Source organism: Heteronotia binoei, chromosome 12 (genome assembly GCF_032191835.1).
Source record: "Heteronotia binoei isolate CCM8104 ecotype False Entrance Well chromosome 12, APGP_CSIRO_Hbin_v1, whole genome shotgun sequence".
NCBI lineage: Eukaryota > Metazoa > Chordata > Lepidosauria > Squamata > Gekkonidae > Heteronotia > Heteronotia binoei.
In genome coordinates this window covers 21976002-22048090 of record NC_083234.1, presented here as the reverse complement: position 1 = coordinate 22048090, position 72089 = coordinate 21976002, and the positions used below count along the sequence as shown (strand labels likewise).

Below are 72089 nucleotides of genomic sequence, written 5' to 3'. Positions count from 1 at the left end.
ATGTACTTGAAGAGGAAGCTCTACCACACCCTCCCTTGCTCTTCACCTTGAGAAGGAGTGTGTGTGTGTTAAAATGCCATTTGCCTATGACTCTGTTGATGTGAGAGGAAGTCAATAGGTGGAGCCAAAGTCGCTGCTCTTCCTGCCTTCCTAAACCAGAAAATATAGCCCTGTTAAAAATTAGTGGCTCACCAGGGCCGTAAACTACCCCCCCCCCCCAGCCCAGGCTATAATGTATACCCGCCAATGTCCATCACAGCTGAAAAGGCTGCTGTCCGGCAGTCTCTACAAACAGTGAGAGGATCAAACATCTGGAACGAGCAGCTGGTTTTAATGTCCACGGAGAGTACATTTCAACACACGCCCGCCAGGACTCATCTGCCTACAAAGAAGCAGAACAAAAATTCCCAGACGAAGGCAGCAGCCCCCCTCCCTTGCAGGCACGGAGGGATGGGGTGGGAGAATGCTATAATGAGGTTGCCTCCAAACCATGAAGAATTGCCGCTTTTGATTTTGTTTTGTCCTGGTAGCGATTTTTGCACATTTTCTGTATATATGCCATGGCCACCTCCTGGGAGTGACTTCTGTTTTTTATTATGTCCTTCCAACACCACCACCTCCCATCACCATCACCACAAATGGGCGCTGTTTGCCACCATACACCTGTGCACCCACCCGAAATAAATTGAAAGTTGTTTTACCAAAAGAGGGCATGCGTGTGTAGTCATGGGATGTGGGTGTTAAATATGGGTTCAATACATTATGAGTTCACACAGAACTGGCTTTATTGGTAACTACGTACTAAGACAACATGGAGGGGCCGAGACCCCGCTTATGAGCATGCAAAAGAACCACCTCCCAACTTCCCATACCAAATCACGGCAATCAGGTTTGTACCCAGACTGTTCATTGGTTATTTTAAAGGAGTCCAGATCTCAGACAGAAATATTGTGTTGCTAGCGTTCCCACGGTTTCCTGGTTGCCCACAAAAGTTTCCCGCCATGCATAAAGTCCAATACATAACAGGATGGAATGAGAAAGAAGTGGCCCAGACTGGTTTTTGCTAAAAGAAATTAGCAGAACAAATTCACCTGGCCTCTTAGTGACTTAGGCTGCAAGAAATCCCTAGTTCAAGAACTGCTAGGATTACCATTTGCCCACTCTCAGCAGGGTTTTTACCACTGAGGTTGGGGAGAATTCCTAGAGCATCATCCAGAAGTGATTCCCTTTGGGATCAGACACAATCCTCATTAGGCCTCTCTCCCATAGGTTGTGGACAACGCTAAAACCTGCCCCAGGAGAATGGGATGACAATATGAGCGAACCCAAAGTTTAGTTTTGCAGTCTAACACTGGCAATGGGTGCCGCTTTGTTGAGCAGTGATAGTTCAAGGATCTCAGGGAACAGTTTTTAGGGAAGATCTTTCACTGCTGAACAGCCACTGCCTATCAGAGTAGCCAATACTAGAGATGAAAAATTTTCACAATTTTTAAAGCCATCAGGATTTTTTCTCTTTTTCTTTGAGACAAATGGAAATGTTGGGAAGTGCAGGAAGATATTCAGTGGAATGGATGCAGACTAAGCTTTCCATCAGCAAAACAGCTGATGGTGAGGTAGGTTGGACTGAGAGAGCTCTGACAGAAATTGCTCTTGAGAGAACAGCTCTGACAGAGTTATGATTGACCCAAGGTCATTCCAGCAGTTGCATGTGGAGTAGTGGAGAATCACACCCAGTATGTTTACTGTGGGTCAGATAACAGTCTGCACACTTAACCACTACACCAAACTTTCAACTACATTGAAAGCGGATTGATACAGCATTATTTAGCTTGTGTGATCAGGGCTTTTTCTGTAAAAAAAAAAAAAGCCCAGCAGGAACTCATTTGCCTATTAGGTCACACCCCCTGATGCCAAGCCAGCCGGAACTGCATTCCTGAATGTTCCTGCTCAAAAAAAGGCCCAGGCGATTGCAGCCTGAGAGAGGAGTGACTGCCCCCAAAGCCCAGCTAAATTTAATTGGGTGTCAGTGGAAGCATGCCCCTCTTCATATTGCAGTTGGACTTGGAAGTCCTGGATGAAGGGCTCTGTTTTGGTTCAGACTAAGGGTAAGAAGAGTTATGCTTCTCAGAGGCACGAGCTTTTCATATGAGAGAATACAGAAGTAGAAGACAAAGCCAGGGCAACAGGAGATGGAGTGTGGCTATGAAGTGGGTGGAAAGCCGCACAGAGCTGGCATTTTATTGCCCCAATACATTTATTCGGCTAATGAAATAAAAATACCTCTGGGATGATGCCCTGGCCATCACTCAGAGCCAGCATGTATCCCTGCGTAAGGACGGCACTTAGGAATGTTGTGCGTCTTGTTCTTCTTTGGGCCTGGAAAGGGTTGCTGGGAGAAGCAATCAGTGCTGCATCTCTGGCTGTTGTTTACTGTGGGCCAGGTGGAAACCGTCTCTCTCTGGCACGGAGCCATGGGCCCATCATGTTTGGAAGGGGTTCTCCCCTACTACTACCAGACACTGTTTTGGAGTCTTTTGCTTTAAATCTTCCCCTGTATTTGATTAACCCGCAGCAGCTGTTTTTCCATTTGGACAACAAATCGTAAATCTGGAGGCTTGTGTGAGAGAGTGTCTCTGTCTGAGAATGTGTGTAAGTCTGAGATGAGCCGGCCTGTGTGTGAAAATTCCGCCTCAAAGTTGTCCATGCCAGTTAAGAGGGGATTTAACCAAAGACCCCTTCACCTGACTGATTTTGTATCCCCCACCTCCTCATTTTGTGGCACTGTTTGTCACGTACACATGCACTTTGGGCGCGTCCAGATTTGGTTTTTCCTGGGAAGAAGTTATTACCCAGATCAATTTTGTATTAGAATGCTGATCATTTTTTGAGGATGTATATCTACTTTTAAGTAGTGACAGACTTCACATTTCTGGGATCCAAGATCACTGAAGATGGTTACTGTAGCCACCAATTAAAAGACGTTTGCTCCTTGGGAGGATAGCTATGGCAAACCTGGGCAGTATAATAAAAAGTAGAGACATCACCCTGCCAACAAAAGTCTGTATAGTCAAAGCGATGATATTCCCAGTAGTAATGTATGGCTGTGAGAGCTGGACCATAAGGAAGGCCGAGCGCAGAAGAATAGATGCTTTTGAGATGTGGTGCTGGAGAAGAATCTTGAGAGTCCCTTGGACTACAAGAAGATCAAATCAGTCAGTCCTAAGAAGAAGAAGAAGATATTGGATTTATATCCCACCCTCCACTCCGAAGAGTCTCAGAGCGGCTCACAATCTCCTTTACCTTCCTCCCCCACAACAGACACCCTGTGAGGTGGGTGGGGCTGGAGAGGGCTCTCACAGCAGTTGCCTTTCAAGGACAACCTCTGCCAGAGCTATGGCTGACCCAAGGCCATGCTAGCAGGTGTAAGTAGAGGAGTGGGGAATCAAACCCGGTTCTGCCAGATAAGAGTCCACACACTTAACCACTACACCAAACTAAGCGAAATCAACCCAGACTGTTCCCTGGAAGGTCAGATGCTGAAGCTGAAGCACATATACTTTGGCCACCAAATGAGAAGGGAGTACTCCCTGGAGAAGATCCTGATGCTGGGAAAGACAGAAGGCAAAAGAAGAAGGGGACGGCAAAAAGATGAGATGGCTGGACAGCGTTACTGATGTAACAAACACGAATTTGAGCAGACTTCGGAGGATGGTGGAAGACAGGAAGGCCTGGAGTGACTTTGTCCATGGGGTCGCAAAGAGTCGGACTCGACTGTGCGACTGAACAACAACAACAACAATCTACTTTTAAACTATCTGCCTATTTCTCGGAGACTGAATGATGGTGAATGAAAATGGACCCTCCCTGCCGTTACTATAGCTAAAAGACTTGTATTGCAACACTGGAAAGATAAAAGCCCACCTCTGGCAAATCAATGGATTGAGGACTCTTATCAAAATCTGAAGACATGGCATTTAGCCAGCAATTGCTTATGGGCTAATTTTTAGATATTTGGAAACTATAGAAACTTAAGTTCCCTACCACTGTTATATTTTTGACTCTACTTTATGCTTATCTTCCTTTGCTTTTCTTTTGCAGACTTTATTTAGTCGCAGGATTTCCCCTCCCCCCCAGTTCTTTTTTCTATTATTTTAAAAAGAAATTGTAAAAAAAAAAAATTATTTATTGATTTACCTTCAATTTAAACCCCGCCCATTCCAAAAGCAGACTCAGGGTGGCTAATAGTCATAATAAAACCAACAATCTTAGTTACAAGTATAAAACGATAAAATATAAACAATTAACAATTTAAAACAAAGTATTAGGTGCTATACAGAATTTTGAAGCATAGGCAGACCAGGTTATCTTAGATCTTCTGTTTATCTGTTGGTGGTCGTTCTGGTGATATTGCTCAGCAGCATAGATGTGGCAGCCTTCTCCCACTAGTTACTATAGGCCAGTGAAAAAAGTTTGGTTTTACATGCCCTGTGGAATTGGGAGAGATCCCACAGGGCTCTTATGGCCTCAGGGAGAGCATTCTACAGTATTGGTGCTGCCACTGAGAAGGCTCTGGCTCGTGTTTTGGTGCTTTTGAGACAATGTTATTTATTACTATTTTGCATGCCACCTTCCTTGCATCTTGCAGTTTAAGACAGCATGTGCAAGACATCCAGGAGGTTTCCTATGGAGGTTTTGACCAGACCGAAACCTGCTCAGCTGCAGCAATATAGCAAGTTTGCTATATTGTGACCTTTCCAATCATACCCATCAACAAAGGCAGCTGCCACTGCCCCCCACCCACCCATCCTCCCTGCTGCCAAGCTGCTTGTTCTGACCCATCTCACAAGCCACTCTCCCACCTTCAGACACTGCCCAGCACAGTCAGAGATCACAGGGCTTCTTTTGTAGCAGGAACTCCTTTGCATATTAGGCTGCACCCCCCTGATGTAGCCAATCCTCCAAGACCTTACAGTAGGCCCTGTACTAAGAACCCTATAAGCTCTTAAAGGATTGGCTACATCAGGGGGTGTGTGGCCTAATATACAAAGGAGTTCTGGCTACAAAAAAGCCCTGCAAGGGTGTATGAACACCAGAAAGAATGGAAAACAAGCTAGAGGGTGGAGCAGGATGGATGGATGGACACACTGCAGTGGTATGGAAGATATTGTTATAAGAACCGTTAAGACCAGAAGCCCTCAGATACTGGAATAAATCTGGCAAATTAGAGGGATGTTTGCCTGTCGCCTTAAGTATGTACTTTGAAGTGAGAATGTTACACACAACGATTTACCTGACTATCACAGAACTGAGACGTGCTTGAAGTGTCTCTTTCTGCAAAATTAACACGTTTCTGCAATTATCGTGTCAGCTTAACGCTTGTTAACGCTGAACTAGCTTGACAAGATTCATGAGGACGAAGCACCTCCCCAGTCATCTGCCAACCAGCTTGGATTTAAGTGCCACTTGGTCATGACCACACCGTTGTGTTCTGTCGTGACAATTTTTCACATAAGAGGATCTCATTCCTTTATTCAAGCTTCATGTTCCCAGACAGTGTTTGAGAGTTCACAGAGTCAGAGCACAAGCGCATCCACATATCTGGGGGGAAATGGTAGTCCTGCCTTCCTTCCTGGTGTAGTGGTTAAGTGCGCGGACTCTTATATGGGAGAACCGGATTTGATTCCCCACTCCTCCACTTGCAGCTGCTGGAATGGCCTTGGGTTAGCCATAGCTCTTGTAGGAGTTGTCCTTGAAAGGGCAGCTTTTGTGAGAGCCCTCTCAGCCCCACCCACCTCCCAGGGTGTTTGTTGTAGGGGAAGGAGATAAAAGGAGATTGTGAGCCGCTTTGAGACTCTGAGATTCAGAGTGGAGGGCGGAATATAAATCCAATGTCGTCGTCTTCGTCTTCTTCTCCTCCTCCTTCCTTCCTCTGACCTACAGGTCTTGAGTACTATCAATCAATCCCAATTAGTAATAAGAGGAAGAAAGGAAGAATTCAAGCCAGACAGGGCAGTCTGTACCATTCTAGATAAGATGTCTTGTCACAGGCTGCCTGAGTTCTCATGATCTGAACAAGGAATTTAGCTAACAAAAGACTATGTCCTGGTCTAGTTCTAAGTTTAAGAGCCCCATGGCGCAGAGTGGTAAAGCTGCAATACTGCAGTCAGAGCCCTCTGCTCACGACCTGAGTTCGATCCCAGCGAAAGCTGGTTCAGGTAGCTGGCTTGAGGCTGACTCAGCCTTCCATCCTTCCGAGGTCGGTAGAATGAGTACCCAGCTTGCTGGGGGGGGGGGGGAAGTGTAGATGACTGGGGAAGACAATGGCAAACCACCTTGTAAAAAGTCTGCCGTGAAAATGTCATGATGCGACGTCACCCCAGAGTCGGAAATGACTGGTGCTTGCACAGGGGACTTACCTTTACCTTTTTTTAGATCTAAGTTTGAGTCCAGGGGCACTTTTAAGACCCAGACTGATTTCCCACTAGCCATATGCTGCTCTCACTCTCCTCTTCTCTGTGGGGCTTCCGGCGTTGGATTTCACACTATCTGCCCCGGGGCTGCAACTCGCTCTGCCTCTTTCACGCAGCAAACAAGATCCTCTAAAAACCACTTTCTGTTTGCCACATGAAAAAGGCGAAGTTAGTTGCAGCCCTGGGGCAGATAGTGTGAAATCTGACAGAAGCTCTGCTAAGGAGTGTGACGGTGAGAGTGCATAAGGCAAGTGGGAAACTGGTGCAAGTAGTTTAATTCTGGGTATAAGCATTAGTGCGCATGCACACATAAGCTTATACCCTTAATTAAACTTTGTTGGTCTTAAAGGTGCCCCTGGACTCAACCTTTTTCTATGGCTTCAGACCAGCACTTCTACTCACCTGAATCTATCTTGCTGGCCTAGAAGCCATTAATGATTCAGTCTAGGGGCGGTTCATTTTGCCGACATAAAAGCAATTTGATCCATTTCTCTCTAGCCTCCTTTTACCACAGATGTTCACACAGAGCATGCTTCACACTTTCTGTGATCCCCTAAGCCAAACCACAATATGTATCTCAAAATGGTATATCAAATATACAGCCTTCAGAGATCATGGACAATAGGGCACTTAATCTTGTGCACATAATTGCTCACTTGTATCTTGGAACTCTAAGGTGAAGCAAGTATTTAGGGGTTGTAAAGCGTGGCGGGATTCCCATATAGAGAGAACAGGGAAAGTGCCTAGCCCAGAAGATGGTACTCTTGATGTCAATGGAACTGCAGTTCAGCACTAAATTGCCTGCTGTGCATGTGAAGGGAATCAGCTGCTGACAACTCCAGTTAAAGGACTGCAGGTATTGGGGATGATCTGGCTCCACCAGAGACCCTGAAGAGCTAGTGGGAATTAGAGGAGGCAATACTGAGCTAGATGGACCAATGATTTGGAACACTTATTTGGAACAATAAAGGTTTGGAACACTTTCCCTATGAAGAAAGGTTAAAACACTTGGGGCTCTTTAGATGTCAACTGCAGGGTGACATGATAGAGATTTACAAGATTGTGCATGGGATGGAGAAGGTAGAGAAAGAAGTACTTTTCTCCCTTTCTCACAATACAAGAACTCGTGGGCATTCAATGAAATTGCTGAGCAGTCAGGTTAAAACGGATAAAAGGAAGTACCGTATTTTTCGCTCCATAAGACGCACCTGAGCATAAGACGCACCTAGTTTTTAGAGCTGTTTGTGTGAATTTAGAGGCATTTGTGTGATTTTTTTGCAGTATTCGCTCCTTAAGACGCACACACTTTTCCCTCCACTTTTTTGGGGGGGAAAAGTGAGTCTTATGGTGCAAAAAATACGGTAATTCTTCACCCAAAGGGTGATTAACACATGGAATTCACTGCCACAGGAGGTGGTGGCGGCTACAAGCATAACCAGCTTTAATAGGTGATTGGATAAAAATACGGAGCAGAGGTCCATCAGTGGCTATTAGCCGCAGTATGTGTGTGTGTGTGTATTGGCCATTGTGTGACACAGAGTGTTGGACTGGACGGGCCATTGGCCTGATCCAGCATGGCTTCTCTTATGTTCTTAATGATCTGCTTTGGAATGAGACAGCTGTGTCTGGATTACCTGAGTTCGGTATTATGAGGGCCAGGGATGAAATTCTAACTCCTTTACATATTAGGCCACACCCCCATGATGTAGCCAATCCTCCAAGAGCTTATAAAAAAGAGCCTTTTAAGTTCTTGGAAGATTGGCTCCATCATGGGGGTGTGGCTTAATATGCAAAGGAGCTCCTGCTAGAAATCCACCACTGATGAGGGCCAAAGTACAAGTGATTGTGGGGATTTGTGTTCAAATCCCTAGACTCTTGAGCTGCAAAAAGCTAGGTGTATGTGCAGTATTGATTGGGATCACAGCACTGGAGAAACAGGAGTTTAACTTTCCCTCATCCCCAATTTAAATCCCCCCTCCCAAGGTATGAATATTTGTTTTCTCCCTTATTTTTTTGCTGTCAGGTCACAGCTCACTCATGGCAACCCTGTAGGGTTTTCAAAGTAAGACTCAACCAGAGTTGGTTTGCCATTGCCTGCCTCTTGGTAGCGAGCCGGGACTCCCTTGATGGTCTCCCATCGAAATGTTAACCAAGGCCAGCCCTGCTTAGCTTCTGCGATCTGATGAGATCAGGCTAGCCTGGGGTACCCAAATCAGAGCTATCCTTACTTCATACAATCATCGAGTTGGAAGGGACCTCCATGATCATCTAGTCCAACCCCGTGCACAATGCAGGAAACTCACAAATACCTCCCTCTAAATTCACAGGATCTTCATTGCTGTCAGATGGGCCATCTAGCCCCTGTTTAAAAACCTCCAAGGAAGGAGAGTCCACCACCTCCCGAGGAAGCCTGTTCCACTGAGGAATCGCTCTAACCGTCAGGAAGTTCTTCCTAATGTTGAGCCAGAAACTCTTTTGATTTAATTTCAACCCATTGGTTCTGGTCCTATCTTCTGGGGCCACAGAAAACAATTCCACACCATCCTCTAGATGACAGCCCTTCAAGTACCTGAAGATGGTGATCCTATCACCTCTCAGCCGCATCCTCTCCAGACTAAACATGCCCAGCTCCTTCAATCTTTCTTCATAAGACTTGGACTTAAAGTGTACAGGTGGAGGATTTCTGACTGAGGGAATGGCACAGGAGGGAAGTTATCTGCAATTCCCCAGCACTGTGCTCTTGATTCTCCTCCCTGGTGATTGCTTTTTACAGCTCAGTTACACATACGAGGATCCGAACCCAGCTCTCTGGCATCATGTGTGGTGTAGCATTGGAAGGCTCCCATTTTGGGTCGAGAATTCATCTGGGCTGGAATCGTCTACTTTGCATCAGGTGTTGGTGCTTTCTGAGAAATCATTAACCCTGCATGAGTCTCCACAACGGCCAAAGATCTCACAGGGCATCTGGGGCTTTCATTCCTTGCCAGGAGTTGGAGAAAGAAAGCAGCCTTCCTGAGCATCAAGTGAAGATGAAAGCTTCCCTGGCATCATAGACTTTATCCCAAAGCCTTGGAAACTTGCCAGACTCTGGTACCAGCTCTATGAGTGAAGGATGCTGGGCACAGAAGGGCTGTCTGGCAAGACCCCTTTGAGACGAGTGTGGGTCTGGACTCACCCCAGCCCTCACGCTCTCTCCAGCATGGCTGATCAGGGATAGAGAAAAGATGTAAAGCGAATGCCTCACAACCTCTACAGGGCATTTATATAAACACACGGGATGTGCCAAGCTGTCTGCTTTTCTACGTCCAAGCATTCATTCTGGATGTGCATGAGCTGTGTTTGCAAAGGCATGCGTTTGAAGAGAATGACCCTTTCCCAGGCCACATCTTCTGTACTGCAAAGAGCTAAGCCGGAGGTGGGAGGGGAATGGTTCGGTAATAACATTACCCTATACGTTTTGCTAAAAGAAAGAGAGAGAGTGTGTGTGTGTGAGAGAGAGAGGGAGGGGAATGAAGTGTTATTCAAAGACTATAAAAGGCAAAACTTTGGAGGAAGGTGGTGCAGAGAGGTTGCCAAGTTATTGGAAGGGGGGAGTTTTTTTTTTTTAAATCGACAGAAAGGCACAGCCAGAACTTGGCGTGTGCATTTGGGCTTGTATAAATCAGCCACTCGAGTCCGGCGGTTGCTCTCGCTGACAAGCTTTCAAGCTCCTTGGCGGGAGATGCAGGACATGGGCTCTAGATGCACTCACAGAACAGTAAACTGTTATTAAAAGTCAGGACGGAGCGGGGATGGGTGGGGAGGAGAGAGCAAAAATCGCCAGTATGTGTTACGTGTGGCTTTTGCCTGTATCGCCGTCTTAGAACAGAACAACCTGGGCCTTGCCCGGAGCACAGGCCGTAAGCCGTAGAAAGATCTGGCTGGGACCCTCTAGCCTGAAGTCAGCCTGGAAAGAGGTGATTTACTGGAAGAAGCAAAATTAATAGTCCATATGTTATAGTCTGCACAGGGCTGGTTGTAGTCAGGGATAGCATTGACCAATTGCTGGTACTTGCAGCTCCCGTCAAAGGGCTCACCATTCCAAGAGGGCACATGACCACTGGAAGCCCCAAACCTTCAGCGGTAAGAAGGCAACACTGGATTTATACCCCACCGTTCACTCTGAATCTCAGAGTCGCAGAGCGGCTCACAATCTCCTTTATCTTTCTCCCCCACAACAGACACCCTGTGAGGTGAGTGAGGCTGAGAGAGCTCTCACAGAGAACTCTGTGGCTGACCCAAGGCCATTCCAGCAGCTGCAAGTGGAGGAGTGGGGAATCAAATCTGGTTCTCCCTGATAAGAGTTCATGTGCTTAACCGCTACACCAAATTGGCAAAGTGGACATGTGTGGACCTAGAGCCTTTTATTGTGATACTTATCTAAGGACGAGGCTGTTTCTGACCTAGGACCTTGTCTATGGAAAGGTGGTAGAAAGATGTTGTAGGATTTTCAAGGTAAGAGAGGAGCAGAGATGGTTTGCCATTGCCTATGACCCTGGACTTCCTTGGAGGTCCCCATTCAAGTACTACTAATAATTAATAATCATTGTGTGTAGTATACCCAGGAGATCCAAAGATTGTCTGGCAGCCATAAGCTCTAGCTCTTTTGCAGCAAGCTAGACTTTTTCTTTTTTGGGGGGTGGGGCAGAGATTTCTGAAAAAGCTGTGACTGATCCAAGGTCACCCAGCTGGCTTCATGTGGAGGTGTGGGGAATCAAACTCGGTTCTCCAGAGTACAGTCTGCCACTCTTAACCACTGCACCAAACTGGCTCAAGTACTAAGCCGGGCTGACCCAGTACAACACTCTGCCAAGTACTACATATGTTAGTCTTTGGAATCCAATCCAAAGCTTTATTTACCCAGGATTTGGGGCAAATGGCTGGTTTTTGAGCTGGACTGTTTGTATATCTGTCCAACAAATTGTAACTGCAGATCCACTGCTATGCAGCTATTGCCTTCACCCTATATTTACTCATCTATTGCTAATCTGTTTGTGTTGTGTACAAGGTCAGGCTGAAGTTCCCGATTTCAATCTTGGAGACTGTGGTGCTCACAAATGGGGCCTGGCTTGTGTGGATTCCCCATGGCTGTTGCAGCTACTGATGCAGTGCAGTGGCAATGGAGCTTCCCTGTAGTTTCCTAGCCCCCGTCCTTTGGCAGAGGGAACTTCCCACCCACACCACAACAAACACCCAGGCTCTGCTGAGATTGGTCTCTCAAAACTCCACGGTGAAGTGGGTTTGAGAAAGATGGGAGAAAAAACTAGGGAAACCTTGGGAGGTGTGCAAATATGCCATGTTGCGGAGGTGGCAGGAAAAACTCCTGCTTCCTCCTAGCATCAAGCCCAGGGCAAAAGACCCAGGTGGAAATGGTCTGTGACAAGAAACCGCTCGTGGAGACTTGAATGGGGTGTCCAAATTCTGGCTCCCTAATAAGTGTGTTGGCCCATGACCTCCTAGAACCCAACTTGACTTCTGAGCACTGGGCAGCCACGCAGGAGGATAATCCACACAAGCCTGTCCTCATCTGGGACAGACTCCGAGACTGGAATCAGAAACTTCAGCCTGAGATTGGTAGAGCATCTGTGCTTGGAATGCAGTAGGTTCCAGGTTCAATCCCTGGCATCTCCAGGTAAAAGCATCAAGCAGCGGATGATGGGAAAGACCTCTGCCTGAGACCCTGAAAGGTTCTGACCTTGATGGACCAAGGGTCTAATTCAGTAAAAGGCAACATCATGCATTCAGACCCTTGCAGCCCAGGGAAGATACCGCCACCCCCCAAAGAAGAAGAAGACTGCAGATTTATACCCCACTCTTCTCTCTGAATCAGAGTCTCAGAGCTGCTTACAATCTCCTTTATCTCCTTCCCTCACAACAGACACCCTGTGAGGTAGGTGGGGTTGAGAGAGCTCTCCCAGAAGCTACCCTTTCAAGGACAACCTCTGCCAGAGCTATGACTGACCCAAGGCCATTCCAGCAGCTGCAAGTGGAGGAGTGGGGAATCAAACGCGATTCTCCTAGATAAGAGTCTGTGCACTTAACCACTAACCAAACTAGCTCTCTTGAACCCCCTGCCAAACCCCCCCTGCTGCTTACAGAGCTGCTTACAATTTCCTTTATCTCCTTCCCTCACAACAGACACCCTGTGAGGTCGGTGGGGTTGAGACAGCTCTCCCAGTAGCTGCCCTTTCAAGAGCTATGGCTAACCCAAGGCCATTCCAGCAGCTGCAAGGGAATCAAACTCGATTCTCCTAGATAAGAGTCCGCGCAATTGACCACTACACCAAACTAGCTCTCTTGAACCCCCTGCCAACCCCCCCCCCCGCCATAATATCAATTGGCCCTGCTAAACCTTGAAAATCAGAGGCATGCCTTTTGCCATAGTACAGTCCCACGGGGTCACCCCCAAACCAGTGACACTAAAGAGACCTTGCAGAGACCAACATTAGAACATCCACCTTATAGGACGGGGCCTTTCTGCTCTTGCCACTTCTTTCAAAGAAATGTTGTGTACTTAAGGATGACCACAGTGGGCCCCCTAGCACTCCAGGAAGAGGTGGAGCTGCAGAAGCAGGCTTCCGGTCACTACCTGGGTCTTTGCTGTTGCTCACCAGCTGTATATGGCTTTGCCTCTGTGGGAGCAGCTTGGCTGGACAGTTCCCCTGCTGTTTCTGCAACCCTGATCCAGCTCTTGCTCTTTGCCCTGCTGGACAGCTCCCATGCCTCACAGGTAGATGGAACCTGAGCCTGAAATTCCTAGCCCTGGCCAGGCTTGGGCCACAATGCCTTTGTTTGCAAACACAAGCCCATTCCCTGTTTTTAATCAATACTCTAAAAAGCATACAGCAGTGGGGAAAAGTGTGCATCAGTTCATCGTTTACATCACCTTTGGAGGTTTTTAAACAGAGGCTAGATAGTCCTCTGACAGCAGTGCTGATTCTGTGAACTTAGGCAGCTCATGAGAAGGAGGGCAGGAAGGGTTGCATCAATGCTTAGTTCTTGCAGGCCCAGGGAAATGCTGATTGACACTTTGGGGTCAGTCAGCAATTTTTCTCCAAGCCACTTTGGCTAGGGATCCTGGAGGTTTTTTGCTATCTTCTGGACATTGAGAAGGGGGTCACTGGAAATGATCCCTCTAAACTGTGGACTCTTGTGAGCAAAAATTCTACTTTTCTTGTGAGCAAAAATTCTACTGGCATGGGAGTTGTGAGCTACTGCATAAATTAGTTTGCTCTAGGGCCATTTTTCCTGAGCAAAGACAAAAATGTGTGAGCTGATGGCAAAAAATTGTGAGCTAGCTCACACTAACTCAGCTTAGAGGGAACATTGGTCACTGGAAGTACGGGGGGGAGGTACTTGTGGGTTTCCTGCATTGTGCAGGGGGTTGGACTAGATGACCCTGGAGGTCCCTTCCAACCCTATGATTCTATAAACCACAGATAACCAAGTTATCACCTTGAGGGAGCTCTGTATTTACTGATGTTTTACAAACAGACACCCCCCCACACAACTGCATGGAAACATCTCAAACTGGTTAGTGATCTCTTCCTCAGCAGGTAGATACACAACAGATAGCAAGCCAAACTCTGGATAGTGAAGGAGCATTTTTGTGCATTAAAATTGGAGGGACACATCTGTTTACTTCGCTTATACTCCACCTCTATCCCTAATGGGGACCAGTGTTCCCTCTAAGCTGAGTTAGTGTGAGCTAGCTCACAATTTTTAAATTTCCAGCTCACACATTTTTGTCTTAGCTCAGGAAAAATGGCCCCAGAACAATCCAATTTATGCAATAGTTCACAACTTGAATGCCAGTCATTCACAAAGTAGAATTTTTGCTCACAAGACTCCACAGCTTGGAGGGAACATTGACGGGGACCCAGATTGGCTTATCTGGTTCTCCTCTCCTCTTTATCCTCACAACAACCCTGTAAGCTATCACTTTCACACATTTCTATGTACTTCTTTTCTGCCAAGTTTTGAGAGTCAGTGTGCTGTAATGGCGGGAGTGTCAGACAAGATCCAGTTTCAAATCTTCACTCTGTCATGGAAGCTCGCTGGGTGACCTTGGGCCAGTTGCTCTCGCTCAGCCTAACCTACCTGTCACGCAGCAAGGGAGCAGGAAGGGCCTTCTGTTGGCTGCCCCCACGCAGGTAAGGGTCTGTCTGGGAGGGCCCAGAGCACTTGCCCGGCCCCTGTGTCTTCCATATTAACAAAACCTTTTATCTGTTATCGAAGAGGCATGCAGACCCAGGCAGTTTAACAATAACACATTTATTGTAACTGCTCAAAAAAAAAAAGTGGTTTGTAAACTTTTTAGTGGAACAGTGAATGTAGAAAAACAGTAAAAGTTGGTACAAATAAATAAAAACCCTGATGCCAACTACCTAAACATTCCCTTCCTCTAATAGACTCACTCGCTTTCCTTGGATGATGGGTCAGGAGTCTGTCTCCAGTAGCAACCTGCCTCCAGCTCAGCCTTTTCCAGAGAGAACACCGCTGTCTGTGGCTTGGCCCTTATGCTTTCCTCCCAGATCCCAACTCTCTGGGCAAACTTCCCCTCCGAAACTACTTTCACCCAATCAGAGGGGGACAGAAGGGATCCTGGGAAATGTAGGCCCACTAGCAACTCCTACACAGGCTTCTCCCTGTCCTCTAGGCCATACTAGGCCTAAGATCATGACACTACCTCACAAGGTTGTTGTGAGGATAAGCCAGAGAAGGGAATGATGTTATAAGCTGCCTAGGGTCCCCAATGGGTGGAAAAGCGGCCTCTGAATAAGAAGACTCCATCTAGCCATCTTTCTGAATCTGGTATATTGAAAAGATTTGTACAATTTCCTCTGAATGTTTTCTACATTTTATTTACATTCATTTTGGTTATTTTCATATTATATTGATTGCCAGTTTGCCTTCTCACTTTTTGATAGCAACCTTTCCCCCCTTTGTTTTGCGGTGCATCTCCGAATAAGGATTACAAATCCTCAGAGGAAACCATTCGATATGTTTCAACCCAGAGCAGTGATCCATGCAGAGATGCAACAGGCAGCCTTAAGAGAGCCAAGTACTTAGGACTTTTAGTTATTTAATTGTCGTTCTTTAACAGTATGCAGTATGGGAAGTAAGTGATTAATGGGGAAGGAAGGAAGAGGATAGACTGAGTCTATTGGCAAAGGAATTAGGACTGGCTGAGAGGATGCAATTGGTTCCAGGGAGCACCACCTACCTCTGGTAATCAAACACAACCAGAAGCGGGAAAGCATAACGAAAACTCACCTTGGCTTGCAAAACATTCTGCTATCTCAATGCACAGCAGCCAAGAAGGTCTGAGCGCCTGCTCCGGCTGCAACGCCACTGAGGATGTTCTCCGCAGCTGAGAATGAAACGTCTGGAAGGAAAACTTTCTCCAGTAGAACACGGCACTTGATCCCGAAAGATTCTACAAACCCTAATGATGTTACCAGCCGTGAAAACCTGAAATCTTTGATTCTGCTAGCTATTGCTCAAGAGTGGAAAACTTTTTTTTTTTTTTTAACAGACATTTATTTTTGGCAACTTATAGTGCAATGCTAAGAACACTTTACTGTAAGTCTCATTGAGCAGACTCATTCCAGCAGGAATCTGAGTAGAGCTGCCTGCTGTTGTACTCAGTAATTTTAGAATTGCCTTTTTACTCTGAAGTTGGTGTGCATTTTGTCTTGCTGAAGACAGCTGCTGGTTTTCTTTATTGTAGAGCATCTCAGTGCCAGTGTGGTATAGAGATAAGAACATAAGAGAAGCCATGCTGGATCAGGCCAATGGCCCATCCAGTCCAACACTCTGTGTCACCCAGTGGCCAAAAAAAAAAAAAGAGGTTCACAAGTGGGGCTAGAAGCCCTTCCACTTTGCCCCCCCACCAAGCACCAAGAATACAGAGCATCACTGCCCCAGACAGTTCCAATATGCTATGGCTAATAGCCACTGATGGACCTCTGCTCCATATTTTTATCCAAACCCCTCTTGAAGCTGGCTATGCTTGTAGCTGCCACCACGTCCTGTGGCAGTGAATTCCACATGTTAATCACCCTTTGGGTGAAGAAGTACTTCCTTTTATCTGTTTTAACCCGACTGCTCAGCAACTTCACTGAATGCCCATGAGTTCTTGTATTGTGAGAAAGGGAGAAAAATACTTATTTCTCTACTTTCTCCATCTCATGCATAATCTTGTAAACATCTATCACGTCACCCCGCAATTGACGTTTCTCCAAGCTAAAGAGCCCCAAGCGTTTTAACCTTTCTTCATAGGGAAAGTGTTCCAAACCTTTAATCATTCTAGTTGCCCTTTTCTGGACTTTTTCCAATGCTATAATATCCTTTTTGAGGTGCGGTGACCAGAATTGTACACAGTATTCCAAATGAGACCGCACCATCGATTTATACAGGGGCATTATGATACTGGCTGATTTGTTATCAATTCCCTTCCTAATAATTCCCAGTATGACATTGGCCTTTTTTATTGCAATCGCACACTGTCTTGACATTTTCAGTGAGTTATCTACCACGACCCCAAGATCTCTCTCTTGGTCAGTCTCTGCCAGTTCACACCCCATCAACTTGTATTTGTAGCTGGGATTTTTGGCCCCAATGTGCATTACTTTGCACTTGGCCACACTGAACCTCATCTGCCATGTTGACGGCCACTCACCCAGCCTCAACAGATCCCTTTGGAATGCCTCACAATCCTCTCTGGTTCCTATCACCCTGAACAATTTAGTGTCATATGCAAACTGAGCCACTTCACTGCTTACTCTCAACTCCAAATCATTTATGAACGAGTTAAAGAGCATGGGACCCAGTAATGAGCCCTGCAGCACCCCACTGCTTACTGTCTTCCACTGTGAAGACTGCCCATTTATACTCACTCTTTGTTTCCTATTAATTAGCCAGTTTTTGATCCACAAGAGGACTTGTCCTTTTACTCCATGACTCTCGAGCTTACAAAAGAGCCTTGGATGAGAAACTTTATTGAAAGCTTTCTGGAAGTCAAGGTAAATAACATCTATTGGGTCCCCTTTGTCCACATGTTTGTTCACCCCCTCAAAGAAATGTAACAGGTTAGTGCTGAGTCTTCCTCAATAACTTGTGTTCATCAATGTGCCTACTCATTCTGTCCTTGATAATGGTTTCTACCAATTTATGAATTATGAATGGTAGACTCTTTTGTTTGATTTCCTATTCCTACTCCACATGAAGCTTGCTGGGCAACCTTGGGCTAGTCAGTCCTCAGCCCCACTTACTTAAGGTGCCTGTTTTGGGAAGGGAAGGTGACTGTAAGGTGCTTTGGGACTACTTAAGGTAGAGAAAAGCCGGGTATAAAAAAACTCTTCTTCTGAATTCATGGGGCAAATTGTGTCCCACAAAAGGAGATTTCTTATGCATGGAAAGAAAAACGAGATGAAACTCTACCTTGATTGTGTGTGTGTGGCTCCATCTTTATAATGGTTTTCAGTAGATGGGTCAGAATGCTCTGGTGGCTTAGAGTGCCCCACCTGCTGGGTCCTGACGCAATGTTCCCTCTAAGCTCCACAGTGTTGTGAGCAAAAATTCTACTTCCTGAGTGAAAAAAGCTAGTAGCATTAAAGTTGAGACCAAATCTACATTTGACTATCATATAATTAGTTTTTTTAGATTTCCATAGCCTTGTAAAAATCTCAGAATGAATTATTTTAAACTATGTTTTATTAATAATTTAAATATTACAAGAGAAAACAGAATCAAATGAAATTTTATAACAGAAAATGTTGTCCTCTATGTGGGTAGACCAGGCCTCTGGAGAACAGGACTACCCTTCCCTTCCTTATTATTATTATTGATGGACCTGGCCTCCAGAAAACAGGTCTACCCACCCCTTTCCACTATACTGGTAGACCTGGCCTTGGACCATCACACTGCACTGACCCTTACAAAATATACCAGCACTCACGGAGGGGGGGAACTCTTGCAGTCTACTTGGGGTAATTTTTTTTTTAGTGAATTATGACTAATTTACGTCAAGTGTAACAGAGGTGGAACAATCATTGTCAGAACCCTGCCTAACCTAACAAACAGGAAGTTGTTGAAACGTTATCAACCTGCCCAAACTACTCATTTATTCAAATATTTATATCCCACTTTCACTGTGACTCAAAATAGCTTACAAATCATACTGAAAAGCATAATAGTGGTGTGCAAAAATATGGGACCCGTAGGCTATAATGGAGAATCCATCCAGGGTTATCTGGGGCCTTGGGAAAGGGATGCTTTTTGTTTATTTATTTTATGATTTATATCCCGCCCTTCCCAGCAAGTGGCTCAGGGCGGCTCACAGCATAAAATTTCACATAAATAAGATTTAAGCATAAAAACAGTTAAAATAATTAATACATTTAAAATTTTAAGACATTTAAACCATTTAAAACATTAGGGACAGCAGAAATCTAGTATAACCACACTTGGTTTCTTGTACCAGCTAGTCATAGGCCAGCCGGAAGAGAGTTGTCTTACAGGCTCTGCGGAACTGAGCAAGGTCCCGCAGGGCCCTCATCTTTTCCGGCAGCTGGTTCCACCAGGAAGGGGCCATAACAGAGAAGGCCCGGTCCCTGGTAGATTTTAAGCAGGCTTCTTTTGGCCCGGGGATAACTAGGAGATTTTGAGTTCCTGATCTCAGTACTCTCTGGGGAACATGTGGGGAGAGACAGTCCTTCAGGTAGGCAGGTCCTAGGCCATATAGGGCTTTAAAGGTAATAACCAGCACCTTGTACCGGACTCGGTAAGCTATTGGCAGCCAGTGCGGATCCCTTCTTGGGAGTCCTAGCAGCAGCCGGGCCGCGGCATTCTGCACTAGCTGCAGCTTTCGAGTTCGGCACAAAGGCAGCCCCATGTAGAGAGCATTGCAGTAGCCAACCTCGAGGTGACCGTGGCATGGATCACTGTTGCTAGATCGTCGCGCTCCAGGAAGGGGGCCAACTGCCTTGCCTGCCTAAGATGAAAAAATGCGGACTTGGCAGTGGCTGCTATCTGAGCCTCCATAGTTAAGGAGGACTCCAATAGTACCCCCAGGCTTTTGACCCTGTTCGCCGCTATCAGTGGCGCACCGTCAAAAGCTGGTAGGGGGATTTCCCTCCCCAGACCCCGACGACCCAAGCAAAGGACCTCTGTCTTCGCCGGATTTAGCTTCAGCCCGCTCAGTCTGAGCCACCCAGCCACTTCCTGTAATGCCCAGTCTAGATTTTCTGGGGCGGAGACTGGTCGGCCGTCCATAAGTAGATAGAGCTGGGTGTCATCAGCATACTGGTGAAAACTCAGCCCATACCTTCGGGCAATCTGGGCAAGGGGACGCATATAGATGTTAAATAACATCGGGGAGAGAACCGCCCCCTGAGGCACTCCGCAATCAAGCGTGCGCCTCCGGGATAGCTCACCCCCAGTCACGACCTTTGTCCCCGACCTTCGAGGAAAGCCACTGTAAAGCTAACCCCTGAATCCCCGTGTCGGCGAGGCGGCAGGTCAGTAACCGATGGTCGACCGTGTCGAACGCAGCCGACAGGTCCAACAACATCAGCACCGCCGAGCCGCCCTGATCCAGATGCCGTTGAAGGTCATCCACCAGGGCGACCAACACCGTCTCCGTCCCATGACCCGGGCGAAAGCTGGACAGGAGTGGGTCGAGGACGGAAGTAAAGGCACCAAATTTGCAGCATAGCTGCTGGTGCCTCTTCTCAACCCCCACCCCCCAGTTTCAAAAAGATTGGATCAGGTGGCCAATCCTGTGGACCTTAGAAGAAGGTGCCCCATCATTGTTGCTAACGGAAGGAAAAATGCTTGCAAAGCTGGAAGCTAAAACCCCTGAGCAGCCAGCTAAAACTTCGTGCCCCAGTGCCCTCTTGCACAGCTGAGAGTGGAGTTCTACGCCCCTGTAGAGCCATATTTTTTTTGCTGTCTTGTAGAAGGAGCAGCGGCTACAATGGCTTCTTGCCTGGTTTTACAAATACCCCAAGAATACCTTGGTGAAACAAGGTCACAGTGGTCAGAAAAGCTTCCTCAGGCCTTGTGCCTCTCTGTGTGATGCGTCTCCTGTCGCTTGGCTAGCATTTCCTGCCCCTACCTCTTTGCCTTTCCTGGTCTTGGTGCTGGTACAGTCCTAATTCTGGTCCCTCCTCTTCTCGTAGAATATAAACAAGAGCTTGTCCTTAACAGCTGGAGGATTTCCTCAGGCTTCCCAGTAGTAAATGCATCTGACAATCTTTCAAATCCAGCTTTTCACTAGGATTTGTGGGAACATCTAGGGGGAGAAAATGTCAGCCAAAAGATATTTATTTAAAACACAACCAAGCTCTCTCTTTGGTTTTGTTTGCCCTTTTCTTTAAATGTTATTAATTTCAAATCCATCAACAGGTGGTTACATAACAGTTGTTTATAATTTATGTCACATGCGCCCTGAAATAAATCTATGCTTTGCCAATTTCACACAAAAACTTTTCCCTTAATAGGGGAAAGGCAGGGAGGAAGGGGGTGTGCCTCTGCAACTGAAATATATATATTACACTTTGTTGTGCACTGCATAGTGCTAACTTCCCGCAGCACCACCAGTAACAACTGAGTTTTTCTTATGCAATACTGAGACTTGCTTATCTGTTACAAATTTAGTTTGGATCCTTCAAAAACGAAAGATTAACGAAAGCAGACCAGCAAATCCAGGCCTGCTTTTAGCCCTACTTGAGGTGGGGGCTCTCGAAATGAGCAAGACAGAATTAGTGTGATGTTGAAGGGGACTCTGGGCAAGTTTGAAGAGGTGTCTTGCATGGTATATCCTGCAATGTTGTGGGTTACTGCAGGTGTCTGGCTATGCCAGTCCTTGAGTCTGGACCCAACAGTCTTTCCTTTTGCAGTGAAGAAGATATTGGATTTATATTCCACCCTTCACTCCGAATCTCAGAGCGGCTCACAATCTCCTTTATCTTCCTCCCCCACAACAGACACCCTGTGAGGTGGGTGGGGCTGAGAGGGCTCTCACAGCAGCTGCCCTTTCAAGGACAACCTCTGCCAGAGCTATGGCTGACCCAAGGCCATTCCAGCAGCTGCAAGTGAAGAAGTGGGGAATCAAACCCGGTTCTCCCAGATAAGAGTCTGCACACTTAACCACTACACCAAACTGGTTCACTAAAGTGGGCATATTCCTTTAAAAATGTGCGGTGAACAGTGTAATCTCAGACTGTGGATGTGTTCTAAATAAGACTTTTTTTACCTGGATAGCCCAGGCTAGCCTGATCTCATCAGATCCTTGGAAACTAAGCAGGCTCATCCCTGGCTTCTGAGGAACACCAGAGCCATGACATGAAAGCAGGCGTGAGAGGAACTAGGCAAAAAAACAACGGCAAACCACCTTTTGCTTTGAAAACCCTGTGGGGTTGCCGTACGTCTACTGTGACTTGACAGCACTTTCCACCCCCACTGGTACGCACATCAAACAGGTGTGTTCATGATATATCTGCAGGGACTGGGACAAGGCCAGACTTGCCCCTGGGCTCCATTCTGGAGCAGGGAAACAGTGCTCGAAAATTACGGAATGAACTAGGAACCTTAAAAAAACAGTGGAAGAAAACCTGGGCTCAATAACTGCCCTTCCTTTCCTGCAGGCACTTTAACATCTGTGAGCCAAAGAGCTCTTGGCCTGTGAGCCTTCTGTGTGCCATGTTGGTGGAAGGAACACCCGCCTGGGACAACTCTTTATGGATAATTGCCTCCTTGAAGTTTGTGTAGAGAGGTCCACTGGGACGTTATGTTTTTATGACATGTATTCTTTTAATTTATCAGGGTCATGCGCCCTTTGTAAGTATGTTAAACTACAGAAAAATAATGACACCGAAATAGGTACTTACTCCATAAAACATTAATATTTTAATGAAAAATCTTAGCATCATGTTTCTATCCAAAGACACTCAAAACTAGTTTTTCTTCCCTCTTAATTCTGACTTATAATGAGACCAATCTGGAGATTTTTTAAAAATTTCTGAAGGGTTTTCTTTTCTTTAAAGATTAAACAACCAGGCTAGCAAAAAAGGTACCCAATACATATTCTTCTTATATCAAACAAGCTAATATTTCAGTACAATGTAACTATACAGAATATATACATTACACATAGAATCACAAAAGCGAACACTACAGGCTCAGAACAGATTTGAAAAAACCATGATATTCACATTGATTACAAGAACTCTAAAAATGATTGTAACAGTGAAACGGCACTTTAGTTTACAAAAAGTCACAAAAATATATATATAGCCACCTAGAACTATGGGTTCCTGAAAAATACTAATAGCCAGATATAGTATATAAAATGCAAAGTGTATTTCAACATTAAAAAAACAAAACAAAACAAAAAAAACAAACCCAAAAAACATTTCCATTAAGTCAATAAACATGCCAAGTAGTGTAGCTGCGGTCGGCACGGACAAGGGAAGATGAACAAGATGGCGGCTGGTGACCGAAGGCTGGCACAGTTAAAAGAGGGAAGGGAGGCTGCTGTTGTGGGGTCTCCCATAAGACCTCAATTCCTACTTTACTCCCTCCCCCCAAGATTCTTCTAAAGACCCAGAGACAGTCGGCACTGCAGAAGCGGAGCCAGAAAGCAACCTCAGGCTTCTGTTATTCAGGGCTATCCAAATATCGGCAGCAAGCAGCAGCCATGGCCCTGCCCCTTTTCAGGTGTCTTGAAACCCTCCTGGGTCACCACAGTGCTACTTGAAAGCACCTTTAACACAGTCAAATCTCTGGGTGAGCTTTATAGGACCCACCGAAGGACTTCAATACCATACAGAGAATTAGAAACAAACAAAAACAAAAAAAAAACACACACGCACACACTGGTTATTTTTGCGTTTAAAAATAGATTTTGTATTTTTAATACCAGCTTTCTTCTACTGATAAGCTCTAGTTATTTAGCTGTATATATTTCTACCCCGCTTCCCGGCCAAACGTGGCCCACAAAAGCCTTGTAATACAGCAGAATACTAGCCTGGATACAGGCACGGACTGCTTGTTCTTGCAAAGTCGGAGGTCAGTAACGGTGACGTTTTGTTCTTGACTGGGATAAGAAAAGAAATGCCTTTTGCAGAAAGGCAACCAAGGAGAAGAAATTGCCTCTTTTGTATTACATGTCATCCAAACCATTCTTGATGCAGGGAGTTCGGCAGACTCTAAGAAAGGGAGGGGGGGGGAGGGATACAGGATCTAACCCTCCTCTATCTTGAGGCTGGTGAAGAAAATATTAGTAGCCAAAAAACAAAGTTAAAAAAAATTGGCCAAAGCCACTATTTTAAAAATTTGCAAATTTGTTAAAAAAATACAATCTTAATCTCTTTTTGGGCCTAGGGACTATAGGTTTATAAAATATAGTATCTCTCTATAATGTTTCTTTTGCTACACTGGCACTGGTCGCTTCGTTTAAAAAGAAAAAAGAAAATCACATTTACACTTTTCAGTCTAAGGATAAGTGCCAAAACTAGAACTATTCTCAACAATTTTAGCTGACTAGTATGTTCAGCGTTAGAACTGTGAGCGTAAAATTGGTCAGCCTGAGAAGAGAGGTCAAATTGACTTCCCAAACACGCATCCAAGGGAAACAAGCTGGTGATAGAAAGACATTATGCTACATGAAGTTGAAATTCCATATTGTAGTTTGGGGAAACATTATCTCATCTCCAATGTACATACACTCTCCACTGGGCCCTTTGGGAGCGTGATCTGGCGGCACATTAGAAAAAACAACAACAGCTAAACACCTTCTTAATCCTCACAGCATTGTGCAACTCTGCTCCTTGTGCGGGAGAGAAGTGAGGAGGGAAATGTCAGGTGTGGACTGTAGCCCCAGACGGTGCCTCTTTCAAAACTGTGTGGGAACAGACCCCTTCCATCTGAATTTAAAATTCTTTTTTCGTTACGAGTCACAGAAGGGAAAGCTGTACAGTACATCCTGATACTTGAGAGATACGTACATACATGATGTAATGCTCCACCAAGCCACTGTAGGGATTGAGCTGGACAGTAAGCATCGAGCCAACAGCTGATTAAGAGGACTCTACTCTGTCACTGAAGTGAACCCAATTTTACGATCTTATGCTGGAAATATCATTCTACAAATACGATTTTTGTCATGATTTTTTAAAACTTTAATTTAAAGCCGAGATAGCCAGACTTTTAAGGCCGTAGTAAACCTCAGCGATCAAACTGCTTGGGGGCTGGTTCATTCATGCACTCTGCAAGAGAACACTGAATGAAGCTCCTTATAGCTTTCTGAATAATGATATATGTGCTCTTGATTTGGAGCAAGACCACTGCGAAGAAGGGCTGCAGTCTCAAGTCTGCATTTGGGCCTGCCTGCACCAGCTATTTAAAGGAACACAGTACTGTTTAAAGGACCCACAACATCCCATCTAGATTGGCCCTAAGACCTGGATTTGCCCAAGCACTGGCCAGAACATCTAGGCTTTCAGGGGCAAGAAAAAAGGAACCTGATGCCGAGATAGGCCACAAGGTGTCCATTTATTATCTCTGATTCTTTTTTTTTTAAGGCTTTGTTTCTAGATTGCTTAGGGTGCAAGAAAGACATCTTAATCTGCAAGTCAGTTTAGTCTAAAAACCACTGAGGCTATATGTTCTAGGTGGGTCAAAGAATTAGTAACTGGCCTGCTTTTTTGATCCTCAATTGTCCTCCACAGTGTTTCATCTTAAAGCACTTCTAACAATGGAAATTCTCTCTGTTGTTAAACAAGCAAAAAATTCCAGAACCAAAAAACCCCAACAACAACAACTTGTTTCATTGGTAGGCAGCTCTATGGACACGGGCATATTCCTTTGAAAATAAACTCTTTTTTTTGTACAAAAAACCCCTCTCTTGTGAAAAGATAGAATTATGAACTGAACCTTTACTGGGCTGAGATTTAAGAATACTAAATAAATGCAACAAGATGAGGACTTTTAAAGAAACCGTGACACAAGACAGTAGCCCCACAGTTCATGCAAACAGAAAACCAGTCTCACTTCTGTTTTTGTAAGGACGCTGGAAATAAACTTCTGAGCTCAAAGCACAATTATTATGACTGTCTTCTTTTAGTGTTTTCCCCATTTTCGGAAAGCAGTTTGCAGTGTCTGATACCACATTTTAACTCTTCCTAAAACCCTGTTAATGTAGATGACCTGCTCTAGAGCTTGTTCCTCATTAACAATTACACTGGTAAGATTCATGTGTGAGCAGAACAAACTGGTCTATGGACAAGAAGGTAAAAACAGCTACACACTTTGCTTGCTGGGTTACCTGTCAAGCACGGATCTATCTGTAATGGATCAGCGCTCTTTACCATTGAGAATCGCTCCTACATAATGGTTAGAATGCTAAGATCACTGTACCAATAATGAGCAGTCTCTTTTGCTGGTTTTTAAGCTGATGATGAAGCCACCCAAGTCACAGTACATCTTCCAAGCCCCATAATCCTTTGCTACCAGTTCTTTAAGAATTTATATCTCTTGCCCAAAATGGTGGATTTTTTTTAATTTTTTTTTTTTACAAATCTGGAAAGGATGCTTTGATTTTTTAAAAATCTGCTGGAAATTTTATGGGAAGAAAAAACTATTTAACAGAACACTAATTTAAAATCAATAAGTATTTATCTGTGAAGCCCTTTACTAAAATAGCAGGGAAGTGCAAGGAGTTGTCTCCTTAGATTGGGTGGATGTGCTATAGGCAGAAGTATCACATTCCCTGGAAACTGGCTGCCAGTTTTCCAGCCTTCAAGCACTGCTGCACAAAACATCAACCTTGTTATCTGACCACCACAGTTACTTGAGACTTTTGTTTCTATCAGCCCTTTACCAATTTTCATTGTGTGATGGCAATGATGTGAAATTCACCAGCACCACCTTGAATAAATCTAACTTCGGGGGGGGGGGGGGGGTTGTATTAGATGAATTATGAAGCTCGACTGCTTTAGATGCTCCAAAACTGAGTAATGAATGACTATAACCTTTAATTTAAATTTCTAAGTCTTACCAATAACAGAAGACATTGGCAATGAAATGAAAACTGTTGGCTTGAAATGCTGTATATCATGTGTTTTCGACCTTCTATAAACTGGTGGGGTGGGTTTGAAATGGCAAGTCTTTCAGATTATTGCTTGCTGGAGCCATGTATGCAAGCTGGAGGAATGGCTTTTATGAAACCAGCTTGGCCAAGGGTATAAAAAATGTTTTAGAATAAGAACATTTTATCATTGCTAACAGGCCTTTTGTAAACAAACCCATTTGGGTTAGAAACTTGGCCTCAAAAAAGAAAATAAACTGCTTGTTTTTTTAATCTAAAACAGACTAATAAAACCACGGTAAGTACACACAAAGATGTATAACCGCATTAATGCACAAAAACTCTTCTTTTTTTTGCCCTTTGTAAACTCTCTCCTTTGTCACTCTTTCTCACTATCCCAAGTTACTGAACATCACTGGGATTTCTTGACCAGAGAGAACAGTTAGACTTCAGAGAATAAAATCCAGATAAGGCCATTTCAACGAACAGTTTCTAAAAAGGAGTGGCATACCAGAGGTGAACATACTGGGGCATGTTCCCTCTCCTTGCTTTGCCAAATCCAATCAATCATCCACTTTTAAAAAACAGAGGAGGTCTTGTAAGTTTCAGTAACAGTTACTGCATGCCCAAGAAAAGTAAAAGACCAAAGCAATTCCTTACGCGAAAATACTCAAATGATTACCCAGTGTTCATCAAATGTCTGTTCAGTGCTTGACACATTATTTGTCATTTTGAGAGCCATCAATCTCCCTTCTTTTCAAGAAGTTCTGCAAAAACCAGGGTGGGGGTGGGGGGTGGGGAAGAAAGAATCTCTCAGTGATTGGTGCTAACTGCAGAATAATTGGAGCTTGTGTGTGCTTGGTTTTTCTTTAGAAGTGCATGTGATGTTCAGAGAAAATTTTTACTGTGCATTTCAGCCTTGAATGTTTCTGTGGAAGTGGCTGCTCAATTGTGAAAATAGTGTAAATGTCTCTTGCAGTTTATGGTTTTAACAGCATAGCTTACAAAATAATAAAGGGGATGCATTCTCCCCCACTCCATTCTGAAAATTAAATTAAAATGTACAAGACCAAACACAGGCACTTTCCAAAAAGACAAAAATGAAACCAACCTCTGACTTACTCAATAGTAATAGCCGAGAGCCCCGGTTTCGGGGGTTCATCTCGGCTTGCCTCGGCACTTACAATAGTCTTTGGCTGCTCTGGCATGTCTTCCTCCTTCTCTGCCAACCCACCCAGAGGCCCCAAGGGGAAAGTGCTTTCACAATTCTGAGTTGATGAGACCTGCGAAATGACAGGCATTTGGACAGAGGAGCTGCTTTCAAATCCGTGCTCTCCTAGCTCATACTGGCCGAGGGTCTCTTCTTGTTCTTGATTTAAGTAGTCCGGTACTAGGAAATCACTGCAAGGGAGGTCAAAGGGCAAGAGAGAGTGTTAGTGAAACAGGGAATATGTTTTGGCTAATTACAGCATTGCATAGGCAAATGAGGAAAATGACCTTCCCTGCACAGTGTTAAGATGGCCTCAGGAAAAAACTTTTTATGGATGAGTCTCTTCTCGGCCTTTTGGCTAAGATCAAGTGTAGCACCTGTTACGGCTGCCATGCAGAGAACCCTTCAGAAAGCTTCAGGTTGCATGTGTTATGTGAAGGACTCGGAACATGGCCGGGGCAATTGCCTCTAATGCATTGCAAAGCGGTCCAATCAAAAGTCACCACAACCATACAAACGGTGAACAACCTGAAGCCATTTCAAGAGACCTTCTACATGAAGGCCAGAATTTTGTAAATGGGCCCAAAGGATACCAAAATTTCACCTGGAAATGCACCAGAAGGTCAATCTTGTATTTTTTCCCGCAGAGTGTGGGTTAAAATTCTGACTCCACTGAAGATGTATAAGAAATGCACAGTGTACTGTTATCTACAGAGTGCTTTCCTGCAATAAATGGATGTTTATTCTAAAGAAGAAACAGTGATAGAGAATCAGATTAATAAAATGATAAAGGTAGGGAGGAAAAATCAGGTCCATGAATCGTATTTAGAACTCCCAAGGTTTTTCTACTGGTCCAAACAACCCGCATTGCTAGTGAAAGGCAATTCCTATGAGATGGTTGCTCCCAGGGAAGCACACAGATAGGAAGAAGAGGAGACTGGATTTATACTCTGCCCTTCGTTCAGAACCTCAGAGCTTACAATCTCCTTTCCCCACAACAGACACCCTGTGAGGTAGGTGGCACTGAGAGAGCTCTTGAGAGAATAGCTCTGGGAGAACTGCAACTGACCCCAAGGTCTTGAAGCACAGCTAGCTTCAAGAGGTGATTCGATAAACATGTGGAGCAGAGGTCCATCAGTGCTATTAGCCACAGCATATTGTTGGAACTCTCTGTCTGGGGCAAGTGATGTTCTGTATTCTTGGTGCTTGGGGGGGCACAGTGGGAGGGCTTCTAGTGTCCTGGTCCACTGATGGACCTCCTGATGGCACTTGGTTTTCTTGGCCACTGTGTGACACGAAGTGTTGGACTGGATGGGCCACTGGTCTGATCCAACATGGCTTCTTTTATGTTCTTCACACAGCAGCTGCATGTGGAGGAAGAGTAGGGAATCAAACCCAGCTCTCCAGATTAGAGTTCACCACTCTTAACCACCACACCAAACTGGCTCTCAAGGGAGACAGTGAACATTCCTGGGAAGGGCAAACCTTGGCAGGCCTCAAACAGACCTCTGAATAACAAAAAAGGGATGATGGAGATTCTGGCAGGAAGAAATCCAGCCAACACAAAACACTTCTAGAGGAATTTTGTTCTTCCCATGACTTGCAGGATAGCATCTTCACTCCTAGAGGGGCCAGGATCTTTTAGAACTCAGGGCTCAGGGAGCGTCTTGCTTGTGAGCATGCCGCCCTCCTCCGATCCCTGAGGTCCTGCCTTCCACAAGACAATGGGTGCAACCCAACGGTATTGCAGAATTTAATGAACAAGCTAGTTTTATTTGATAGGCATTTAGACCAGGCTTTTAATTCACTAATGCAAAAAACAAACAAACTGCAGTATATAGAATATATACAATAATTGACCTGCTGAGTGGAATGGAAAAGAGATATTGTTCACCCAGTATGATTAAAAAGACAATTTGAGAAACAGCTATGTAAACAAAAATCAGTACCAGCATTTCACATCTATGATGGAGTCAGAATCAGGAACCGACACAGCATACAAAAACAACAGCTCAACGTTAAAAGCAAGGTGCTCTACAAAAGCTCATTCATGTGCTGTTTTGTGGCCAATAAAAGGGAACCTGTAAATTAAAAGCAAGTAATAAACTTTTGTACAAGCAACAGGTTTTAACAGGTATACTATGGAGTACAATCCAGCCAAAATATGGCAATTTTAAATCTGATCAATTTATATAAGTAGAAGAGATAAGCAGATGCTGAACTGCTCTCCTGAAATCAATGAGCCTTTTAAAGAGCTGATAACCTAACAGGTCAGCTTTGCCTGGTGCCTTTTTTGTCTATAAAATCGGTGAGAATCTAATTCATATTAAGTGCATTTAATTCCTACTTCAAAAATGGAGAAATAGTTAAAACAAAATTAGGACTTTCAGATCAAATCAGCCACCTCAATGGTGTGTTGTTGCTTTTGGATGCAGCTGTTAAAGTGATTATTACAGCACACTGGCAATAAGGAACATTATACTCTGTACCGTTAGCTTGCTGGTAGATAGTCCAGGACAGCAAACTGGGTGGGTTACTTCATGTGAGGCAGCTTGAATGTCACTTCCCCCACCCTCTGATCCAAAGGTCAAACTAGACAATACTGGGCCAAGTCCGCCAATAGGAAACAGTGCCATTTTATAGCCTGGTTTTTAACTTTTCAAAACTTTGCCAGGTCCCAATTCTGCTGGGGACTACAGTGGGGGGTGGGGAGTGGGGAGTGAGGGGCTCTTGTCACCCCACCCCACTGCTTTCACAGCATATCAGGATGGAGAGACAGGAGCCCTTCATCGCCTCTGTGCCACAATCCCCGACTGGTTGGCCCCACCAGGGCAATCTGAAGTTAAAAGCCAAGCTCTAAAAACTGCACTGCATCCTCATGGTGGACCCAGAATCCCAGTATTGTCTGCTTTGGCCCTGATATATACACAGTTTACATATTCCAAAAAGAGAACAGATATTACTGATAACAGGGATGCAACAGCCCACTGGACAGCAATAAAATGGCAACCTGACAGGAAAAGGTAACTGCAGGCTGCCCTGAAAGCAGGAAGAGATGGTTTAGGAGGAAAAAAAAAAGCATGTTTCCCTGATGGGTTTTTGCTGTGCACCTCACCTGCTCTGGAAGTAGTTTGCTAGCTCTGACGCTTCATGGTTCAGACTCCTCAGATGAACGATTAAATTTCCAGAGTTGGTGAACATGGCGCCACATGTTTTGCACTCGTAAATCCGAGGCTTGCGGATAATGTGCCGGGAAACCCGCATGTGGTGTTTATATTCCCCGAAGGAAGTGAAAGTGGCACTACATATCTGGCACCGGAAACAGCGTTTACCTTCGTGCTTCAGGCGATGCATCTTTAGCGAGTAAGCCCGGGTGAACTTTTTCCCACAGCGGTCACACTGAAATGGTTTAATGCCTGTGAGAAGACAGGAGGGGAGAGGGGGGGGAAAATGACTCTCCACAACTGAAAACCACTGTGGGCAAAATTCCAGCTACCGCTGAGTGTAAGGGCAGCAGCTACTTCTGCTCACACAGAGTGTGTTACCTGAAGCTTCTAAAAGAAAGAAAGAAAAAAAAAAGAGGGGGAAAACCCTGTCCATTATTTCCAAAAGATGGTGAGTATAAATCTTTGACCCAAGTGTTGACCTAACTCTGCACAGGATGTGTCATTTAAACCTGCAGTGCAGTTTTACAAGGGAGTCTCTGGATCAAACGCTTTGGCTTTATTACTTTAAAAAAAATGTTTTTTTAAAAATGGTCTCAGTAGGTCATAAAGGCAGCAGATTTAAGTAACCCCCCCTTGTAATCTTCAAAAGCATTTTTTAATATCGAGGAGTTGGACTAACTAGTCTTTGCTGCGGATTATAAAGGTTGGCTGAAACTGCAGCATTCTACGTTCTGTCACATTGAAAGCTGTTTTACATGATGGTGCTGTAACATTCTGCGTTTCTGTTAAACCTTTCTAGTTGTTCCCCTGAAGGACGTGTGCTTTCAACCAACCTGTATAATCCGCAGCAAAGACTGGTAGTCCAACTAGTAAAGCCAATGTGCTTCCAAACCATATACTGTCCTGCATGGGAACGCATCTGGCATTATGAATATAATGCTAGTAGCAAGAGGACATCTTTCCTCTGCACCGATGCCTTGCCAAGTACTAAGAAGCATATTTAAAGTGCGGTTGCAGCGTTCCCAGAGATGAAAACGCAGAGGCTTGGCTTCTCCTGTGTCAATTTCATTGCCATTTGTGGCTCAGTGAAAAATGAAACTAAGGATTAACCTGTGGTTTTAAATACCCCCAACTTTTGCAAATGACATTCCGACCCTAAATCTCTTTATTCGCAAGCTGATTTAAGTAGGCCTTACTTCCAAGCAAATGTGGTTAACATTAACCGTTTTAGGCTCTTTGCCCTTTACTCACAAAAAAATGTACGCCATATTGAACTTTTACAAAACTCTGCAGCACACATCTCTTCCATTTTTTTTTTATTTTTTAAGGGAAAAACTTCAATATGGTTATCTTCCTTCCTACAGCAAGGTAGAATCCTTTCCATGTTACATTCAGATGAAATTATGAGGGATTTGTGGGCACCCTCATAAAAGCTGAAATGAAGTGTGTGTGGGGGGAGACACTGCTGGCCATGCAAAATTCCAGAATGGAGGGGAACCTTTCAAGATAGCCCTGCAATCCTAATTGTTTGGGCTTTCAGAGACCAAAGAATGATTCATTTACTAAAATGTGGAATTCGCTGCCAAAGGATGTAGTGACGGCCACAGGAATAAACAGCTTTAAAAGGCGATTAGATAGATTCACAGACGATCAATCTATCAGTGGCTACTAGCCATGGTGGCTGAAGGGAACCTCCACATTCAGAGGCACTAAACCTCTGAATCTCAGAGCGAGGAGGCAACTCAGGGGAAAATCTTGGCCTTCTATGCCCTGTTGTTGGCCCTCCAGAGAAATTGGCTGGCAAGTAAGTGAGAAAGGCTGCTAGACTAGATAGACCAGTGGTCTGATCCAGCACGGCTCTTATTATGTTCTTATTCTCAGGTTTTACTGAATTTTACAACTTCTACTGCATACATTGTCTTGTGGAGGTTACTGGGCTGAACTGCAGCATGAGCTTTTAATTAAAACTCCTCAATCCATCGATTTATAATCCAAACTGTTGCACTTTGGAAAGTGAAAGAATGATGATTCTTACCTGAGTGAATGAGCATGTGCTGTTTTAAGTTCTGAATACGAGTGAATCGAACACCACAAGTTGGGCACTGAAAAGGTCTATCAGGACCATTTGGGCTGGGCCTCTCTATGCTACTGGTTGAAGGAGTAATATAGAGCTGGTAAGGATACTGGACAGTCTCCAATCTGAAGAGATAAGCAATCATTCTTTTAGAAGTGCATCGAGGACACATGTATGTAAAACATCAAAATACAAATGTGAATGTATGCTAAGAAAGCTGTAACATGCAATTAAAAAGAAAACAAAGTTCACTGAACTGAGCTATATCAAATGCTCAAATGAATGCAAAACATATTTTAATTACAGTGGACTTTCTGTGGAGAATGGAAACAGCAGGTGATCAAAGCATGAAAATCTACCCATAAAATAACATCACACTGACTTTGCGGCTGTTGCACAAGCACTGCAGAAGTCTCGGCACACAGATAACATGTGAAATGTCTGTACATACTGTACTTATGGATTACCCTAGGTAATCCTAGGGAAGGCATTACCTTTCAGTGTCACCTGGAAATACACAGGAGAATTCTAAGTGAAGTTGTTCGGGTTTTTTGGCCATCAAGTCACAGCAAGGCTTCTGGCTACTCCACAGGGTTTTCAAGGCAAGATATTCAGATGTGGCAGTTTGCCATTGTCTGCTTCTGTGTAGCTACCCTCATATACTTTGGTGGTCTCCCATCCAAATACTAGCCAGGACTGACCCTGCCTAGCTTCCGAGATCTGAAAAGATTGAGCTATAGGTCAGCCCAGTCTCATCAGATCTTGGAAGCTTAGCAGGATCAGTACCTGGAAAGGAGCCCCCAAGGAAGGTAACTTTTAAAAACATTGCTTAAAAACTGCCACCCCAGCAAAAAGATCTTTGTTGTGTAGCTCAAATAGCAGCCATTTTGTGGCTGGTTCCGCCTCCTGTGACAGCTATTTTGTGGCAGCCATTTTGCGCGGCACCCACTACACTGCCTCAGAATTCCAAATGCACCTACAGGATTGCAAAAAGGGTAGGGGCCCCTATACTAGACCAACACAGCTGCCTGCAATTTTTACCTTAGACACTGGAGTGTACTTTACTTAACATGGAATATATGTGCATGTTTGTGTTACGACACACTGCAGAATGTTTTACACATTATGCTGGTACATACCGATCATCATCATGAACATTACCACCAGAGGTACTTTGGAGTGTTGGCAGCCCCTCACTGACTCCTTCATCTATTGAACCTAGGCAGTGAAGGAAAGAACATTTATCAATCTCAGTTTAGCTGGAAGAAATGCAGCCATATGTGGATGAATCCTCATAATCTCTCCCCATAGTTTTCTTAGACAAACTCTCAGCAAATGTGGTGTTATATTGTAAAAAACAGCACTGTAAAGACTTCAGTGTTTTCTGCCAAGATACTTCAAAAATTTAGTGATGTGATAGGATGGCTTGCTAGTAAACAGCTCACTACTCAGACTCAATATTATAGGGTAAATATAATCTATTTTGTTAAATGTTTCATTTATCAGAAGATTCTATGATGAAAAAGCAGCCCCGTGGCACAGAGTGGTAAAGCAGCAGTACTGCAGTACTATGGTCTGAACTCTGCTCACGACCTGAGTTCGATTCCGGCGGAAGCTGGATTCAGGTGGCCGGCCCAAGGTTGACCCAGCCTTCCATCATCATCATCATCATCATCATCATCATCATCATCATCATCATCATCATCATCATCATCATCATCATCATCATCATTATTTATTTATATTCCGCCCGTTCCCCATAGGGGCTCAGGGCGGAGTACAACATGAATAGTAAAATCACAATAAAACCAGCATAACAATAAAACAGCATTACAGTAAAACCAATTTCAATATACCGTCCAACAGAATAGTTCAGCAGGACCAGATGGCATAACAATACGAGGCAGCAAAACAGCGCAGTAGGATAGTACAGCAGGGGAAGCCAACCAATCTAATAAATAGATGCCCACTGCCTCACCCCAAAACCTGGCAGAACAGCTCCGTTTTGCAGGCCCTATGAAAGACTAGCAAGCCAGGCAGGGCCTGGATCTCCATAGGGAGCTGATTCCACCAGGCTGGGGCCAGGACTGAGAAAGACCTGGCCCTGGTAGAGGCAAGATGGGCATCTCTTGGGCTGGGGACAGTCAGAAGATCTTGGGAGGCTGAACGAAGTGACCTCCGTGGCATATACGGGAAGAGACGGTCCCGCAAGTATGTTGGTCCCAGGCCACGTAAGGCTTTAAAAGTCAGGTCTAACACCTTGAAGCGAATCCGGCACTCTATAGGCAGCCAGTGCAGGCCGCGGAGCACCGGCCACATGCTCACCCGTACAGGTGATACAGTCAGCAGGCGAGCAGCTGCATTCTGCACTCGCTGTAGTTTCCGGATCAGCTTCAAGGGCAAGCCAGCACAGAGTGAGTTACAGTAATCTAGTCTGGAAGTGACCATTGCATGGGTCATCCTTCTGAGGTCGGTAAGATGAGTACCCAGCTTGCTGGGGGGAAAGTGTAAAAGACTGGGGAAGTCAATGGCAAACCACCCTGTAAAAAGTCTGCCGTGAAACGTTGTGAAAGCAACGTCACCCCAGAGTCGGAAACGACTGGTGCTTGCACAGGGGACCTTTCCTTTCCTTTTCCTCTATGATGGAAACTGGGCTTGGACCTGCATAACCAAGGATAGAACTATCACTGCAATGTCAAATTATCAAAGTGACATATTAAAAGGTACAATACAAAGTAGCAACAGCAATAAGTAAAACCTAGCTGATTACCACTCACAAAGGATTGAACCAGGGTTAACTCAAAAGATCTAGGTACAAGTCCTTTTTAAAAATGCTAATTTTTGCCCCTCAATAGACCAAATCTTGCATCCTCTCACAAGCTCCCTCTCCCAATTGGCCAACAGATCAATAAACTCCAAAACAGTTATGTTCTAACTATAATGATGCTGAATTAAGATACATTGAAAACCAAGGAATTTCCTAAATAACTTCCAAGTAAATACATTCAAGATTAGTACTCTTCAGTACAATAGCCAAATTAACGATGTTTTAATTTGATACACATATACACACAAACTGTAATAGTGATATATTACAAATAGAAAAAACAGACACCACAAAACTCATCTTAAATGTCATTAGATATAAGCTAGTTCTGCAGTATGTGGATGAAGACAAGATATTTTGAACATGTGGAACTGGTTGTACTACATGTTCTTCTGTGGAAAGCAAATCTTGGAGTTCACTATTTATTTTTTTGCTGTCAAGTCACTGCTGACCCCATAGGATTTTCAAGGCAAGAGACATTCAGAGGTGGCTTCCCATTTCCTGCCTGAGCTGCAACCCTGGACTTCCTTGGTTGTCTCCCATCCAAGGACTAGCCAGGGCCAACCCTGCTTAGCTTTCGAGATCTGATGAGATCAGGCTAGCTTGCTACGTACTGACAGTGCTATTTTGGACAGATAATGCCTGGACTTTTGTTGCAGGCGATCTTAAGCATAATGTCTTATGTCTATTTTTCTTGCCAGAGAACCTTGATCATCCTTCTTAAACTGACAGATACCTGGACAGCTCATTATTTAACTGGAGATGCAGTCCTAAGGATATATACCAGGGACTCCCACTGAACTTGGTGGGACTTCTGAATTGGGCTGCAAGTAAATCTACTTATCTGTTTTGAATGTCTAGAGCATACCCAATGTATAGCTATTTGACAGGGCAATCCTATCTAGAATTACTCCCGCCCTTTCCACAAAAGAATTTTAAGTCAAGAGCAAAATCAAAACAGTGGGGAAGGGTGGGTGGGAGGCCAACAGTAATAACTCACAATCTTTACAAGAAGAAAGTTTGCTGGCTCAATTCCTGGTATATCCAGTTAAAGGATTTCAGGTGGCAGGTCTGGGAAAGACCAATTCTCAAGGCATGGAAGAGCTGCTGCCAGTTGGGATACATAAGACTAGGCTAGATTATCCAATTGTCCAAGTCTGTGTAAGATAGATTTATTGTTTAAGATCTGATCATTTCGGATCAGAATAACTGCCTAGTCCAGCATCCTATGTCCAACTCCAGCCTGTAGGAAGGCTGCAAATAGAACCCATGCATAAGACTATTTCTTTGCTGACTGATCTCTAGCATCTGACAGTCGAAGATACGGTGCTTCTGCACCTGGGGATCTCATGTGGTTATCATGACTAACTGGTGATCACAGTCCGATCCTCCATAAGTCTATCTACCCTCCCCTTTAAAAACATCTAAGCCAATGGCCATCATGGCATCTCATGGTAATGAGTTCCAGAAGCCAGCTTCCTTTTTGTCTGTCTTGAACCTAATAAGAAGTCTGCACAGCTAGCAGTTCAGGTTTAGTAATATATTCAAACTACGATTTCATTACACCAGTAAATCCACAGATTAAAACAGAACTGTGAATATAAAAACAAAAAGTGACAATAGTATATATTTTACACCATGAACACTTTATTTGCCTGTCTGAAAATACTTTTGGGCTTTCTTTTTAGGGGAAAAAAATGAAGAAAAAGTATTATGCTTAAATGAGATCTGTGCAAGTGTGTAAACTGGTCAATCGATGAAACAGATGATGACTCACCAATCCCTCCTCTCACCTCTATCTCACAATACAAACACATGAAGTATTTCACCATATGATGACTTTATTAGTTTTTTGTCTGCACTGAGCCTGCATTTCATTTCAAACCACTGTATTTTTAAAATGGATATTAACATAGCTGAAACTTAAAATCCAATTTAAACACAACCCCTTGTTTTTAAAAGAAAAAAAGCACCCTCAATCTTTATGTGCTCTGCCCACAATGTTTTGTTATATGATACCCTCCACTTTATAGTTTAGAATCAGGGGTGTCAAACTCATTTGTTATCAGGGCCGAATCTGACATAAAAGAGACCTTGTCGGGCAGGGCCATAATGGGCTAAGCTGGGCCATGTGTGTACCTATTTAAGATTAGGTAGCAGAGACATAAACTTTATAAAGAACACAGACAAACACAAACTTTAAAAAATTCACAACTTAAAACAAGCTTAAAATATTAGCACTTATTGATCCTTAAAGATGCTTTCTTTATGGCTCTCCCATGGGATCCAGAAAACTGGGCAAAGGAAGCTCTGGCGCTTTCCTTCCTTCCCCAAGGGATGAGGAGGGGGAGGAGCCTCAGCCAATAGAAGGAAGAGATGCTTCACTCAGTAGCTCTGCTGTGCAATTGAGAGAGCCTGGCAAAGAAAAGCTATCCCTTGTCCCCAAGGGAGGAGCCTCAGCCAATGGAGAAAATAGAGGTTTTGCTCTGTAGTTCCTGTGTGATTGAGCAAGTCTTGCAAAGCAAGCTGTTATAAAGAAGGAAGCAAGAGATAAGGAGAAGGAAGCATATGACAGCCAGTTGCTCGGGAGCCTGATTTGGCCCCCACACCGCATGTTTGACACCCCTGGTTTAGATCCTACCATTTTCAACTACTAAGCTGGCCTTATGCTTTCTTTCCCTTGTATGTTCCTCCAACAGAGAAAACTTTGTTTGTCTACTGGGACAAGTCTTTCTTTCTTTCTTTCTTGAAGGATTGATAGAAAGGAACTGTAAGGTCCATATTAGTAGAAGGTAGTCATAGGATCCAACTCAACATTTTTACACACTATACAAGCATCCGACAAAATGAGCTGTAGTCCATTAGAAGAACACATGGTAGCCCGCAAGATGCCACAAGATTCCTGGTTTATGTATACAATTTCAGCTGCTTCCAAAAGTATTTGTCAAGTACAATTTCAGTATGATGCTCACTGGAAGGAGCTGGCAAACATTAGTATCTTAATTAAGAGAAATCCAAAGGCTACTGTGGAACTACAACAAAGCAAAGCAGAATCTTCGACCAGGTACATATCTTATGGATCACTGCTTTTTTTGTGTGGCAATCTCTGCTGCAGAAGTGGCGAAAAAGATAAAGAGACCATCAAAGTGTAGCCTACCTGCAATGTCCCCTGTGAAAGAACCCTCTGAAATGAATAATGGTTGCAAAAGAAAGCAGCATTTATTTAACTGGGGTTAGTGCAGGAAGAAACTTCTTGAAGACTGTTTCAGAGACTCCTGCATAGACTCAACCCTGTCAGGTGGTGGAGTCATTCAGAAACCCAGCAAGAGGTCTCATCTTGCAGAATGCCTAGGAAAATCTCAAGGGTCTGACTTTTGAACCACCCTGAAATCCCACCTCACAAGGATGTTGCTTATTGGTGACAACAAATCAGCAGCATTCAAGCAAAGGAAAGCCTTATGACAATAAAACAGATCAGATATAACAAATCCTTTCCGTTCTGCCCAATGTTTTTTAACTGCTGTTTTTGTTTTGTATGCCGTTTAGGTCTGGTTTTAATTGCCACTGGACTCAAACTTTGTTCTAAAATTTGATAAGTTGCTACAGCACCTGCCTGATGTGTTCACAGGGCTCCCAAGAAGCCAGGATTTCCCTGGCTTCTCAGGAGCTCTGTGCAGGAATACATCCAAGGTGCATGCAGAACTACCACTGAAAACCAAGTGACTGGCAAGGCCCTTGGCTGTGTTCTTACAGGAACACCCTTGAGGCTGGCAGGATACAGAGCTCAGCATTATTATTATATAGTGCCATCCCAGTGTATGGCAAGCTGAGGGTACAAGAAGACATGCCCTTGCCTTTAACATTATATTATAACACTACTCTTCCAACTGAAAATTTTTGGTTTTGCTTAATTGCTGTCAGAAACAATATACTGCTCTATCACTGTAATGATTTCACACAAGCAATCACATGTCACTGGCATCTCTTCCCTGGACTCCCACTTCCATGTGTTTAAGGGCACGGGGTCAGATTACATCAGTCTAGTGAACCACTTTTTAGCTAAGGGCTGACAGAAGATAAATTCTGCTCCCCCTTTTAATTTATAAATCATGCTCTCAAATTTCTGGCAGTTTAGGTATAAAGAGCCTAGCAAGATAATGCATCCAACGTTTGCGTGCTTTCTATTTAAAGAGGATTCACAACCACTGAAGTCGACGAAACTCTTAATAGGTTGAGCAATTTAATTTGAGCAGAAACGCCACCAATATAGAACATCAACATATGAGCTATTCGAAGCGCGGTGCAAAAATAGCAACAGAAATATGTTGAGGCATGTGCCCACTGGAACACTATCCCTGCTTCCTTAAAGCAGTGGTGCAGCTGAAGTAGTATGACTGCACGGCTCAGACATTTCCTCCCTGAAAGGCTCCAGTCTGTTCCCACCCCCTTCATGGTGCTAGGCTCACAAAATAAAAGATCCGAGCTGCAGAAGAGTCTCAGTGCTGAGCTGTAAAGGGGATTAATGACTATACACTCTCATGGCCACAACACTCTCGCGAAAGTAGAATGAAAATAGTCAGTATCATTAACAAGAAGAGTTTTTCAGTGTCTTGAAAATACTACACTCAAACACTTAGAATGTTACATGAAAAGAAGGAAGGCCACATTGCTTCCAATAAAATCAGAATGGAACACAAGTGCAAGCGATTCTACCTATAGAAGATGACTGCGGGCTGATCAAAAGGTCTTCCTGAACTTGCTCGCTTCCAGGAACCGTCTGCTGATCGCTCAGGGAACTCTGGGATGCGCTGACAGGCTGTGACACCTCCTCGTGAACTTCCTCATCACTTAACCTTTCCACTTTGACACGCACATCTTCTTCAATCACCAGAGGGGAACTGACCTTTGTGCTCTCACAAGTCACATAATCAGTAATTCTTCTGGATGCTTCTGCTGGGCCAGGCACTTCTAGAGTCCGAGAATTTTCTACTTGCTTCACCTTCTCTGACTGAAGCCTTCGGTCAATTCCAAAAGGGAAAGTCCAAGGAAAAGACAAGGAAGAGTCTACAGGGTGACTTCTAGACTCTGCATAGGAAGCTGAAGGATTCAGAACCTGTGGGGAGTTTGTTTGAGTGCTACATTTAAGTGGGCTTCCAGGAGACATGACTATGTAGCTTTTGCGCTTCCGCCGTGACTCTCGGCAGACAGGAATGGTTCTTTCTACCATGCTGCATTCTGAAGAAACTGGAGAAAGGCTGCCATCTCGAGAGGTAAAGTTGCAGTTTGCACTGTTTTCCTGTCCTGTATCTAGCACCTTTTCTTGCTGGCTACTGGGAGTGTTCCATAAAATGCTTGACTTCATGAACTCAGAACAGGTGCTAGCAACACTGAACATTTGCATATAGCTAGCTGCGGCCAAGACATCGATAATATTTTCTGTGTTAATCGACAGTGTTGCTGTGTATGCATATTCCAGAAGAGGCATGAACCCGGTTACAGTCACATGATGCAAGTCCAGTACACTTTTGCTGTCCTCTTCTGCTTGTCCAACCAGCTTGGAACGGAAAAAGTCACTGCAGGCTGCCAACACCACTTTGTGTGCCCTGAAGATCTTGTCTTGCACACGAATGGTGATGTCGCAGAAATGCCCATCGTTACGCAACATGTTCAGCTTCCCGAGCATCTCCTGGCTGTGTGCGGGGGAATTGTGGGTAAATGTTTTGACACCCATCTTTTTGCTTTTTTGCCAGAATCCACAGTATGAGAAATCAAAAGGGACCTATGAAAGAAAAACAAATAAATAAATCCATGATGACAAAAGTCATTTCCCTAGCAAATGAAGCCAATACTAAAATGTTATAAAATTCTACTATATGTATACATTAGATATATAATATATATTATATGTATATGGTTAATACAGTATGCCCTGAAGGGAAGTCAGGAAAAATGCAGGTCAGAGAGTATGCATCATTAACTCTTGAAGAGACAACCAACGACCTCTGCAAGAATTTCTGTTTATCTTTCATATTTTACTCTGCAAATTGCTTTGAATCTGTTGACAGGAAGGCAATGCATAAATGCATTCAATGGAAAAAAAAATCAGCATGTATTTATGATAGAAAGCACAGTCCTCAGGAATTCTTTAGAATACATTCTGCTATCACATACTCAAACCCAACTCAAAAGCGATATCCCTCATTCAGTCAGCTAATAGCATTTGTTTACTGCTACTGACTGGGGGGAAATTACTCCGGTAGTCTGCTTTGCATCTCAAATCACTGGTGTGCAAAGACTAGGCTAAAACCCTGTGTGCAAACTTATGGAGGGAAGGAGGATGAGGACAAAGCATTCTCTCCCAGTGGCATGTCGCATGGATTAGAAAACTGGGTTGGGGTGGAAGGCGAGTTGGACATGGCAGAAGGGCACATCAACACTCATGGTATCACTTCTCTCATAAAGGTGTGGCAGGCCAAGAATTGCTTCAGATCATCCACTGTCTATTGTAATGCATGTTCTACAGTGACAGTAATTTTATCAATCCAAAATTAGTCTGGCAGAAAGATGAGGCAAAAATACTTCAAATATTTAAGCAATATTTGCCTCTTACCATACAGGTTACAGGACTACAAAGTCACTTTGAAGGCAGTCTATTTCCTTCACGTTGACTTCTTTTACTGCACTATTGAAAAACAGCCGATTCTCAATTCATTCTCCCATCTCATTCCAGCTTTCTCATGCATCATACTGCAAACTACTTCAAGAGAAAATAATGTATCTTCTGGAGCACAACATCAACTGACCAGCATTAAAGGTTACATGGTTGATCTATTTCATTAGCTAGAAATGATGAAGCAACTTAACATGGCAGAGTGCTTTGGGTTAAGCTATAAGGATTTAGAAGGAAACCCCTTACTGTCTGGAAAGGAAAACTAAACAAACAAACAAAAAGCATTCTTTTGAGTGAAAAACCATGTGGAATTTGTTGAACCGCATAGGCAAATAAATATATTCCACACCTATGACCTTACTCAAATACTATTTCACTAAATCCAAAACCCATTTCAGTAACACTTTCTTATTTTCCTGTACAGGCATTTGATTCTTCCGATACTTGTGCATGGAGAAGGCACTTTTGTTGGATGTGTTGATTCCCAATGATTACACACACACTCAGTTTGTACAACACACCATTTCAGGTGGTCCCCCAAACCTTGGGAGTGACTTTCCAGTCAATGTGAGCATTAACATGTTTGGATTGATGTTGGAGGAACAGGAAATTCCCAGTATGTGAGTGGAACACAGTCGACAGCTTTTTGCATCTGAGCCAGCCTCTTCAAGCTGGTATTCTGGAAGTATTTCTGAGTTGAAGTTCAGATATGTGTTATTGAAGTTAGCTTTCCCATGACCGCTGATTTTGGAAAATAAATACATAAAGTGAATAAAAGTTAAAACACACACATATGCTTAATATTACTTTACCCAAACAACCTGTTCTGGATTTTCTATTGCTGAAGATATAGAGAGAACCTGAGGTTATCAAAACCCCATGAGGCTCATGTCACACATTATAAAGGTAAAACCTGAACTTTACCTTACACCACTGGAAATCCCTTTGACATATAACTATATAGCACAAGAATTTCAAGAATGCGATGTGTGATCATTAGGCTACAACCCCAGTGAACTGTACCAGTGCAGCAGAACAAGACTGCTGTTATGATGAAATGACTCCTCACTCCATAGCTAACATAAATAACCATTACAATTAACTATTACAATTAAGCATTGGCAGGATACAAATAACCATTGTTTAATTTGTACCCTGCCAATGTTTAACCTAGCCTTCCAAGCTTTGGAAGGGATACAGAAAATATTTCTATAGCCATCTTTCAGACTGCCTAGGAAGATGAAAACTGATATTCTAATGGTAAATAACCAATGGAACAAGCAACATTTTCCTGTAGCACTAGGATCCTGCACATACTCAGTGAACATAAGAACATAAGAGAAGCCATGTTAGATCAGGCCAATGGCCCATCCAGTCCAACACTCTGTGTCACACAGTGGCTAATAGCCACTGATGGACCTCTGCGCCATATTTTTATCTAAACCCCTCTTGAAGGTGGCCATGCTTGTGGCCGCCACCACCTCCTGTGGCAGTGAATTCCACATGTTAATCACCCTTTGGGTGAAGAAGTACTTCCTTTTATCCGTTTTAACCTGTCTGCTCAGCAATTTCATCGAATGCCCACGAGTTCTTGTATTGTGAGAAAGGGAGAAAAGTACCTCTTTCTCTACTTTCTCCATCCCATGCATTATCTTGTAAACCTCTATCATGTCACCCCGCAGTCGACGTTTCTCCAAGCTAAAGAGTCCCAAGCGTTTCAACCTTTCTTCATAGGGAAAGTGTTCCAGCCCTTTAATCATTCTAGTTGCCCTTTTCTGGACTTTCTCCAGTGGATTCACTGGAATGTTCTGGGACTGAGGGACTAGAATTTTTGATCCGGTAAAGACAGGAATCTGATCTCTCTCTCGCTCTCTGTCACACATACACCCTTTATATACACATTTGTTGAGAGTCCTGCTCAGAATGCCAGGAATTTTAGGAGACTTCCTCAAAGAGTCTGAGGCAGGGAGAGGGAAAGTGGTTTTGACTCTTTAATTGGCTAGAACAAGCAAGAGAAAACACAGCTTCAAGAACATGGTCTGGACAAAGATAGAACCAGTACAAAAAGACCCAAACTTAAATCTAATAATTTTATTCTCTCAACTCAACAGTACAGTTCTCTTCATAATTTTTCCTTCGCTGCATAACCATTCCTACATATAATATAGATTTCCTCTTTTTTTGTAATAAATGGCTTTAAGTTAACATTTTCCATTTCCTGAAACTGCTACCTCATTGTGGTCAATCAGCTTTACTTAAATATGCCCACACTATACAAGGCACAAGAAACGTGGCCAGGAAAAACCTGGAGGTAAAAAGAGATGGTTTAGCTTCTAGAACAGCTAAGCTGATTTATCTCCATAAACTCCTTGTCGTGATGAACATTAAAAATTTCTCATGCTTGCTCGGTATGTGGGAAGGTAAAACAAGATTGGAGAGGTGACTTCCTGTTAAAAGTCTAGTAACTTGAAAGCTGGGACAGCTGCGTAAATTCCATGCCCCTTAGGAAGACTGAAGGAGCTTTTCAGGAGAAGCCAGAATAGCTTGACCCATATGTGGTTGTTCAGAAACACTGTAAAACTACATGTGTGGTCCCTGTTCCAGAGCCTGAGGAAGCTAGGTTCTGTGAAACCTCGGGGAGGGATGCTAGCTCAGTGGTAGAGCATCAGCTGGTAAGCAAAAGGTCCTAGGTTCAATCCCCGGCATTTCCAACTAAAAAGGGTCCAGGCAAGTAGGTGTGAAAAACCTCAGCTTGAGACCCTGGAGAGCCGCTGCCAGTCTTAGACAATACTGACTTTGATGGACCGAGGGTCTGATTCAGTAGAAGGCAGCTTCATATGTTCATATATATGTTCAGATGAAATGGCTGATCCAGCTAGTGGCACCATTGCTAGAGTGGCTGATCGGATCCCATGGGACACTTCATGAATTTGCATTTTTGGACACCTGGTGTGTCTAAGTATTCACCAAATAAGGCCCATGTTGGTAGTAACTGAACAGACAGAAGGCCCAGAAAGATTTGGCTACAATTAACTTATTTGTAGCAGCTACCAAAATCATTATAAAAGTAAGAAGAAGAAGACAACATTGGATTTATATTCTGTCCTCCACTCAGACAGCTGTCATACAATCAGGTTTTTGAATATCCAAATTCAATATCTTAAGAGATTATTTTCCAAGTATTTAGTTGAGGTAAGGAGCTAGAAAAGATTCTTAAGTGTAAGGATGTTCACTGGCAACTGGACAACAAAGAAAACTGACAGAAAGTTAGTTCATTCATTGGAAATGTGGTGTTGGAGGATTTTATGGGTATTGTGGGCCACCAAACAGATAAATGTGGGTTCTAGATTGAATCAAGCTTGAACTCTCCCTAGAAGCTAAAATGACTGGCTATTGAACTTTATTCGTATTTCAAGACGACAAGAGTCACTGGAAAAGACACTAATCCTAGGAAAAGTTGAAAGAAGCAGGATAAAAGAGAGACCTAACATGAGATGGGTTGACTCAAGCAAGAAAGCAATGGCCCACAGTTTGCAAGTCTTTCAAAGCAAGGTGGTTAATGACAGGACATTTTGGAGGTCATTAATTCACAGGGTTGCCAAAAGTCACAAATGACTTGGCAGCACTTAACACACACACATCTAGTTGGGGAGAGAACAAAGGAACTACAACATATTATTAACCCCCCCCCCCAAATATATAAAATTCAAGAACCAATATAATTATTGAAATGTTGTACTAATACCAGTGAGACATTCAAATCCCTGCTCAATCAAAAAGCTCAGGTTGACTGGCCCATCCTACTTCATAGCACTGTTGGAGCATAAGACAAAAGAAAGGGAGAAATATGTACCATCTCCTGAGCTCCTTGGAGGAAGGGCAGGAAAACAAACGTAGAAGATATAGTCAACTTAAGCTTAACACATTCCAGTACTTTTTGAAAGATGCCTGAAAGGCATAGCTTAACTGAAGGCCACCAAGATCTGAGGCCAGGAAAAACATTCAATGAAATCAACATAAGAGCATCAATAGAATATGGCCAAGGCGAGGAAATTTCTGAATTTCCTCATTTGCAGTCATTTAAAACTGATATTACCTGTTCATATGCAGAACAATTAATACACTATTGCAGTTGAAATAACTAAGTAATATGAATAATGTAGAGTATTCTATAACCTGAGCAGCAACTTCATCAGAACAGATAGGAAACAATCGCACAGCTGTATGCGGCCAACCACTTGTAGTTCTTCCTGCATCCAGCGCTGTGTGTGTTCCCAGCATTTAAGGCAGTTGTTCTTGGCCTAGATAGTAACACTTTCTGCTCTCCCCTCCCCAGCGTTCCTGCAAAAACCTATTCTCATGTGTTGAGGGCCAATAAATCCTATTCAGTTTATAGCAAGTGATTAACTATTGTAAGACTGTTGTGGTTTTATGGGACACATTAAGAAATACCACATTCATGTAGGGTCGCTTTAGTTTTTAAAATATTTAAATGCTGAGATCCAGTGTTTGAGAAATATGCAAGACCAAGTCTTTAATCTTACCTAATCAACGTTTGATTTCTTGGCTTGCTCCCGTCTCACTTACTTCCAAAGCCGACTGCCATGTCCTCTTAGCAAAGGAATTTAGACTCTAACCTAACAAAGAATTCATGATGAGCGCTCCTCCCCTCTCAGCCTGATATGGAGTTGTGCTTGCTAAACTGAGTTATTTAGGTGAAAAACTGGAATGAACTTTTAGCACTTTCTGAATATCAGAACCCCACCCGTGTGCTCTCCTGGCATAACTAAGGATTTCTGCAAGCCCCTTCTCAAAACTTGCTTCTAAGCTTTCATTATAGTAGCAACGTGGATAGAGGAAGAAGTATATGTCTCTTCCTCTCCCAAAGAGTCTTTAAAGCTGTTTGAGCAGAGCAGCTGAGAAATGTAGCTTGTAAACAACCTGACACAGAAAAGGGGTGGGTGAGAGATGCCCCCTCTTCCTTGCTGTCATGGCCATGGCCAAGTAAGTGGAAGGATGGGAGAGTTACAATCCAAGTCACAAAAGACTTGGATTATAATGGCTTGGGGTTACAACATTCACCCCATATTGAAAGTGAGCATTAAGAGCAGCTGAAGTTCATTTTCCAGGTCTGGAAATTATGAGTTCTGGTAGAATGACTACATACAGCCAAGGCTTCAATAACCTTTTCACAGCTCGTGGGGCCTTGGTACAAAGATAACACCAGCCCTGTTCACATTATGATGAATGCATGGACTTCCTGCATGTAGGTACTTACATCTATCAAAAAGAACTAGCACACATTCGCTCTAAAAATTTAAGCTAAATACCATTATCTGGATAAGTGTGCAGTTTCAATCACACATTCAGCTGTACATGTGTTGAATGCAGCTTAAGGATTACTCTACGCATGTTTAAAGAAAGAACCCAGTGTATGTGGATAGCACATGAGTTCTATATGACTTGCAGACAGGCAACCACAACTTTTCCTTTGCCACAGACTGTAACGTAGGGCACATACTGCTCTTCAGTAACTCTAGTACAGAAATTTTTATTCGAGGTATCAACTTTCGTGTGCACATGCACTTGTTCAGATACAATGAAAAGAAAACCATTCAAACTTATAGACATTTCATTGTATCTGAAGAAGTGTGCGTGCCCATAAAACCTCATATCTTGAATAAATATTTGTTGGTCTTAAAGCTGCCACTAGACTCTAACTTTATTCTATTGCTTCACAAGAACACGGCTACCCACCTGGATCTATCTAGCACAGAAAAATGGGCTACCTTTCCAGTAGTATGTGTCTGAGAGAGTGAAGGAGTCACAAGAGGTGAGTCAACATTTTAAAGCTTTGTAAGAGCTTTAATTGCTCCGTGCACTATCGCTTAGGCTTTCAGTTAATACAGTTTCTAAATATAGCACAACTTTCTCCTTATACTGCAGCAGGCATCTAAGGACAGCATCTTAAGTCAGTCTTATTTGAAAGACAACGTGAAGCATGACTTGTTGCCTTTCAGATGTATTGCTCTGCGGGAGTTGTTTTGTAGAAACATAGGTGGTGGAGCTCATTAGCATAACTCATTAGCATATGCAGCTCCCTCCAGCCAAAAGCACCCCGATGCAAGAAAGGAGAGCCCTGGGCGAGCAAGGCCTGCTTGGGCTGGCTAGAGATCCAGCCAATCCAAGCAGGCCTTGCTCGCCTGGTGCTCTCCTTGGCTGCCCCCACCACAGTCAGAAGGCCAGCAAGCCACCCACCACCCAAAGCCACATAAGAAGTGGAGAAAGGGTGGCATGGGCTTCTCCAGGCGTTAATGAGGGCTGCTGGGGGTGTGGCAAAGCCCCTTGTAGCTGGCTGGCTGCCCGCTCTCCTAATCCAGGGATTGTTATGCAGCTACACCTACTATTCGATGGACAAGGTAGGTGGGGGGGGAACCCTCAGAAAGGTTCAGGAGCTGTGCTCCTGTGAGCTCCTGCTGAATCTGAGGCCTGTTGCTTTGCTAGAAATACACTTTAAGGGACACTGGTCGCTTACAAGGGATGCAATTCTGCATGTAGCTTAATTGAAACCAGCAGGAGTTTAAGCAGCCTAACTATGCAGAATTAAAGCAATTTATTCATTCCCAGTGCCCCTTTCTCCAGGAGCTGTGGTTTCCCATTATCTTTTACCAGGGCTTTGTGTAAATTAGAAAAACATGTAGCATGTCTTCTTTAAAAAATATGTACAGTATCTTATCTTGAGGAGTAGGCTAATGCACTAAGATATTGGCAGGATTGTGCTTGTACTTCTTATTCCAAAAACTGAGCATTTCTGTTTTCCATCAATTTCAAAGGGATAAGCTAAACTCAGATGTTACAGGAGAGGCAGAAAGTGTCTGGAAACTTTGAAACATTAAGAAAAACAGACTTTCAGGGGTGGGAAGAGGCTAGAGAATGTGGAAGTATTGGTAAACATGGCAAAATGTCATATTTATTTTATAAATTTTTATACTGCTGTATAAACTTTTAAAACGCCCAGGGCTTTATAGCACAAATAATCTTAAAAGTGTCTTAAATGTAAATTTACTTCATCTGAACCACATGAAGTGAATTATGTATGACCGCTGGCATAAAAAGATGTGCTTTATGGTATATTTTAGAAGTACAACAAACCTTGATATTAGTCAAGTAATTATTACATATATACCAAGTGTCAGAGGTTAATCTGCTGCATCTAAAGTATCTTATTTTCTCAATTGACAAAAACTACAGAAAACCAGTAGAAAACAGAAATAATTAACATTGTAGAAATCAAAGGGAAAGTTATTTAGATTTCAGGATTACACAGAAACGGAAGAAACTCACACCACAAGAGACAACCTTAGAAAGTAAACATCCTTGTTATGTAACAAGGAGTTACATTAGACATCGCTATAGTGGTTACACCACTTATAATAAGCACACTTATGGTGAAGTCAGCCTCATAAGGACTTGCTTCAACATGCATAGGATTGTGCTGCCTGTCAAACACTGGAATCCTAAGCAGTTTAGGAACAGGTCTATGGCTTGGTGGTATTCTTGGACACAGGCCTACTGCTTGTTACACATGCATAGGATTGTGCTGCCTGTCAAACACTGGAATCCTAAGCAGTTTAGGAACAGGTCTATGGCTTGGTGGTATTCTTGGACACAGGCCTACTGCTTGTTACACAGGCAGCAGTTGTGGCTAGAAGTGCCTTTTACCAGCTTTGACTGGTTAGCCAACTGTGGCCTTTCCTGTGCAGAGATCTGGCCACTGCAGTGCATGACCTGGTTACATCTAGATTACCACAATGCACTCCACATGTGGCTGCCTTTGTAAAGTGCACATAGACTTCACTTGGCATAGAATGCTGCAGCCAGGATGCTCTCTGGAGTGGGTCTTAAGGATCATCTCACTCCAGTCTTGGCCCATCCACACTGGCTCCCAATCTGTTTTTGAGCCCAATTCCACAAGCTAGTGATGGCTTTTAAGGCCCTATATGACTTTGGACCAGCATACCTGAAGGACTGCTTTCTTCCATACAACCTACCTGGTTGTTAAGGCTGTCTTCTGAGGCCCTGCTTCAGGTGCTCCCAACTTCTGAGATTAGGTGGGCGGCAACCTGAGAGAGGACTTTCTTGGCCAAAGTACAAAAACTATGGAACTCTCCCCTTGCACCCGGAGTTATCTGCCTGTCCTCTTCTGTTACTGTCTGCCACCAAAAGATTTTTTGTTTAGTTTTGACAGGCATTTCTCGGTGATCCCCCTTCCTGTTCTACATTTTAATTACCATTTTATGTGCTTTCAATATGTATTTGTTTTGGTTTTAGTTGGGTTTTTTTGTGATATGCTTTCAGAATGTTTTAACTGTCAACCGTGTTGATGGTCTGTTTGGACAGAAAGGCAGCATACACATTTTGTGAATAATACTGATAAATAAATAGATGCTCTTAAGACCACTGACTTCAGAGGACTTAGGGAGGGCCAGCGGCTCCATTGTAGGGCATCTGCTTGGTATGCAGAAGGTCTCAACTTGTAAGGGATATGCAATCGCTATGAGTTGTCTGCAACTTGACAGCAAGAAGAAAAAGAAAAAAGGTGATGTGAAAGACTTCTCTCTGTCTGAGACCCTGGAGAGCTGCTGCCAGTCTCTTACTCCGATGGACTGATGATCTGATTCAGTATAAGGCAGTTTTCATGTGCCTTCAAACAGCATACCTCTGCTTAGGATTGTGATGCTGGTCCTATATATATTTAGTTTATCTACTGCTCAATACCATTAAGCATTTAGCCTTGGAAGTGCTAGAATACGTTAAGTTTAGATCTCTACTCAGCACCCCCGCTCCCCCATTTCTGGCTCTTGCCCTCTGCAGACTTAAAAACTGAAAGGTTCATCTGAACCCTACTTTCCCCCAAAAAAGCTTTTATTAACATTCACAATACCATTCCAAAATCAAGTCCAGAGTAGGTTACTTGTTTACTAATCCAAATACAGAAGCAATGCAGTTGCCACTAATATTCACTACTCCTGAAACCTGAATCCAAGATCTACAGCAGCATGACTTGGCTATGTAGCTATAATTTCAAAACACTTCAAAAACTTAATTCTGCAAAAAGAAAAATTTGTAATAAGTTTCCTCACCCCTGTTAATTTGCTCTCAATTTTTCATAATAGGCCTCTCTTTTCCAAGTCTTAAAAGCTTTACAGCTCTACTTGTCTTTTTGTTGCACTAAAAAAAGTTTCAAGGTGTGTACTCATTCACTAATCCACCCATTACTCTTACATAACTTTCTTCTGTAGAAGGAAGTGACTTCCAGGAATCTTGCTCAAGTTTAAACAAGACTAATAGCTAGTATTGTCATCACCTTTTCTACATTGAGTCATCTTTGAACAATCATACGAACAAAACTGTGTATGTTAAGATCACTTTAAAAACTTCCCAAACAACAAGCATTTCTGTTGCAGGTTCAGCACAGACATGCCAGCACAAACAAGGATTAGAAACACTATAAAGTTCAGATCTGTAACACCTATCCTTAAAGGAAGAGGAGGGGGGCATTTGACTATGCTCTGTGTGGTCTTCAGAAGGAACTCTTACATCCTTCTATTTACCTTCTCCTTGCCCTGAAGTGGAGTCAAACAAAAATGTGTGAAAAGGACACCAGTTAGCAACTTGCAGCAGATGCTCCAGCTGCCTTAAGAGAAAATAAATTGGAAACAGCTTTTGTTTATATTTGGAGGATTATGCAAGACTTCTTATGGTTACTTGGGATAATTAATTTATTAATGATTGCTCCCTTTAAGTATTTGAAGGTGTGTTACTTAGAGGAGGGCAGGGAGCTGTTCCTATTGGCAGTAGAGTACAGGATTTGCAATAATAGCTTTAAATTAATGGCAGGAAGGTTCTGGCCCAATATCAGGAAAAAAACATTTTTTACAGTAAGAGTTGTTCATCAGTGGAATCAGTTACTGAGGGAGGTGGTGAGGTCCCCCTCAACTGGCAGTCTTTAAGCAGCGGCTGCACAAACAATTGTCAGGGATGCTGTATGCTGGTCCTGCATTGAGCAGGGGGTTGGACTAGATAGTTTGTATGGCCTTATCCAACTCTGTGATTCTAACTTCACAGTCCTGAGATAGTCGCAGCAAAAACCAGTTTTAGCACTGTATCAAATGAGAGGAAGCACAGGAGAAGGGAAACATGGATGGTCACTTGCATAGCCCTTACAAGATAAATTAGAAGTATAGAGTGGTAGTTGTGAAGCAGATGTGTACAAACACTCAAGCATCAGAACTGTGCTTTGTACCTGATTCTGTGAAATGAAAATTCAACAAAAAGATACATGAAATTTTGACTTTTCTATGTTTCTTGACGTCATGATAAAGACAGCCTCATCCCACCAGCGCTCTCTAAATCCAGAATAACTAAGTGACAAAGTGTGTATTCTAAAACCTAAGCCTTAATAACTTTTCTTAAAAAAGAAAAAAGAAAGAGGTAGGGTTGCATACATATAAATCATGAGGCACACAGTTTTTAGGTTCAACAAAGGAGTCAAGTTGCACCTTTAAGACCAGCCAATTTTTATTTAGAATGTAAGCTTTTGTGTGCTCTTAAGCACACTTCATCAGACGACGAGGTTAGTAAAGTTTATGGATTGATTTGTAAGGCTGCCATGAGTAATTAATCACACAATTAGCGTGACAGTTAAAACAGTCTGTATATATCACCTGGGTATTAAACCTTCCCAAACAAAATCCTGTTTTCTCCACTCTTAACTCTAATATTTCAGCGTTGGATCCAAACGGAGTAGTTTTTTTGAAGGCTAACTCGTCATTTGGCAAGCTTGAGCAGCACAGCATTAGCTACCTGCCTGATCATGGCCTGTTTCAGATGTGCTGCTTGTCTGTGCCACCTCCTTTCTCCTATTATCACATTTCCTCTCTTATACCCCGGGTTCTTGGCAACTGCAGTTTGCTGCAATGACCAAATTAATAAAACTAAGATTACCACAGTTTGTCCCCACAACAGCACTAGGAACCATAAGTTTGCAATTCTGGTTTGGAGGCAAATTACAGTTTGTAATAAATGTGTTTGTCTGATTCAAGCATTAATAACCAATAACTAGCAGATAAGAGAGGGAATCTGGGCACCGTGAAGCGGAGGAACGAGGATGCAAGCACAATAGGTTTTTGCCCCTGTCGCTGCAAAGAAGCCTGAAGATTGTGGTAGATGTCAAATATGCAGCTATTTAACAGGAATGCACTATGCACAGAAGTCATTGTGTATCTCTTCTGCACTCTGGTTACAGATTGCTAGAATAATTTTGGTGGTAAGAGGAACTAAAACATTTTGGGGCTGAACTAGACTAAGGTCAGGATCCAACAGAATATTAGAGTTCAAAGAGATTCTCGATATGTTTCTTCATTTCCAGCCCTCTCTAGACCAGTTAAAAAACTGGTTTTGAAACTTGCCTCAAGTTACAGGAAATTTCACTGGGGTGGCACAAGTGCCTAGCAGGGATATTTACTGGGCAGAACATGGTTTCTCTCTGACATGGAATGTAAGGGTTCAAAGTGCGCACTGGGTAAAATATGAATTTCTTTAAAAAATTCAATTGAAAAAACAAAACAACTTGTTGAGTATCATATTTGTAATGCAATGACCTCAGGCTTCAGTAAGGTGTATATCCTCCACATAGTTCTGTCTTTCAAAAAGGGGCTTGAAAAATGTTATGATAATTAAAGGATTATATCATTAAGAAGCAGGAAATATATTCAGAATTTAAACAAGATGCTTTTAAACAATTAAAATCCAATGTAAAATTAAACCTTAAGGTTAAAAAAAAAATCATGTTCAAAAATCCCATATTTCTACCCACCCCAACATAAAGGTGCCACTTGCTTATGGCAAGAAGCCATTGTCTCTAACACTGTGCTCAAGCAATAACCTTCCATGAGTTGGACTCCTGAAGCCCAGTGCTTTTCCACTGAAGTACTATAGCGATTGTGTCTGCTCTCTTTGATGGGAAGGTTGGGAATAAGACTGGCAAAAACCAGATGCTACCCGCAGTGCTATGCTGTGTGTGCATGCGGGAAAAAAACACCAGAACTGGGAAGCAAAGTGGGGTGTAGATTTATACCTCTTCTCACTCACCACAAACCCTAAAATATATTGCAATGCTTGAAATACTTCCCTGCATCAACCTTGTAGCTAATACATACGTTATCTCCTTGTCTAGATATAATCTCTTAACGCTCTGGGACCTGTGAAGTGCTGTGGTTTACAGTTACTACCTCCAGCAGAGCAGGGCTGGCCAACACTATAACTTTTCCAGACTGGAAGACAAATTTCCCTTTGAAGCTATCCACAAAGAGAATAAAGCAGGGCCTGCATCCTCAAGGCAAAAACATTACCAATATACCACCCACTCTTCTACAGTGCAGGGTAGAGGAAATTACTAATGGAAATGGTTAAACGGTCAGAAAAGAAACTTGTTGGTACATTATCCACTTGGGGCATTACACACTGTGTAAACAGAATGTCTGTACTGACCAAGGGTTGAACCTGAGAGCAGAAGTGGAGTCCCAGTTTCTAACCTCCTGTCAGTATTGCCTACAATATTCATTCATGTTTGTAATTATCTTCTGCTGCACTATTTCTCACTATTTTTTAGTTGCTAGACAACTAAACAAGCAAACAGAAGAGTGGCTGAAAAATGAGTTTGCTGAGATAAAGTTGGGAACCTACACACAGCAAGTGATGCATATGTGAAGGCAGACAGAGTGATGTGGTAGGACTATATACTTCAGCATGTTTCACTAATACAAATGACCGCCCCCCCAGTCCTGTTCCTAGGTCCTCTATCCCCCCAGGAACTGGATTTTTGGGGGTATTGCAGGCTCTTGCAGGAGGTGAAATCTGGAAAGTCATGCTCCATCAAGTGCTCTTTGCGCCACTGGAAAGGCTGCACTGGTTTCAAAGCAAGGACTTATAACTCAGCACAAACCTTGCTCAACAGTGCTGTGAAGCCATCGGTATCCCTGATTTTGCAAACCGTACCTGTTGCATGTAACACTGATAGTACTAAAACCTGCTTTATCCTGACTTGTTCACCTGCCTTGCAAGCCTCAGCCTTAATGAGGCAGTTCTCCCTTGCAATGGAGAACCTTCCAGGTCCTGGATACCTGGAGTGATACTGATAGTCCATGGCTGCTGTCTTATTGCAAAATCTAAACATAAAACTTCTAGTCTAAAGCAGTTATTGATATACTCCCATTTCCTCCCCTTAATTTAACAGAATTGCCTTTTACTAAAGCAGCTTCGATGCCTTCTCTTGAGAAGATGATCTTGAAGCAGTGATAGTGTCGTTCCTGCCTTCTAAGGATTATACTCCATGCATCTTACTCAGACAAGCTATCAACCATTCAGGACAAATTGATTTAAACTGAAATTAAATTAACTTTCAATAATAAATGGGAAACTGATTTGAATTCACAATTTAATCTTTCCTTTCCTTGATGATTTAAATCACCAAGAAAATGATTAAAATTGTGGATTTAAATCAATTTTCCATTTATTATTGAGATACTTCCCATATGCAAGGGCATGCTAACTAGATATTATAAACATAAAACATATTGATTTAAAACTGTGTACAGCCTTTAGCCAAACTTAGAAAGTGCACTGTAGCATTTCTTAAATGTTTAATACATTTACTGTTTTAGATGACATACACTACAAATATACAAATGATATGTTTTCAAACAATACTTATAACTTCAAATAGAGTCTCTTACGACATGCTGCTACAACAAGTTTCAGTAAACAGATGATAGCTGGAATCAACACTAGAAGAACCAGGGTTCCTTTTAGTTTTAGCCTGTCCTTCCCTTCCAACAAAAAAAAAAAAAATCGCAACCAGAAACAAAGGCTGTGGCAGGTACTGGTCAGATCACTGTTCTCTATGAGATGGAAGGTTGACTGACTGTTTACTTAGCAAGTACAGTCCAATATTTGTAATTCAGGGAACTGAACTAATTGCAGAGATCAGGTACTTCCTAAGTATAATACAGGAGTAAACGAGTCACCCAGTGGATCAATGAGAGACTCCTGGGGTGACCTTTCCAGCCTTGGTCTCAGTATCAAGCCATAATATAAAGTGGTAATTGTTTTGCTCCACAATGACTAACAAAGATGTTTCCCAGTACAATCCTAAAAACACTTTCCTGGGAGTAAGTCCCACTGAGCAGATTTTAGCAGAATTCTGAGTAGGATTGCACTGTTCTTCATAGTTCTTAAGCAGCCTTTTGTAAGTCTGTGAAATGGTTGTAAGTTCACTTCTAAAAGATAAGATATTTGCATTCACTTAATAGTTAATTTTAAACAACTATTTTTGAAATTTAAATTATAGCTGTAACATTGCAAATCGCTTATTTTTATTCATCTTACAATCATTTGCAAAAAGGGTTTTCTTTAAACTTGAGTCTAGCCTGGAAGATGGCCCATATCTTGATACTGACAATCTAGCCATCTAGATCCACATCACAATGACAACAAGACTAAAGGTATCCCCTGTGCAAGCTCCAGTCATTTCCGACTCAGGGGTGATGTCGCATCATGACGTTTTCACGGCAGACTTTTTTACGGGGTGGTTTGCCATTGCCTTCCCCAGTCATCTACACCTTACCCCCAGCAAGCTGGGTACTCATTTTACCGACGTTGGAAGGATGGAAGGCTGAGTCAACCATGAGCCGGCTACCTGAACCAAGCTTCCGTCGGGAACTAGACTGTAATGACCTCTACATAGGTCTCCCCTCAAAGTCAATTAGGAGACCCTGCTGGTGCAGAATGCCACAGACTGGCTATTATTGGGAGCCAGATGGAGCACTAATATTTCTCCCATTCTGCAGTCACTCCATTGGTTGCTCATCAGTTAGTGGGCTCAATTTAGATTGCCAGCTATCACATATAAAAATCTTTATGGTCTTGGTCCCTCATATCTGTGGGATTGCCTCCTCCTCCCTCTGTGATCCATAACAGCTTTGCTCATCTCAGCAGGGCCTTCCATTGGAGCCACCCTGCAACTGGGCAAAATCAGCACCTGCCCATATACATGTTCTGTTACGGTCCCTGATGAGATCAGGAAGGCTACCACTCTCCTGGCTTCTGCAAACTATGCAAGACTGAAATATTCAAGAGAGACTTTTTGCACATGAAACAGGGCTGTGCTGTAACAAACTGGTTCAGAAAAAAGCTTGGGATTAGGCATTTTAGACTGTACCTCTGTGTACAGTTTGGTATTATCTGTTACTATAAAGTAGCTTGCTATTATGTGTCATATGCTTTGTTTAATCTCTGTTTCAGATCTCTAGTTGATTCCAAGTAAAATTCTATTCCACTGTGTACTGGATATCCCATCCTGCTGATTGTACTTATTCTGTGTAATGCACCTTGTGGCCCAGTGAGAAAAGTACACTATAATAACATATATGTGTGTAAAATACCTGCAGCCATAGACAGAGTTAGGCTTGCTTAAGCACATTAATTTCAGCAGGTTTAAAAATGTCTGCCCCTGTACAGAATAATTTATGTAGTTCATTATCCTCATTTTCTTACAATACCACAAGGAAGATAATTATTCTTTGCTTACATATAGATGAAGAACTCAAAATGAGATAGAAATCTTGTGCAGGATTATTCAATGATTTGGGATCTGATTCCAAGTTATTTGTATACAGCTGATTCCGCGTTATTTGTATGCAGATGACATCAACTGGCCTATTAAAGTTCACTTGGCTGTACATAAGCTGCAACAAACACAACTGAATACCTGCCCACACAAGACTGGCTGGAGAAACTGATTTTCTGCAGTGATGTGTCACCCACTTTTATAAGGAGGGAAAACAATTTCAGTAACCCACAGGAACCTAAACCTGTATTGCGGAAAATGCATATAATCAGGGAAAGGAGAAAACCATTTTGAAATGACTGAGTGTGAAACAAAGACTGCTCAGAGAGAGGTCATCTTTAGGACATGAGAGGTAGGAGATAAAGAAATTGGTACAGTTAGTGACAACACTGGTGGGTAGGTCCACCATCACTGGCATCAAGGCTGGAGGCACTTCCCCTGAATTTTCAGCTTACTTGCTTTTAATAAGCATCTGTGGTGTCAATATTCAACACAGTTACTCAGTAAGTGGTAAGCCTTCTCTTGGCTTCAAACAAGAAAGGCAAAGACATTACGATGAATGGTCCTTAAAATAATTTTAAATAAACTATAACTGCATTAGTCAAATGTTATAGTATGTTAAATACAAGTCATTTGTATTTAGACTTCTGCTGTCGCATATTGATTAATGTTGTCTCCCTAGATCCTACCCATGTACTGTTTGGCCTACAAATATCATTATATGCCATGCAAAGACCGTCAGACATATATCAAAGCACAATGGATATGCTTGAAGATAAAAAAATGGGGTTAGAGGTAAAGATGTTTTAAGCAGAGATGCACAAAAGAACAAAGTGCCAAAGAAGGCAGGCAAAAGTTTTAAATTGCAAGGACAGAGAATTGTGAGTCAATGACAGTAGTCCACATCATAGTGAAAAGAAAAATAACAAAGTGAACAGTCATATAGCAAAGACAATGCCAAGTGGATGGACTTGATGCCAAACTAACTACAGAAACACTGAGTAGGCATTGCAGTAAGACAAAAGATAGGTGTCCCCTTAGGTAGACTTCAACAGAGATGAACACAGTGAATTCATGCAAAAAAGACAGAAGAATAACTGGGAGCAGGTGAGAGCACAGTGGCAGAAAGGCTGGAATATTAGGTTAGGTTCAGGTGTGATACAGGTTGCATAAATGTTAAGAAGCAAAACATGCTACAGGACACTGGAGGCCATGTCAAGAGAAAATTGGAGAAGTGCCAGGGCACAGGAGAAATGGGGGCTTGGGATTTGACGATGGCTATGTCAGGGCCAAAGCCAGTCGGTGCGGGACTAGAACAAAAACATGCTGTGATGCAGTGGCCAAAGCCATGAGGAAAAGAGAATTAATGTCAGTTTTGGGGAGAGATGGATAATCTGAAGAATGAGTGGAAGATGGATATTTTTAATGTTTAGTGGCATCTGAAGAGACAACATAATATGATTTTTAAAAATATGCCCTGAGGCACAGGAGCAAGGCAAAAGAATACCAGGAAGGATATGGTTAAAGGCGCACATGTCTGTCTGTGGCCACGCAACAGTGATAAACAAACCTACATTTGTTTGTTTTCCTCCCTTATCCTTTTCAATAATATGTGTGGTGCTTATTAGATTTGCAAACCGTTCTGACCAGAGGCCCTCACTTGTTTCCTTGTATAGCACCGAGTTTAATTTCGAGCACATAATAGTACAGGCTTAATAACAAATAATAACGCATCATAGGCAAGAGACAGGGCAGCAGATTCCAGGCAGTGGGAAGAAAAGGCTTTCACGCAGGAGGAAGAAGAAAGAGAAGGGAGATGCAGTTGGGCAAAGCTATAGAAGAAAAGGCAACCAATGCAGGGAGGATCTAGGTAGGGAATAAGACTGGTGGTGGGGGGGGGGGGGATGCAATGGAAAGCGAGGTGGGGGGAAAGGATGGAATCCCCAGGAAGGGGGGCGGGGCAGATGCCAAGAGGGGGCGGGGTTTGCCTGTTTGGATCCGTCTACCCGCCCCCATTTTAAACCCCAACCCACCAGCCACCTCTTATTCCCCGTTACCTGCTTTTGGTGGGGCCCTCCCCTTTTCCGGGCCCGGCAGTAAGGTGTGTGTGTCTCTCTACCTATTTCTATGTGGGAGGCAGAGGTTTTTTTCCGTGTTCCCCCCAACCGGGCTGGAGGCCGCCTCCGCCACAGCCCACCCCCCCTATCTCGGCCCGCGTCTGGGCCCCCGCTGGGCCATGGCGGCCGCCGTCGCCACCACAGCCGTTGCCTCTTCTGGGCTCGCGCCGCGGGCGAAAAAAAAAGGGGGGGGGGAGGAAAGAAGGTGGCAGAGAGGCCCGCGCGCCCGTACGCAGGCGCTCTGAGGAGAGGGAGGAGTGGGGGGGGGGAGAAAAAGAGAGGCGGTGCGGGGCCGCTCACGCGCTGACTGGCTGGCGCGCGGGGCCCAGGCGCTCGAGCTGCCCGCTCCCCCCCCCTCCTCCTCTCACTCCAGCCAGCCCAGCCTAGCCGGGCACTTTGTTTGTGTCCCACAATGCAACGCGGCGGCGACGGCTGCTAGGGAGGGGGGATTCGATGTGAGAATGAAGGAGGCGGAGCTGCGCTCTGGGCAGGTGGGCGGGCACAGTCAGAAGGGCGGGCGTTTGGCGCGCGCTGGTTTCGCTGAGGCGCGGGGGGACGCCGATCTTGAGGTGAATGTTGACTTTGGGATGTTTGTCCTGACGGGTTTGATTTCCCCACAGGGCACGGGGATACACACAGGCATAAACGCGTTCCTGTCCCCCAAATGAAAATAAAACAACGATGGGTGAAATCGCGATCCCCATACACTTTAAATAAATAAATAAACTGGGAATAAGTCTCCCTTGAATCGAATCCGTTGTTTTACATGTTTAAATTAAACCTTTTAAGAAACGAATGCCCTCATTTTAAACCCAGAGCTAACCTTACACAGACTCTTATTTATGGCACGTCACACCTAATGACACAGACATCCATCTGCTATTCTGATTTATTATAGACCCCAAATTGTGCTGCTTTTAATCTAACAAACATCATGATTTTGCACTTTATATTTATATACTGCCCACTTTATATTTAGGACTGTTGGCCATTCCATCCTATTGTCTGATGAAGTGTGCTAGCACACGAAAGCTTACATTCTGAGTAAAACTTTGCTGGTCTTAAAGGTGAAACTTGACTCCTACTTTGTTCTTCATTGACTTGTTGGTGGGGCTTTTTTCCGCATCAATGCTCGCACTTCAGGATCTGCAGTGTGTGTTCAAATATAAAACTGTTGCTTCTTGTGCCAGTAGTGGGCTGAGCTTCGTCTTGGTGTTCAGCACTGAGATGTGCTGGAGGCAGAAATGAGAGAAGAAACTCATAAGGGAAAAAGGGGGGGGGGGAGGAATTTATCATCATCATAATAATGTACCTTTATTGGCATATCTGGAGGAATTTACCAAGCAAGTGGGCTAACCTAGCATTGCCCCTGTCAAAAATTCCACAAGCAGGATGAGGTTTGTTGGTTTCTGTTCCTGCCTTTATAGGCTGATGAAAACACTCAAGGTGGTTCACCCATCCAATAATAAAAAGTGTGCACAAATTCCACTTGATAACATAAAAAAACACATTTTGTGTGAGTGCCACCAAGTTGCTTCTGACTTACGGTGACCCTATGAATTAATGTCCTCCAAAATGTCCTCTTGTTTTGCAGCCTTGCTCAGGTCTTGCAATCTGAGGGACGTGGGTTCCTTGATGGAGCCAATTCATCTCATGTTGGGTCTTCCTCTTTTTCTGCTGCCTTCAACTTTTCCCAGCGTTATTGTCTTCTCCAGTGAGTCTTGTCTTCTCATAATGTGACCAAAGTACAATAGATTCAGTTTAGGCATTTTAATTCCTAGGGAGAGTTCAGGCTTGATTTGATGTAGAACCTACTTGTTGGCAGTCCAGGGTATCTGAAAACTCTCCTCCTCCTATGCCACATTTCCAATGAATCATTTTTTCCTGTCAGCTTTCTTCATTGCCCAGCTTTCTCACCCATACATAGTAACGGGAAATACCATGGTTGGTATGAAATAACTTGATCTTGGTCACCAGTGACACATCCTTATGCATAAGAATCTTCATGGCTGCCCTTCCCAGTCTCAATTGCCTTCTGATTTCTTGGTTGCACTCTTCCTTTTGGTTGATGATGGAGCCAAGGGATTGAAAACCATGAATAATTTCAATTTCTCATACCTTAAAAGTTGCATAGTTTGCCAGCAGTCATTACTTCTGTGGTGTCATCTGCATATCTCAAAGATGCAAACATCTACTTTGTTGCTGGTGGGGTTTTTTTAGCCATTGGTTAGTGGAATGGTACAGATGACCAGCCCAATCCTTGGGCAATTTTGGTTGTATGCACTTATCATAGACTAGGAATAAGACCTGTTTTGAAGAAAAATACAACAGGATCTAGAAAGAGGCTCTGGGCAAGTGCCCCCCCACCCTTGCTGTCTTCCCACCCACCTAAGTGAAGGCATTCACTCCCCCCCCCACACCTCAAGAGGAGCTGATCTCTGCCATCTGGAGAGCAGTTGTAATTCTGAGTAATCTCTAGACCTCACCTGGAGATTGGCAACAGTGGTTTCCCAGGAGGAAATGGCTGGTTTGGAGGGTGGAGTCTATGGCATTGAACCTGACTGAGGTTCCACTCCTTCTCAAACCCTACCTTCTCCAGGCCCCACCCCTCAAATTTCCAGGAACTTCTCATCCTGGGGTTGGCAACTGCTAAGTCACACTGGCTGTCAAAGGGGGGCTGCTGCTGAACAGGAGCAAGCAGCCAGACTTAGTTGTCATGTCAGTCAGGTGGCATCAAATCACCCAGAGGCTGCTGTCAGGCCTAGGGTAGCCAATCTCCAGGTGGAACCTGAAGTTCTCTTGGGATCACAACTGAACTCCAGACAACAGATCTCTCTCCCTATTCTGGAGGGTGGACTCTGTGGCTTTATATTCAGCTGAGGGCTTTCCCTTTACTGCCTAGTGACAGCCTCTAGCTAACAGCTTCCCCAGTGGCCCTGTCCTTATCTATCATGCAGCAAGGCTGAAGGGTGCAAGGTTGTCACAAGATTGTGGGGTGCAACCACAAAATGACTGCCCCAAGAGATAAAGCCAACCACAGAACATCAGGATGTAGGGTTATGTATAACTCTCTCTTCTACTTTTCAGGCAGAAGCTTTGCTTAGCAGGCTATATTTTTAAATAAACACACTGACCGATTTCACACTAGGCTTGTTCCAGGTGGAGAGCCCTTTTACTCCCAGCGTTTCTCTCCATTTTCACACAAGCTACCGTGGAGATGCAAATTGGCGTGCCACTTTTCCGCACAACCAAGACCCTCTTGCAAGCGGTTTCTATTTGCCGCAGGAGAATGCTTACCAACTTGCAGCTCCAAGGCAGCTTGTGCAAAAATGGAGAGAAGTGCCGGGGGCAAAAGGGCTCTCCACCCAGAACAAGCCCTAGTGCAAAATGAGTAACTGTTTTCAAATATTTTCTTGTGTACCTGCACAGCTTACTTTTAGTCACTCAGTGAAGATCCTTGTGCTGTGGTGGCAGCTGTTCCCAGAGCAACATTTTAAAAATCTGCTGAGCCAATCAGGAGTTGACCCTGCCCACTTTCTAAAAACCCTTGGCAGGCACCAGGAAAAGGGCATAATTCTGGGGTCTCATGTGCCAGCTGCCTCTGAACCCAAAGTGGCCATTTAGCCTTTGAGGCTAATATCCATTGATAAACCCAACTTCCATTAATTTGTCTAATCCCTGTTTAAAGCCATCTAAGCCAGCAGCCATTACAGTATTATAGATCAATGAACTCAATGAATTAATAATGTAATTGTGGCAATCTCTTGAGTAAACGAAGTAAGAGCTGTATAGCAATTTGTATGCTGAAAAGGTCAACAAGAACATTTACCGAAGTCTTATTTCTTACTTTTTCTTTGTTTGCTTTGTTCTTTCCAACAGTATTCCTGGCTTTTTCATTCTTTCAGGTTTCTTTCCTCTTTCTGCTACTATCCGGTCCTATCATTTTGCCACCATTTCTATTTCTGCTTCCCAATACTTCAGAATGGGTTCAGAAGAGGTAGTTGTGGTCCTCGTTGAGCTGACACTCTTTTAATGCCTTACCTGCCACTGGCCACCCTCTCTTTGCCAAATCTTACAACTTTAACATGTTAGTACGCTTGAAATTTTTGAACTGGTTTCTCCTAGTTATCATAATCCAACTCTATTATGATGAATGACATCAGAATGTTCATTCTGTCCTGTAGAGAGACATCACACCAGAGTCTTCTATTTCAGAATCGTAGAGTTGGAAGGGGCCTATAGGCCATCTAGTCCAACCCCCTGCTCAATGCAGGGTCAGCCTAGAGCATCCCTGACAAGTGTTTGTCCAGCTGCTGCTTAAACAGTGCCAGTGAGGGGGGGGGTCATCACCTCCCTAGGTAGATGATTCCACCGTTGAACAATTCTTACTGTAAAAAAGTTTTTCCTAATATTCAACTGGTATCTTCCCACACTTAATTTAAACCCATTATTGTGAGTCTTCTTCTCTGCTACCAACATTCCCTGCCTTCCTCTGACAGCCCTTTAAACAGAGCAGTCATGTCCCCCTCAGCCTCTTCTTTTCCAGATTAAACATTCTCAAGTCCCTCAGCTTTTTCTCATAGGGTTTGGTCTCCCAGCTTTTAAAGGTCTTCATGCACTTCACTGCTCATTCTCATTGTCCTATTTCTGACAAATAGTCATTTACAATTTCAAGAAGATCAAGAGATAGTTGTTCTGAGAAAGAACATGAGAATAATGTTGTTTAAGGTTAAGGCTCGATATCATCTGACTAATCAAATTATATAGCCAACTATCAAAGATTTCAGGTTTTCACGGCTGGTAACATCATTAGGGTTTGTAGAATCTTTCGGGATCAAGTGCCGTGTTCTACTGGAGAAAGTTTTCCTTCCAGACATTTCGTTCTCAGCTGCGGAGAACATCCTCAGTGGCGTTGCAGCCGGAGCAGGTGCTCAGACCTTCTTGGCTGCTGTGCATTGAGTGGGGCCAGGGCTGCTGGAGAGCTGCTATTTGTAGGCTGGAGGGGGTGTGATGAAAGGGCAATTGGTTTGTGGATGTGCCCATTGTTTGGTGGGGCTTCCTGGAAGGGTAGTGATAAGGAAACTGGCTGTTGAATGTGACCATTGTTCCGTGTTAATTGCTGGGAGGGTTGGAAGGGGTTTGAAGATAAGGAAGATGGTTGTTGACTGTGCTGATTGTTCTGTGGAATTTGTTGGTTGTTCTGAGACTTTCTGCAATGTATAGTCTGTAGGGTGTTTTGCAGAGCTGGGTACCAAGATTGGTGGATGAAAATGCCTTCTTCCTTTCTGTTAAAATTGTGCTGGTGTTTGTAAATCTCAATAGCTTCTCTGTTCAGGCGGGTATGATAATTCTCAAAACGCAATAATTCTCAAAAAATTCTCAAACGCAATAATGTTGACACAGTTTTCAAGCCCACACAACAGATCCGCCACATGCTGCGCTCGGCCAAAGATATGAGAGATCCACTTTCAACCCCTGGAGTCTACAAAATACCCTGTTCCTGTGGTGCAGTCTACATTGGCACTACCCAACGCAGTATCAACACCCGTCTCACCGAACACAAGAGACACTGTCGCTTGTTTCAGCCAGAAAAATCAGCTGTAGCTGAACATGCACTTCAAGAAGGAGACCACGTCATCCACTTTGAAAGAACTGAAGTCCTTTCTACGGTCTCACATTATCATACCCGCCTGAACAGAGAAGCTATTGAGATTTACAAACACCAGCACAATTTTAACAGAAAGGAAGAAGGCATTTTCATCCACCAATCTTGGTACCCAGCTCTGCAAAACACCCTACAGACAATACATTGCAGAAAGTCTCAGAACAACCAGCAAATTCCACAGAACAATCAGCACAGTCAACAACCATCTTCCTTATCTTCAAACCCCTTCCAACCCTCCCAGCAATTAACACGGAACAATGGTCACATTCAACAGCCAGTTTCCTTATCACTACCCTTCCAGGAAGCCCCACCAAACAATGGGCATATCCACAAACCAATTGCCCTTTCATCACACCCCCTCCAGCCTACAAATAGCAGCTCTCCAGCAGCCCTGGCCCCACTCAATGCACAGCAGCCAAGAAGGTCTGAGCGCCTGCTCCGGCTGCAACGCCACTGAGGATGTTCTCCGCAGCTGAGATCGAAACGTCTGGAAGGAAAACTTTCTCCAGTAGAACACGGCACTTGATCCCGAAAGATTCTACAAACCCTATATAGCCAACTGTCTGGTCATCTGACAGTATACATCACTGGTTGTCTATTTGTTTCCAGGCCCAGTTTAAGATTATAGATGTAGACTCTGTTGATGTGCTTAATAATGACAAATTTTAATGAGTTTAATAGTTTATTATAATGAATAGTATTTGTTACTGTTACCGGCCTTGGGTTCTGACTGTTGGGAGAAAGGTATATAAATATCTCCAGACAAACAAGTACCGGTATATGACTGGTCCATGAATCAACTCCATCTTCCTTTGCCAAGGAAAGATTTCATATCTGCCCTTCCACCCTCCACTGGGCCTTATACCGGTCTAAATTGTTGGTCTCTACATCGAAGCCTTAAACCATTGGAGTTTGTGTGCTTCATGCTAATAATGCACCGTGATAACTAATTAAAAAGGAATAAACTGAAGTAATCTAGAAGGCCTAGATTTAGTAATATAAACCTGTCCCTTTTATATTTTTTCTGACATTAATAATGACAATTGCAACCTGGCAAGCCAAAAGCTACGTCTTTCTTGAGTCTTCTTCAAAGAAAACAGTCATCGCTCTGTTTGCAGTGATACAATTATTCTCTTCTTTCCAGCTTCAGATTTACTGATGTACAGCCTTGGTGATATATCCATTTGTTCTTGCATCCAAGATGTACCAGTTCCAAATGTCATTTCCTTTATGGACGATGGGACTCACAGTTCTAAAACATATTTATATGAAAGAAAACTCAGCTAAAATTATTGAGACAAATGAGGCTTCAATCTGCGTATTTTCTTTTAGGTAGGAAATAAATTCCCATGTTAACCTAGTTTCACTTAGGAATCTTTTTTTTTGTGTGTGCAAGGGACTGAACAGCAGTCATTAAAGGACTAGTCCTGTACAAGAACAATCCCTGAAGCAATTTCTGTTAAATAAAAAGTAATAGCAATTTCGGACAAAGAATGCAGAGATTTCATTTAATTCATTTAATTTAATTTATTTATCCTTACACTGATTAAAAGAATGGTTATGGCAGCTTACATTAATTAAGATAATAAAACCCATAATCACTTTAATGCAATTTAAAACTCAGCAGCAGCAGCAAAAAAAAAAAATGGTAAAAACTTGTTAAACCAGTCAAGAGCGAGTCAGCAATCCCAAGACTGGTGCTTGAAAACAATAGGATGCAGCTAACCACCCATAGGCTTTGTTCGGTGGGATCTTCCTGTTTCTTCTCCCATGTTGCTGCCAGCTGAACTACCTGAAATTTTGCACCTGAGGTTGGCAGAACCTCAGGGAGAACATATGGGAGAAAATGGGGGTCTATAGTGAGAAGGGGGAACCAGCAGCAACAACTGTCCCCTTCCCTTCTGCAAATGGAAATGCCATTCTGTCAGAGAAACTGCATGGTTGACTGCACCCCAGCTTGTCCCTGGAATGTGAACGCAGTGCTAGACAAATAGACTTGACACTTTTTTTCTGAAAGGTTGGAGCAATTTCTATTGATAAACCCCTTCTGAGACATTGTTGCACAACACGGGGGGGGGGGCTACAGCTGTGAAAGCTCCATTCCACACTGCAGATTATTCAGATCGCCCATACCAAAGGAACACAGAATAGATCTTGATAGAGAATTGAACAGGCAGCTGGATGTGTATTTCTGTGTAGAGGAGCTCATCTGTGGATAGGTGTTCTCCGGGGTATGCAGGTCCCTGGCCATGAAAGGCTTTAGAGATGAAAACCACCTCTTTTCCTTGCTTGAATTAATACAGCTCTCATATGTGGAGACACTTGTTTTCTCCCATGGGATCCTCCAGAAGCTGATTTCATTGGTGTGTGCACATGTGTGTGAACCCAGCAGCTGCCTTAACTCAACTGACTGTGTCAGCTACTTGAAGGAGATGCCAAGTTGATTTCACTGGCCTATTGATGCAACACAGTTCCAAAGGATCTGCCAGTTCTGCAACCCACTCCTCTCGTTTTCGGCTACATTTCTCAACCTCCGTTCCCAGCTCATCCATTACTGTTTCGTTTGCTTAGAATTTGGCAGCTGCTTTGGAATGAAGTCAATAGCTGAATATGTGTGTGTGTGTATTCCATTCTACACAGATCCGGCAGAAAGACACAGTTGTGATTGTGTTGGGACGTGACGGTTGTTGTACGTACTCATTTATATGCCCTATTCAACAGATGTACCCAAAGCCCCTGGAGTGAAAGGAGAGAGCCAATTCAGAGCCTAGCATCTGAGAATATCCACTTTGCAGTAGGAGTCTGCAGCTATCGGATTGCTTTGATGGTTTGACCTGTTCTCTGATTCACTCAGAACATTTATCAAACTGATTGGAGAACAGGGTCAAGCAATCAACCACTGCACTACAGAAGGAATATGATAACCTTAAAAGCATCCAGCAGTGAAAACAGAAATTGCATTTAATTATTTTTTGAAAGAAACCAAAATTATATGTAAAATATTCTATAATACTTCATACAATTCTGGCTCTTGTAGCATAATGACTTTAAAATGCAGCCCAATTCATAGTGAAACAATAAATACATACTTAGGCAGTTTGGATATATTCTTCATGCTCTACGTGTATCTTGCATTTCAGGCATGCATTTCAACAATTAACCGTGTAGATTAGTTTTATTCACTTTCTGTCCTTCACTTTACCCGTCCTTCCTCTTAGCAAAACTCTTACTCTTATCAAAGCTACTGTAAGGTTGTGTTAGTGATGACACTCAAGGTAGCCAATTGGTGTCTTTTTCTATCAGTGTTCCCCTTATTCAAACTGGATATACTGAAAACATGGAGAAATAGTGTTTCAGCATTCACCCTGAGAGAAAAGCAAAAAGCATACGTTTAAATATTTGGGACATTTGAAAATTTCAAACTACCCCTGCTGCTCACTCTCTTTTTATTTTAATATATTTATTTATAACTCTGCTGCTCTCTGACTGCCCTCAACTTTTGCTGATAGTGTGTCTAGCCTGGAAAACTGCCTTTCACTTTCCTGTTTCTCCTTCTGTGCACTGTTTTATGACAATTTATTGTGCAGAAGATGATCTGAAAGATGTGGAGCTCATTCCCATCAACTGCAAACCATTCCCATCAACTGCAATGTATTTTTTTCAAGCATTGAATTAAGAAAATGAAGCCATTCTTCTTAAAAATCTCTTTTCCAAGTTCGTCTCTTGTTTTCTTAGCAACACCAAATGGCACACCTGTTCCCCAAATCCTCGCCAAAGTCTCTCCTTGCCTCATTAGGCTTTTTGCTGACAACAGATCATTTTTGGTTTGGAACTAAGTGCTGGAAGCAGCTAATGAGCCATACTCCATGGTACCCTTTTCTCTGTGTATTATACATCGCTGTAGAGTACTTGAAAGAACTAGTTGTGTAAGCCTTGCCCAGTAATTGCAAGTAAACTCTGCAGCTGCACTGCATATGTTCCAGCTGAGCTTGTCATCTTTGTGTCCAAGAACTTTTAATTGTGAGATGCTTCTTCTTTGCTCTTAAACAGCCGACCTTCCCCCTCCCCACAGCAACAGAAGGTAGCATCTAGAATTAATTTACCCTGAACTCTTCGATTTCTTAACATCTGGTATGAACTGGCATAACAATTGATAGAACTTGGAACTGTGCCTCTCTATGCCAGCTGGGAGTTTGATTTGCTGTTTCCTTAGATACTGGATCATCTTTTCCAATTCCAGCCAAGACCTGTTCTATAAACCATGGAAACTATTCAGCCAAAACCACATATGTCTAAGTTCCATTGATTTAAATGGTAAATGTCATAAAGCTTAAGTATCTCTGAAGGTAAACAATTAAATCCTAAGAAACAGGGTCTCAGGATATGGTCTGAAGCTACGGCATACAGCAGGTATCTGTCTGGTCAGCATGGCCAGCCTTACGGTACATGGCAGCCCAGGCGGCCTCGTTGCCCTCAACCCCGCCCCCCCACGTTGCTCCATGTCGCTCCACGCCGCTCCCATTAAAATTGTGAGGGAGGTAGGGAGGAGCCAATTTTGGCCTGCCGGCGCCCTAGGCAAATGCCTAGTTCGCCTAGTGGGTCGGCCGGACCTGCTGGTCAGTGGTTGGATAGAAGACTTTTTGAGAACCCTTGGTATACTGCTTTAATTCCATAGAATAAAATTGGGAGTCACATTAAATCCATAAAAGTAGGCATTTTAATGGATGGTGCCTGTTGATTACTCAACATTCCTAATTAGGGTTGTCAGGTCCAACTCAAGAAATATCTGGGGGGTTGAATCAGGAGACTTAGGGGGTGGAGTCAGGAGCAAGGGTGTGACAAGCATAATTGAACTCCAAAGGGAATTCTGGCCATCGCATTTAAAAGGACTGCTTGCCTTTTAAGTGCCTTCCCTCCATTTAGAAATGATGAAGGATAGGGGCATCTTCTTTTGGGGCTCATAGAATTGGACCCCCTGGTTTGAAACTTCGGGGGTGTTTTGAGAACAGGGACCAAATGCTATTCTGAAAATTTTGGGGGCCTCTACCTCAAAAAACAGTCCCCACCTCCCATGAACAGTCCCCACCTACCCATGAATCAATTCTCCATTATACCTTATGGGAATTGGTCTCTGTAGGGTATAATGGAATGCCCAGCGGACATTCAACCCCCCCTTCCTTTCTGATAACCCTGAAGAGGGGGAGGGCCTCCAAACCAGGGGATTCCCTGTCCCCTACTGGGGATTGACAACCCTGCTCCTAATCCTCTACACATCACTAAATATCCCCTGTACATGAGATTTGAAGATCCACGTTTAATCACACGTAAATGGCAAATGTGTGTGTTTATCTTATTGCTTTTCAGATTCATGTGTGTTGTTTGAATATAAGATATCTGTGTTAGCCTGCAGTAGAATAGCTAGATTTGAATTCAGTAGCACCTTAGAGACCAAGAAGATTTATATTCAGATACTTAGATTTTAGTTCAGTAGCACCTTAGAGACCAATAAGGTTTCCGGGGTATAAGCTTTCAAGAGGGAGCATTGATTCTCAAATGCTTCTACTCCGAAAATCTTGTTGGTCTCTAAGGTGCTACAAGACTCAAATCCAGCTATTTGAATGTAAGTCTTCTTTAAGCTGTAGAACCCATCTTGCAAAGAGGTGCCTGGCTTTTCTGTCCTGGAGCTATTTGTACAACATATGCCACAAATCCCTTGAGAATGACCTCAGTGCATTGAATCAAGCACTATAGACATTTCAAGTTTTACTGAGGTCACAATTAGATGCGGGGGTCGTTTTGTAGAAAAATAGGTGGTGGAGCTCATCCAGGATTGTTATGCAGCTACACCTACTATTCAATGGACAAGGTGGGAAGGAAGAGGTGGAACTCTCAGGAAGATTCAGCAGCTGCACTCCTGTGAGCTCCCGCTGAATCTGAGGCCTGATTAGATGCTTTATATATTTGAGAAAGGGCCCAGTGATAAAGCACCTGCTTTGCACGCAGAAGGCCCGAGTTCAATTCCTGGCATCTTCAGCGATAAAAGGATCAGGTAGTAGGTGATGGAAAA

General features: G+C 43.4%; 1 protein-coding gene across 3 annotated transcripts; it reads right to left on the bottom strand.

Moving 5' to 3' along the window:
- Positions 1-26668: 26668 nt before the first annotated feature.
- ZBTB44 (zinc finger and BTB domain containing 44) lies at positions 26669-60776 on the bottom strand. Of its 3 annotated transcripts, none has more exons than XM_060251190.1 (6): positions 60298-60776; positions 40596-41661; positions 34195-34273; positions 33017-33180; positions 31147-31230; positions 26669-28005 (listed from the first exon to the last, which is right to left on the bottom strand). In XM_060251190.1, the coding sequence occupies exons 2-6, from the start codon at positions 41611-41613 to the stop codon at positions 27995-27997; spliced, it is 1356 nt and encodes a 451-aa protein (XP_060107173.1). In that variant the 5' UTR covers positions 41614-41661; positions 60298-60776; the 3' UTR covers positions 26669-27994. The 3 variants fall into 3 exon arrangements, with proteins under 3 accessions (XP_060107173.1, XP_060107172.1, XP_060107171.1); XM_060251189.1 differs by having other exon boundaries at positions 30930-31230; positions 60658-60770; XM_060251188.1 differs by having other exon boundaries at positions 30930-31230; positions 60298-60723.
- Positions 60777-72089: the final 11313 nt, after the last annotated feature.

Coding starts and splice junctions, on each gene's coding strand:
- ZBTB44 (XM_060251189.1), bottom strand. CDS start 41,613: ATGGGTGTCAAAACATTTACCCACAATTCCCCCGCACACAGCCAGGAG. Junction 33,181..34,194: donor AATGTTCATGATGATGATCG/GTATGTACCAGC, acceptor TTATCTCTTCAG/ATTGGAGACTGTCCAGTATC. Junction 28,006..30,929: donor GCAAACTACTTCCAGAGCAG/GTGAGGTGCACA, acceptor CCTCCCTTGCAG/TGATTTCCTAGTACCGGACT.